Here is a 72,089-nt window from a genome sequence, read left to right on the forward strand (position 1 = left end):
TCCTTTATTCAAATAAAACATATTCACATGTAATCCATCACAATTTAGTATTCTGACTAAGATTTCATTTAATTGGATAGTATCACATCAGAATCAGAAAGGAAGTTGTCTCCTAAATATTTGAGTTCAATTATACTCTTCCTTTGAATAAGAAGAGAAAAATTCACCCGATTGTTAAATGAGATTTGGTTTACGCAGCTCTAGTTGCTGGCCTCTGTAATAATAGGACATGTTCTGGGATCCTCAAAAGCAATTAATTGTATTCATTAAAACTAACCATGGTTGTTACTGTATAAATTAGAAATCACCAAACATTACACTGTTAAGTAGGAAATATACAGTAAATCTGTGGCATACGAGGGTAGTCTATGGTCCTTTACTGAGGTTTTGTTCCAGGACATACATACACGCACACACATGGATACCAAAATCCATGGATGTTCAATTCCAATTAAATATAATGGAGTAGTAAAATTGTGTCCCTTATATAAATTGGCAAAATCAAGGTTTGCTTTTTGAAATTTATATTTGTTGAATATTTTCCAGTTGTGGATGGCTGAATCCATGGATATGGAGGACCAACTGTATAAGCAGTACAGTGGACCCTTGTTGTATATGGGGTTTGGTTCCAAGATCCCCCGTGGATAACAAAATCCGTGTATGCTCAAGTCCCATTAAATATAATGACACAGCAAAATGGTGTCCCTTATAAAAATGAAAAATCAAGGTTTCATACTTTAAATTTATACTTTTCCAAAAAAAATTCAAACCGTGGATGCTTGAATCCATGTATAAAAAATCTGTGTATAAGAAGGGCCAACTGTAATTCTCAAAGTGGGCCCCAGAGTGGTGGAAAGATCCAGGGGGCAGTGAGGTGGAAAGGGGGCAGTAGAGGAGCGGTGAGGGGAAAAGGAGGTGGCAGGGGGCCTTCAGTCAAAGTATTGGTGTGCAGGAAAGACAAGGGGAACCAATGGACATTAGGATCATGGTGGGGATGAGGATTACATGAAACTTCTTTTCAGGGTCCCCAGAAAACCATCACAGTGCCTCACTGATCATTTTGTGTGGTGCTATCTCCCACCCTGCCTGCCCATGTGAATTCGCTCTTTTACTGGCATCTTTCGCTAGTACTGTAGTGGCAATTGGGAAACTCTCGTGAGGCCTGGGCACAGGGCATCGCTTCTGTGGCTCAGGGCCACATCATTTTGGGACAGGCTGGAGCAAAGAGTTACAGCACATGATGGCAGGGAGAAGTGGCGGCAAAAAGGAGCTTTCAAATTTGGGACCCTGCTTAAACTTTGTGAGCTTTGCTGGGACTTGGCTAGCATGTTGGAGTTGCATTGCTGCTGCTTCTTTCTTTCATCAGACAGGCTGAGAGAAGAGGTAGCAGAAGAAACAAATTTTGTGGGAGAGTGGACACTTGAAGCTGTGTGGGGAAGACATGTCTCTGGGGAAGGAGTATCTGTTCTTGATACTTGGAAGGAGTCCTTTGTCTTGGAGTGGCTCCTGTAGTTAAAATCCCTCCCTTTCCAGCCCACACCAGTCCAGTACAGAGTATGTGGACTCTGTAAACCCCCTACACACACACTGGCTGCATGTTTTTCTGCCCCAATGAAGGATTGAGAGTCCCTGCTCTCTAGGGAGAAGCTTCTCCCTTGCACCTGGTCACCCTGGGAGCAGCAACTGAGCAGCAACCAAGAGGTCTCTTGTTTGTACTGGCCTTTGCTGCAAGGTTAACATGGGTGAGAAGCTACTCAGCAAGCTGCTCAGTTGCTGCTCTAAGGATAACAGGGTGCAAAGGGAGCAGTGACTGAGCAGCCAGTCAAACAGAAATCAAGAAGCTTCTTGCCAGTGCTGGCCTTAGCTGCAAAGGTGGCACAAGCAAGAAGCTTCTTGGTCAGCTGCTTGGTTGCTGCTCCCAAAGTAACTGGGTGCAAAGGGAGCAGTAACCAAGATTTGTTGTTTTGACTCTGCAGTAGAAAAGGTAACAGTAAAGTTTTTCCTTTGACAAGATTGTCTAGTTGTGTCCAGCTGTAAGGGGTGGTGCTCATCTCTGTTACTAAGTCGAAGGAGCAAGTATAGTCAGAGGGAACAAGTATGATCAGAGATAGACCTGATATCAAAAAATATTTGCCCGGTGGGGTCACTAGGGTTGCTGTGCAAAAGGAAAGAGGGTGCAAGTCCAGAAAAGTTTGGGGATCACAGGTATAAGGCATTCCAACAGCTTTTTAGAATGTCTCACTTATAGTCCTGTAAACATTTACCAAAGAGCAAGTCCCAGTCAATTCATAGTGGCTTACTTTTGAGTAGATATGTGTATTGGCTTGTCTACACTGACCCCAAAATACAGGCCTTACATCATAATTTCCTGGTCCACAACAACCCTACAGTGACCCATTTATTCCACACACAAATTGCAAGGTGACATTAGCTGTTACTGTTTGCCTATCAATCTAGACCACCTTGCACTCTGATGGGAGGCTTCCCCATGCAATTCCCTTTCTCCCTTTGCCACCCCAATGAGTGAGTGAGTGAATTTTAAATGTACACACACATACACAATGAAGAAAGAAGAAAATAAAACCGTATTTTATTTATCTTTTATTTATGGAACTGTCCAGCCATGAGAAAGGCTGTGAGAGGGGGTTAGATTCCCTCCCCCCCACTGATCATTTGCTTGCTCGCTTCTGCATAGTTCCTCCCCATGCATATGTTGCAGTTCTCACAAGTGAGTGAGTGAATGCTCATGAGGGAGTATGGGAGATCTCCACATGAGTGAGTGAATGATCAAGGCAAAGGGAATGTGTGTACTCTATTCACAGAAGTAAAAACAAAGCTAACACAATGCTGATCAGGTGGGGGGAAGATTGACAAGGGGAGAGTAAAAACAGTGCAAAGAAATGTGACAGTCTCACAGGAGGAAGGACTAAGGAGGGGTAGCCTGTTTTAGCTCATCACCACTGATCTCATGGCTCAGCATACACTGAAGCAGAAAAACACTGTGGCAGACATCAAGCTTGCCAGACCCAACTTTTGTAAACAAGCCCCATGATATGTATCTGAAAGGATGTCAAACAGAAGATGGAACAAGTTTGTGTTCTGCCATTCCAGAGACTAGAACAGGAACCGATGGATTCTGATTAAAAGAAAAGAGAGTCATCCTGAGCATTAGAAGTTTTTTTACTGTAAAAGATGATTGACAGTGGAATAGACTGCCTTAGAGGGTGTTGGACTCTCTATCTTATTAAGTCTTTAAACAGAGACTGCGTATCTTTTGGGGTACTTCAGCTGTGTATTTCTGCATGACAGGGGCTTGAACTAGCTGACCTTCCAGCTCGTAAGATTCTATTATTTCATTGCTAATATAAATGGAAAATATTGCTCTACAGAAGACTCTCAAAGTAAATAGCTACTAAATCTCTCCCAAAGCTGAACCTTTACAAAGTAGAAAGATGTGCACAAACATAAACACAGAGAGAGAGAGAGAGATTGAGAAATGAACAGGAAGAGATTGGAGAAAAGAAAACCTGTAAAATTAAAAGCTAAAATATTTTTTAATTTAAATCCCAAAAATAAATCAGAAATGAAGTGAGGAAAATATTTTAAAATCAGGAAGGCTTCTCTGCAATACTGATTCTATTTTGGGGAAATCAGAGATAGCAATAGAATCTAGACTCCTGTCATTGTTTCTGTGTGTGAGATTAAGAAAAAGCCTGGGACACTCCAAGTCAGCACTCTCCATTTCCTCTGTGGGATTTGTGTTTAATTCTTTTTCCTTACCTAAAGAAGCTACTGGTGTCTCAGTCTACTGAAGCAGCAGAGTTCATCTTTCTTTGCCCTTACCCTGTCTCAACTAGGTAAGGCAAACCTCTCCTCTGTCCTTTCTCCTAGGGGAGCTTAGGCTCTACCCTGCTATGCTAATTGAGTGCAAAGTACAGTACTCTGAAGTCAGATTGGAGAGTGTTGCAAGTGAGAGGCTGGAAGAAATAAGATACGTAAGTGCCAGCCAATCTGTGGCTGCTGGAAGCTATACTGAATAGTGACAAGGGGCCCATATTGAAACCATGATCTGTTTGTGATGATGGCATGAAATTTTATTTGATAAGCAAATAAAAATGTACAGTGCGTCTGAGGAAGATGGCTACACTTAAGAGCCGTGAATGATACAACTGAATTTTGGCTCTCACAGTCAGTGAAACCCAGTATGGGGGTTGTCTGAATGTGAAACTTTGGTTCAGACTGTAGCTCACTGGGTGTCTCACTGTTAGCTCAGCCTTGTACAAATCTAAGAAGAATCCTATTGATCTACATTATGTGATAGTAGTTAAAATTTCAGCAAATTTACACAACATGCCTCAAACCCTCTAAAATGATATATACATGCTACATACTGTGATGCATATAATCTTGCTCTGTTCCGTTTTACATTACTTGACCTAATGTCTTACTTCACACATCTTCAAAAGCCTTCTGGTTGACTCCTTTGGAGCATCCTACATGCTACATGCTTCTTAGAGCAGCTCCGTTTTCTAAGTAACTGAACACTCTTTATTTGAGTTGTAGATCTGCAGTTTCTAATCCACACATGCAGAAGGATAGAAAGGCAAAGGAAATCCAAGAGATAAATTACAGAAAACCTACAGATGGGGGTAGGGTTGGGGATTCAAAGCTGTCAGTCCCTCAGCAGTAATTTCCCTTGTTTGTTTCTCTGCAGACATTTCTATCCTGGCAGCAGCCTCACAGGATCCATCATCATCATCATCATCATCATCATCATCAGTTCATTCACTTGCTTGTCCTCCATGGTACATTTTTACCTGTCAACAATGCCCATCAACACTCTACATTGGACAAACTGGACACAAACACAGCTTTAGAAACGACAATGCCCCCAAACCAGTTGCAAAGCATTTCAACCTTCCTGCACATACAATCTCTGACTTACAAACAGCATTTGCAAACAAAAACAAAACAAAATCAAAGCGAAACAGCGGAACCAGAATATATTTATAAATTCCCATCCATTAGCAAAGGTATGAACAGAGATAATGTTTTTTTTTTTGGCTCACTGCATATGTTAATACTGTATACAGGGCCTTTGCTGTTATGTGCCTTTAAGTTGTTTCTGACTTATGGCTACCCTAGCATGGATTTTTCTTGGCAAAATTTGTTCAGAGGGGATTTGCTTTTTCCTTCCTCTGAGTGTGATTTTCCCAAGGTCACCCAATGGGTTTCCATGGCTGAGCAGTGATTTGAACTCTGATCTCCAGAATCGTAGTCCAGCCCTCAAGCCACTACACCACTCTGGCTCTATACAGTTCCTTACAAATCCACATTCAACATAGGAAATAATCGAGAAGGTGCTGACTTTAAGGAAACTGTCTTTTTTTTTGTAAGCAAATTTATTGCTTTCACACCTCAGTACTAATAAACCAGCTACAGTACTTGAAATATCTGTGTCATCTTAACACTTTGAAGATAAAGAGACAGGGTCATAATTCACATCTCCCTGTATTACATTCCTGTCTCACTCCCAGAATTGCACAACTGTTTAAATATCTGTGGCTTTCATATTGGGGTCCATCAGTGCATTTGGAAAAGTGGATAGTCACAAAAGCTCATACTGAAATAAATTGGACTTCAAGGTGCTATCCAAACCCCCCCCCACCTTTCCTGTCTTATTATCTCCTGAAAGGGACAAGACAACAGCTCCCAAGATTAAGGTGAGTTTTTTTGCTCCCAAAATAAAGCATGGGAAAGATTGGGATTTTTAAAAATAATTATTTATATTTTGTTTTTATTTATTTTATTGGCTTCCTGCTCAAAGGGACAGATTTCAGCAATGGATCAGCCCTGGAACAAAACTGAAGCTTTCAGATAGATGGAGAAGGAGGTCTCTAGTCTTAGTTCAATGCTTAAACCACTATACCATGCTGTCTTTCGTGGGTGCATCTGCACTGTACAAATAATAGAGTTTGACACAGCTTTAACTGTCATGCTCCATCCTACAGAATCCTGAGATTTGTAATCTTGTGATGCACCAGCATTCTTTGGCAGGAAAGGTTGAAGACCTTGTAAAATGACAAATCCCAGGATGCCAGAGGCTGTACTTACAGCACTTAAAGTGGTGTCAGACAGCATTAGTTCTAGTGTTGATGCACCCTAAGGCAGTAAGGCAACGTCTTCCTGCAGGGGATAAAATGCAGAGGTGCATAGAATTCTGGGATCTATAGTTTTACAGGATCCTCATTCTCTCCCAAAGAGGGACAGTGCCTCACAAAAAACTACAACTCCCAAGATTCTGTAGGTGGTGTCAAACTGCATTACTTCTGCAGTGCAGAGGCACTCTAGAGCAATAAAACAGTTTTCCTACAGGGAAGAAGAAAAAACAAAGGCACATCTACACTACATCTATATGCAGTTTGACTTCACACTATGGAATCCTGAGATCTGTAGTTTTACAGGCTCCTCATTCTCCTCCTCCTCCCCTAAGGAGGGCTGGTGCCTCACAAAACACTACAAATCCCAGGATTATGTAGGCAGTCAAAGTGGTGTCAAACTGTATTATTTCCAGAGGCACCCTGGTGCTGTAAGAAAATGTCTTCCTGCAGGGCAGAAAAAACAAAGGTGTATAAATAACGCAGCCTGACACTGCTTTTAAGTGATGCACCTCCGTTGTATGGACTTATGGGATCTGTAGCTTTACAAGGTCTTTAGCCTTCTCTGCCAAAAAGTGCTGATGCTTCACCAAACTGCAAACGCCAGCTGCGTCTACACTGTAGAAATAACAGTATTTCACACCGCTTTTAAACGCTGCTCCTCCATTTTATGGTATAATGGGATCTGTAGTTTTACAAGGTCTTTAGCCAACTCCGCCTCACCGAAGCTGGTGCCTCAGCAAACTGCAAACCCCGGCTGCGTCTACACTGCAGAAATAACGCAGTTTGACACCGCTAATAATAATGGGATGTATAGTTTTGCAAGGTCTTTAGCCTCCTCCTAAGCCCAGAATTCCACAGCCTTGAGCCAGGATGCTTAAAAGCGGTGCCAAAACGGGTTAACATTGGTCATTTCTCCAGTGTGGATGCAGGCAGCAACATTGCAGCCTCACTGAAGGAAGGAGGGGGGGGGGCGTCGTAATGGCGTCGCCATGATTATTATCCTCCTCGTCCTCCCTCCCGCCTCTCGACTTCCGGAGCAGCAGCAGAAGCAGCGGCGCTTAGCCCGGCCCTCCTCCTCCTGCTGCTGCTGCTGCTGCTGGAGACTGGGGCGGAGGACCAGGCAGGCCAGGCCGAAGGTGGCGGCGGCGAAGGGCTGGCCTCCCTTCCTCTCTCCCTGCCCAGGCTCCTTCCTCGGACTCAGGGCCCAAGGAGAAGGCCTCCTCCTCCTCGTCGTCGTCGCTGCTGTCTCCCTCGGGCCTTTCAGGAGTGCAGGCCTTGGAGGGAGAGGAGGAGGAGGAGGAGGAGGAGGGCCAGGTAGGCTCCAGGGGAAGAAGGAAGGAAGAGGCCAGGGGGCTCCTCATTCAGGGGACCAGGCGTTCTCCTCTCCCCAAAAGAGGACCTCCCAGGGAAAGCTAAAAAGAAAGCCCCCCACGCCCCCATTCATATCATTGGCCTAAATGGAGGACGTTCAAGGGGGGATGGAGGACAAGACCCAGGGAAAGCTCAAACCCCCCACCGCCCCACTCCAGTCTAAATTCATGCTTCTTAGGGATGCTCAAAATGGAGGGCCTTCCAGGGAAAGAATGGAGGACAAGACTCCCACTCCTAGGAATGCTGCTTAGGACTGCTCAAAATGGAGGGTGTTCTGGGAGGACATGGCCCAGTAAAAACCCCACTCCATCAATGCATGGTTCTTAGAGTTGTTCAAAATGGAGGGCCTCCAAGGGGAAAAAGTGGAGGACATTCCTAAATACAAGCTGCAGACATTCCCAGAAATGTGAATCCATGCTCCAAATGGAGGACCTTTGGGGAATTTGGGCTGAAATGGAGGGTGGAAAAGGAGGACCTTGGTCGCCCTGACTCAGCTTGACCTGACCAAATAAAAACTACAGACCTTCTTAGAAATGTGAATCCATGCTGCTTAGTCATGCTCAAAATGGAGGACCTTTTGGGATTCCACCAGGACAGACTGTTGAAATAGAGGACAGGGCCTGGAAAAGGAGGACTTCTGCTCACCCTGACTTGGGGTGACCAGAGGAGGATAAGGCACCATACAATGTAGGACACTCAAGCAAAAGTTGTAAGGCAAAACAACACAATTCAGGAGAAAGTGTGGTGGGGTGGGATTGCCTTCTGGGTGGATCCTTCTCCCTCATAGCTATTTTGCTTTATGCTTACCTGAAGAAAGGTACCTGAATGGTTTTGGTAGCCTAGAATAGGCCCTCCCCCCAAAAATGTTGCTCTTCTTCCCAGCAAATAAGAACCCATTTGAACCCAGCCATCTTGATTTTTCACCTGAGGCACAAAAGCTCCTTCTCTGCTGCTAATAGTAGTAATAACAAATATATATGAAATAACAGATTAACTAATAATTTGCTGTCCTTTATTTTAACAACCAGATTTTGCTGCCTCATTCTGTAATGTTAAAGTCAGACCTTAAATTGTATAGTGGTTTGGAGGAAGGTGTGAACTGGGAAAGTCACTTAGGTGCCCAAATTAGGGGAATAGTTAAAGTGTTCCAAAATGCAATTAAAGCGATATTTATCAAATTAATCCCACAGGAATTACTGAATAAATATTGCCCCCCCCCATTGCATCAAATTAATATTCACAAGAATCCTTATTTTGAATGTAATATAAAGATGGTTGCTCTTTATCCTGGTTTTGAGCGTTAAAGAGGGGTTTAAATCTGCTACAGTAAGTGCTCTAAAATCACAGCTGATCACAATGTTTTCTTAAAAATTCATCCTAGCAACTTGGAAATATGAACCATTTCCATATCTGGGTAAGAAATAAGTAATTTTATTCAGTGTTCTGGAATGTCCAGGGAAGTGGAAATTGGTGTCCGCCTGCTTTTTAGCACCGTTGACTGCAGACTTTCAAGCCTGTGCACCTGCTCCTCATAACATTGTATCAGTTTGAATGTGAAGCCCAGTGGTTTTTCCCTGGGATAGCAGACCCCTGTGAACATGGCACCGGAAGGCTAAAGCAGCAAACTAAGAATGGTGGCTAACCAAATTCCTCTGGGAAGCTTGCAAGCAACCATAAAAGTAACAGCCATTTCCATTGTGGCTCCTTAGCAACTGGTACTCATAGGGTTGCTTTTACTTCTTCTGAGTACCAGTTGCTAGGAGGCAACAATGAGATTGGGTTATTGCCTGATTTGAGGGCTACCTAGAAGTATCTGGATGACTAATGTGGCAGAATACTAAAGTAGATGAACGTTTGGTTTTATGCTTGAACTGCCTTGAAAGTTTTAAAATACCCTACTCTAGGTGCCTGTAGACCTGTTAAAGATACTTATTTTGATGGGGTGCTTTTCCAGTTATACAGAGACATCATAAATCTAAATTTATGTATCATTTGGGGGAAAGTGCAAAAGGCCTTGGGGCTCAGCATTTCGTACAGGTGGGCTGTACATAAACAAACAAACACAGACTAAAACATAGGGAAGAATTGGGGTCTTTTTTGAATGGCTGTACCCAAAATCCAACTGCCAGTTCTACAGAACAAAAACCCACTGAATCAGTTGGTGAATAGTAAATCAAAATATGTGAAAATCCAATTGATTCAGTGGAACTAAGTAGGGCCAGGCTTGGTTAGTACTTGAATGGGAAACCACCAAGGAATACCAAATGATGTAGGCTATAGAGGAATACAATAACAAACCACCTCTTGAGTGTTTCTTGCATATGAAATTAATGTGGTTGTCATAAATTGATATATAACATGAAGACATGTGTACTTGCCAGATCAGTCCTTCAAATGGGGAAAGATGTAATTCAACCATATGGATTCAGAACTAATCCAGTTTGAGATCACTTTAACTGTCCTGGTTCAGTGCTGGTGAATCCTGGGAATTGTAGTTTATTGTGGCACCGGAACGCTCTGATAGAGAAGGCTAAATGTCTCACAACACTACAGTTCCCAGAATCCCATAGCATTGAGCCAGGGCAGTTAAAGTGTTCTCAAACTGGATTATTTCTGCAGTGTGTTCTGGACCTTAGTTGGTCATTTTTGCAACCCCTAAAATAGTGTCAGTAGTTGATTGGACAAATGTATAGTAAACATACAGTTCGCTGTGTGCTTTTATCAATATTTTTTCTCTTTCTGAGAAGTTAAATTTAGGCATATAGGGCCTGAACAAACAGGCCAAAATAAAGCAGCTTCGGGTCACTTTGGATGTATGCTGTTTAAATGACACACACATCTTAAGAGGCCAGAAGCTGCTCCAAACCTGCGCTCTAATCCTTAGGATTGGAGCATGGCTTTGGTGCAGCTTCCAGCATCTTACGACTCGTGCATCATTTAAACAGCATACCTCCAAAGTGACTCGAAGCAGCTTTATTTTGGGCTGTCTGTTCAGGACCATAATTGCCAAATAAAACTTAAATATGTTCCCCAGATGTAGTAGTCTGTTTAGACTGACATCCTCATTTCCATTGCCTTAGGGCAGGGCTGTGGAAAAAAAAATAATTTAAAACCATCTAATGCAGATTTTAGTAATCTTGTGGTAAAATTGTACACTGCTTGTTTTTAGGGCAGGTTTCGTAAGGAGCAGCTTAAGCTGACTAAATAAATTATTAGACAAATAATTTGTTTCAGGAAGTCACTGATCTTGTTGTAAAACTAGAAAGGGAAAATAAGCAAAGTTAGCATTTCTTAAGGATCTGGACAAATTTGTTTTGAATATGTAATGTTTTGCCTGAATGTTAATAGCAAGACTCATCATTTGGCGCTAACCAGTGAGGTTTCCGAAAGTGGAGGAGTTGATTCCCTCGCCCTTTTCATTCTTTAAAGTCATAATGTGCTTCAAGGAACTAATGTAAAAAATTTTGTTGATAGGAGGGCTAGTAAATTTTTGGAATTGTGCAGGGCTGATACGTGAACAGAGAAGTATAACACAACACAGTGAAGCTGTACAGCACCTTGAAGAGCGCTGTTTTTTTCACTCATTGCAATAAATTGGCTTTACATTCTACTTATTAATATTTTAGTCATCTCAGTGCAAAATCATTGTGAAACAGGTGTCAGTATTTTTGCACGTGTCAGTAAAGATTAGAAAAGAAATGAGCTCAGTGTAACAGAAGAAAATGCAGAATGTACAGAATGATTTCAGATGTTTCATGTACTGTGTGTAACTGCAGATCCCATTTTGTAATAGCCAGATGAGAACAGCAATAACAATAGCAAGTACATTTCTATACCGCTTATCAGTGCACTTAAGCACTCCCTAAGCGGTTTACAAATTGTAAGCTAACTTATGGCACTAACTTCCACACCAACTTCCACACTAACTCAGGGATCACTTAGAAGTACAGTTGTCCCTCCACATTTGCGGCTTTAACTTTTGCGGATTTGATTATTTGTGGTTTTTATTAATATGTTCTTTGTAGGAATCGCTAAGTCCTCCAGTGTAATTCTTCTGGAAGTATAGTAGTGCTGAATAAACTAGAAGTTCTTAGAGAAAAAACTTGCCCAGGCATTTGTAGGTCCTCCAGCATGATTCTGTGATCAGCTGTAGATTCCTAGAGAGCTGCTCTCTTAAGGTAAAATAATAGTTTTTTTTTAAATTGGTGGTTTTTCCACATTCACAGAGGCCCTTCACCCTAACCCCAGCAAATGTACAGGGACCACTGTAGTTGATACCCTCCTGAGCTGTAGTTGTGTGTTGGTTGCCCTGGCAACTTTTGTGAGATAGTGTTCTGATTATTCTGGCATTGCGGGAAGACACTAATTAACTTGGGCAGAGTATCCATGCTATTAAGAAATCTTGGTACTACTCACCAGTAAATTCTGTCAAATCTGCTAGTATGAGACATCATGCTAGCCAGCGTGGTGTAGTGGTTAGAGTGTTGTATTATCACTCTGGAGATTAGGGTTCCTCACTTGAGCATAAAAACCCACTGGGTGACCTTGGTCAAGTCACACACTCTCGGCCTCAGAGGAAGGCAGTGGCAAACCCCCTCTGAAGAAAGTTGCTAAGAAAACCTGTGATAGGTTCACCTTAGGATCGCCATAAGTCAAACATGACTTGGGGGTACACAACATCAACATGGTAGCTACCTTTGCAGCATTCAGATTTTGCTTTGCTTTTCCACGTCTTTCTACTGAGTGCATACCACTTAGCCAGTCCACTCTGCGTTCCATTCACCAGCTCATAAATGGCTATCATAATGCCAAAAGTACTAGGTGTCTTGCAGCTTGAACATGTATCTCTAGGGCTTTTCTTTGATTGAAACTTTTATTATGGAAGCTTTAATTCTATCTAAATGCTTAAAGAAAATTGCAACTGCTAGGTTTTCTGATTATACCATGCCTTGTGTAGCAGGAAGTTAAATCCATTGTTGGGGGGGGGGAATTACCATTCCTAGATTTATATACAGGAGAGGGGTGTGCTGTGCTGGTTTATTCAGTGTGACTTATGTATTATGATAATTATGAAATTCATGAGGTTGCCATAAGTCGTCAGACGACTTGAAGGCACATACACACACAATTATGTAGTTAGATGCAGTTAGGACATGCAGAGAGGCATGAGAATACCTGTCGCTGCCAGCATCATAACCTCATTCAAAAAATCTCTGAGAGAATCTTAGGTGTTGGTGATTTGTTTGCGGGTGGTTTTTTTGTAGAACATGTCAACATGACTCTTTGCTGCTTCTTAGGAACTGCAGTATAAGGAAGAATTCATGCAACTCTAACTGATCCCTTAAAACAACAGTAGGCAACTAATAGGGCAGATGCAGACCCTTAACCACTGCTCAGACCCCTGTTTCCACTGATTTTTTAAATTTAATTTTATTTATTTATTGCAGTAGTAGTCATGGCAGTACCAAAAGAAAGAGGCTGATTCTTTCAAATAGACTGTGTGCTTCCTGTGCCTTTTGTTTGCAGGTAGAATCACACTTATTGAAATATCCCAGAAGCACAATTCTATTTGTTAACAAAATATTGGTAGTGGGGTGGGTGGGTTGTTTTCTTTGTTTCAAAGGAAAGCACACATTTTGTTACCAGTGTAGCGTCAAATTTAGCAGTGTTAGGGAATTACTCCAGATTGCCCATCGCAGTGATGAATCTTTCTAAAGCTAGGCATAGGAGCTCTGTTTTTATTTTTACTTTATTTTTTTATTTTTTTGCTAAGTTGACCTTTAAGTGCTAACACAAGATGATGTAACTACTTATGTGTAGACAAAGTCCATTCCTATAGCCTTCCTTACTTTGGAGAGCAGCTATTTGTACAGAGGATTTCTACATATTTTATTTTTTCTAGCATTCAGGCTTTTAGTTACATAAGATGTTCCAGAGACACATAATACAGGAAAGTGATTGTACTTCAGAATGTATTCTTCGCTGAAAATGGACCAAAGCTAGTGACCTTGAAGGCAAAGCAAAAAGGTAGCATTGTTTATCTGAAGAGGCATTTTTTCAAAAGAAAAATACACGACTAATGTACAACAATGTTCATGTAGTAACACATGATTGACTTGAGGTTTAGCTGTACTAAGTGTGATCTTATTGTAATGGTAGGTGAACAAATTGTTGAATTATGGCTCTAGGCCTGATAAATGTTCTTGGCTTCATGATATTTTCTCATTCTGTTTCTTCATTAAGTCTTACAGTGTAGGCTTATTTTTATTTGCTTGGTATTAAATCCTTGATGTTTCCAGTGAAGATTACTTCCATGCACATATCCATAGGGTTGCAGCTCTGTGTGTTTATTCCAGTTCTTCTATACAAGGGCTACTGAAAAGTTCTTGGTCCAACCAACTTCTCAAAATCTGAGCATACTTCTGTCACTGTAGCTTAAAATAAAGTTCCTTTGTATTGTAAATTGCCAATTTGCAGGATTGTACTTCTAATTTCCGAATTTTTTCAGATAATTGATAGAACCATATCAATGAAAAGTGTGGAATTTTCAAATGCTGAGCTCCAGGCTATCATGAAATTCCTGTTCTTGCAGAAGAAAACTCGAAAAGAAATACATGAGTGTATGATGCAAACATTGAGTGACAAGTGCCCGTCATACTCTACTGTGAAGAAGTTCTGTGCCAACTTTCAGTATGGAGATTTTGAGAGGCAAGATGCAGCAGGGTCCGGGGGAAGCTTCAACACTGTCAACTCTGATTTTAGCAGGTCGGTGAATCTCAGCTAAATCGATTGCTGAGATGCTAGAGATGTCCCAGGAGCACATTGGATTTATAATTTGTGAGCAGTTGGCTGTGCAGAAGCTGTCGACCAAGTGGGTACCAAAATGTTTGAATGCAGACAAGAAATGATATTGAGTGGATCCCTCCAAGTTGATTTTGAATCATTTTGAGCAATCTAGTGATAATTTTTTTTTTGGAACAACTTGTCACTCTTGATAAAACATGGTTATATCATTATGATCTGGAGACCAAACCGCAGTCCTTGCAGTAGCGGCACTTGGGTTCTCCATGACTGAAGAAATTCAAGATTTAGCAGTTAGCAGGAAATGTCATGGCTACAGTTTTGTGGGATAAGAAAGTTATTTTGATGACTATCTTCAGAAGGACCAGTTAATGTAGAATACGACTGTAACTTGTTCTGCCAATTAAAGGAGGTATTGAAGGAAACATGGTGAACTGTGGAAAAGTGCTCTCTTTTTGCTCTTGCTCACACAGCTGGCAAGATGATGGATGTTTTGAAAAATTTGGGGCAGAAGCACATAGATCATCCACGTTCCTCACCACATCTTGCTCCATCTGATTGTTTCTTGTTTCCAAATCAAGAGTTTAAAAGGAAGGACGTTTTAGAATGATGCAGAGGCGATAGCAGCAGAGCAGTAGTTCAGTGACAAGACAACAGAGAATTCCTTTGGAAAGGTTAAAAGAGTTTAAGTGATATACCAAGTGTGTCCAAAATTGGGATGTCTACGTATGTGGAACAGTGGCATCATGGGGTATGTGGACTGCACCAGATGACACCCTAAGTGGGGGTGACACCACTGCTCCCCAAAAGTGCTGAGCAGAGGGACAATAGCTTTCTCTGTTGCTGCTAGTTATTGCTAGCAAGGAAAGCCTCTCTGCTTGCTGAATCTGGGTGAATGGCATGGGGTGTGTGTGCATGGAATGTGGCTCAGGGGGTGGAGAAATCCTCCTCCCTCTCATCCACCAGCAGCAAGCTGTCCCCTGAGCCTGGCTGGAAGGTAGATGCGCGTGTGTGTGGATGCAGTTCTGAAGGTGGAGAAACACCCCCCCCCCCCAGGGCAGGGCGGAGTGCAAGGAAGGCTCTCTCCAACCCCTGAGCTTAGTTAGGGATGTGTTTGAATATGTATGTGTATGTGTGCATGGCAGAGGAGGATGGAGAGAGACCCTTCTCCCTCCCAGTCAGGGCCGGGAGTAAGGAGGTCTCCTCCCCCCCCCCCCCAGCCTGTTTAGAAGGCTGGGCAGTGTGTGTGTGTGCACGCGCACGCGCATATGAGGCTGAGGGAAGTGGAAGGACACCCTCCTGCCTCCCTGACAGAGTAGAGAGGTCTCATCACCCTCAGCCTGGCTGGAAGTTAGGGGTGTATTCTGCAGTCCAGGGTTCAGATTGTGGCATGGGCATGTAAACCCACTGGATCAGGTTGGGCAAGTCACACTTTCTCAGTCTCAGAGGATGATAATGGTAAAACTTATTTGAAGGAACTTGCCAGGAAAACCCCATGATAGGTTCGCCTTAGGGTTCACATAGGTTGCAAACGACTTGAGGGCACACAACAGCAACACATGGTGTGGTATTGGTCAGTGGGGTGGTGGTGGTGACACCAAGCCTAGTAACACCACTGATGTGGAATAGCATGTAAGTTTCATGGCTCTAGGTCATTCCCTCCTTGGTCAGGCCTAGAACTTTTCAGCACCCATTCGTAGCTGCTTTTCAGAAACTAACTAACAAAATAAAAGAAGTGGAACTTTAGGCAGACTTTGAAAATAAAAATAAAAATGCCTGCTATAGATATAAAAACCCCTGATTCAAACTACATACTTCACAGAAGGGAATGCAGCAATAAAAATACAAATTGTTAAATGGTTTCTTGAAGACCAGTATTTAAGTGCGCCAACAAATATACCTGGAAGAAGATTCCACAGCTGTGAAGCCACCATCAAAAAGGCCTTGTTTTTAGTTTTACAGATGGTCATTAGCAGGCCCACAAGCAGGACTTGGGATTTATATCTTAGTTTATGGGCAAAATTCTGTGGATACAGGTGACCCTTAATGCAACTCAGTCTCAACCATGTAGAGCCGTAAAGTTTTGTGCCAGCATTTTGTATTTATCATATAAGCAATAGTACAAGCGTATTTGGAGTATATGTGGTGTTCCGTGTATATATTTTTTGGCCTCCCTCAGCCTAAGGGTGAACATAATATGAAGCAACATTTGTATTCAGAGGCATCTCCATGTATTACGCAGAGCAGCAATATTAATCCCTGAAAGGAACCACATCTTGCTCCTAATCCAAATGGCGTTACTGATCTGTATCCCACCTGAGTTACCAACAATGGGTTTTATTCACTTGCATCAACTTTACAGAACATCTTTAAAAATGGAAGGCATGCCACATTTTCCACCCACTTGCCTAAAGCAGTCATATCCTAGACTTGGCAGTCAGCTTCCACCCACAAATGTTGAAATCACAGTGAATGAGAGTAATCCTTTGGAATAACTTTTAATTATCTGTCTTCGTTTAAAGAAGCATAAATTGTAGAGCAATGTCCTTGCTTCCTGAACTGTAATTTTATTAGTAGAAACAAGAATAAGACTACCTAGATTGTCTTTAATAAAATATATATAGGGATTTGTGGCAGATGTTTCAACTGTTGTTTGTATGTTTTTAGAGTTGCAAATAAATTGAGCAATTCCCTTAGTGAGGTCTCTTCTCCCCTGCCCCCCCCCTCCTAAACATCCTTGTCAAGATGTTAAATGATTTGACTTTGGGATGAAGGTTAAAGACCCTGTGTTTAAACTTAGGCCTGTTACAGACTGCCAAAATAAAGCTGCTTCGGGGCTCTTTGGAGGTATGCTATTTAAATGATGCACGGGTCCTAAGAGTCCGGAGGTCACACCAAAGCCACACTCCATTCCTAAGCACTGTAGTGAAGCTTTGGTGCAGCTTCCGGATTCTTAGGATGCATGCATCATTTAAATAGCATACCTCCAAAGAGACCCGAAGCAGATTTATTTTAGCAGTCTGTAACAGGCCTTAGTTTCTTTCCATCAAGTGAAAGGAGTGTCTACACTGGGTATTATTCTAGTTCTATTTATCCCAAAGCAAGATCATGTGCATGATGTCAGTCTTTCCCACGCTACCAGTGTGACTGTGTTGCATTTGGATGAAAAGGATTTTTTCTTGGCTGCAACTTCAGCTACACATAACCAGCTTTTAGTTTGGTAGAGCTGTGATTTTTATGATGATTTTCTTGGCTCATTCTAGTCATTTGGGACACAGATAGGACTGTTAAGACACTTCTCCAGTATTAGAAAATATTTGCATCATTTGCTGTTGCTTTTTTAAGGAAAAAACTGAAATCTACAATGTGTAAAACGTTAGGTGAATATGCTGCTATGTGTCTTCAAGTTAACTGTGACTTATGGTGACCCTATCATATGTTTTTCTTGGCAAGATTTATTCAGAGGAGGTTTGCTACTGTCTTTCTCTAAGGCTGAGAGAGCATGAATTGTCTAAGGTCACCCAGTGGGATTCCATGGTTGACGGAGATTTGAACTCGGGTTTCCCAGAGTCATAGGGTCCATTCACACTCCCAACTGTGATTCCACTTTAATTGCCATGATTGCATCCTGTGGAATAGTGGGACATGTAGTTTGTTGAGGCAGTAGAGTTCTCTGAGAAATCTAAGGGCTGTTCCTTAAACTGAAAATCAAAGATTCCAGAGGATGTTACAATGACTATTAAAGTAGAAACCTAGCACTATAATACAGTGGTACCTCGGGATACGAAATACCCAGGTTACGAAATTTCCGGGATATGAAAAAATCCCATAGGAAATAATTGTTCCGGGTTACGAATGTTTTTTCGGGTTACGAAAATTTTTTTGGTGCTTTTCGGCGCTATTTCACACGGAATCGCGGCTTTTCCCCATTAGCGCCTATGGCATTTCGGCTTACGAAGGCTTTTCGGGTTACGAAAGCGGCCGCGGAACGAATTAATTTCGTAACCCGAGGAAGCACTGTATTGTAATGTGAATGGGTCCTCAAACCACTACAGCAGATTGGTTCTTACATAAGGTGGATACTGCTTTGAAAAAATAATGGATGATAAAAGAAGATAATACATTTTATTAGTGCTTAGAGAGCAGAGTAAACAAGGATATATATTTTAGCTGTGGTGCCAATGAAAGGAACCATGTGCAAGGTGTACCCTCACAATGTATAAATGATTTACAGAGGATGGTTATTCAGGTGTTACAATTTCATAGTATGCAATCATAATATATAGAGTACGAATGTCAGAGGTCTTTCTTCACTCCATCAGCCATAGGGACTTGAATGGAAATCCAACAATATCTCTCCCCAACCCATATAGTCAATAAAAAGGTTCTAAATAATTACAAAATGTGCATTTTTCTTTCTTCCTTTTAGTCATATGGAATTCATTTAATTTTTCAGTAAAAGCTAATTCCCATATCTTTTTATAACAGGCTACCAAGATATCCTTTTTAAATCCTTCCAAAAGTGATCAGTGTCCAACCTTTAAACCAGTTAAAGGTTTATAAGACATCATTGTATTATTTTCCTGAAAGAAAGCAAAGAGAGCTGGTTCTGGAGTTTTTGTGTGGTGTTAGGCAGTGATATTATTTATTTCAGAAAATACTGTATCCCAGAATTTAGATATCTTACTACAGAATCAATAATCGGGACTCTACTGTAGATGTTGGGGGAAAAACCTTTAACTTTGCAACCTTGCCAACAGAGAGGGAAAATAGCAAAGTCTTTGTATGATAATTGTACCAGTCAAGTGCCATTCATGTAGAATTAACACACCACCACCACTACTACTACTAATTCTTTTTTTGAAGCAGAGGAACTTTTAAAGGGGACGTTATCAAACATAGCACCCAATTTTTGCTCATGTAAGCAAATATCCCAGTCATTTGCACATATACTTTTAAGACCATCAGAAGAATTCATGTTAAAAAGAAGCATACTAATGTATATACTGGCAACAAACCCCTAAACATAGCTATCCATTATATTTAACAACATTTCACATGGGGTACACTCTCATGAAGACTGACTTACAATATGCAATTGCCTGATGAAATTGCACACCTGATACCATATCATTGTCAGGGATGATGGGAGTTGTAGCTCTTCACCTCTGGCTCAACTCACCACCTTGTTATGCACCGGCGCTGACCAGTTTTGGCCAGTGGTTAAAGCTTTGCTCTAAAGCAGCAGAGTTTCAGAGAATAGGCTGAAGACCCTGACAAACTCTCCAAGCCTTCTCACTCTTGCTCCACAGAAGTCTTCACACTTCTTCAGGATCCAGCTGGCTCTTGTATCTTCACCCAAGACACCAGACAACTCAGTAGTCTTATATAAAAGATCTACTTTATTCTACTATATACAAATACTAATGCCCTCACAAATCACAATCTCTACAATCTCCAAACTACTCACAAAACTCCACAACTACCCACAAAATACATTGGGATTCATAACAATTGTTATAGCCATTGGAAAACACCACCCACTCTTGTCAGTTTCCACCCAGTGGGCGTGTACATCCATTTTCATTGGTTCTCATATTTCAACCCATAATTAAATGATTTCATCATTTCACCTTGTCCACTTAACGATTCTCAGGTGTTTTCAATTATCCACTCTACATTTCTGTCCTTGGCATTTAGGACTTGCTAAATTACATTACCTTTTACACCTGTGTGGCTTCTTAATTGCTTTTGCTGAGTCATAGTGACTCTCACATACATGTTTTATTTCTATCACTGTATATCCCATGTTGCATTTTCCTTAACAATCATAGCAAGCAAACAAGTACATTTCTATAGTGCTTATCAGTGCACTTAAGCACTCCCTAAGCTGTTTACAATGTGTAAACTAATTGCCCCCCAACAAGCTGGGCACTCATTTTAGCAACCTCAGAAGGTTGCTAGGCTAAGTTGACCCTGAGCCCCTGGCTAGTATTGTGGTTTATGAGTGAGTGACTGCACCATTAGGGCTTGTTGGCATGTTATATTCAACACTCTTGGAAGCAGTGGGGCATTATTAGATAAATCATGCAGTTTACCTCATCCTGCTTTATGAAAATATTTTTTATTAAATGGTTTTTCTTCTAAATGAAACTCTAGATGATGGTATAATGGAATTAATGGGTCCGTGAATATGTTTAGAACATATTGGATATTCAAATATCTCAATTCTGTTTTTAACAAAAATACATTTATTAAGAAAATATGCCATGCATCAAAGTATACAGGCAAAGAAGTATAAAATCCAGAGCATGCTAACTTAATGTCTGCTTGAATTTTAATGTATTAGTTTTGTCTGTACAGTGGGCTGTTGAAATCCCTGGAGTTTGGTTCAAGAACACCCCACCCCATTCCATGGATACTAAACTCCATGGATGCTCAAGTCCTATTACATAAAATGGTGTTATTAAATTGTGTCCCTTGTATAAAAAAGGCAAACTCAGTGTTTGCTTTTTGGATTTAAAATATAGTATATTGTCATGGTGTGGATGATTGCAACTGTGGATGTAGAATCCATGAGTACAGAGGGCTGACTGTGTTTTCATGAGATTCATTTTTGCATTGAGGATTTAGGACCAGCACAAGGAACTCCCAACAGTTGGTTCCTTCTAGTTATGAGCTCAAACTAAACCAGCCTATTAGCAATGCATTTCTTGTAGATATGCAATAGGTAAAGTTTGGTTCAGTTTAGGTGGAACCATTCTAAATATTCAAAAATATGAAAAGTTAGAATAGTTATTTTGGCTAATGATGGTGAGGCTTGTAGTCCATTACGTGTGAGTGGTGCCACTTTACATAATACCAACTAAAAACAATAGCAGTCCTTATTTTTTTATTATCCTTTAAGATAATTTAAGCAGCCATCAGAGACCATCAGGTGCAAGGTGATTTACCTGCTATTGCCTAGGAAGGTACATTTATGTATTGCAACATTTCTTCTGTCTACCCCTGTCCTATATCAGCTGGAGCCAGTTTTCCCAACTAGACGTATGTTTACCTTCCCATTGTTGTGTGTGTTTGACTGTTTAGCAAATAATCTATGAACTAAAATGTTAGCCTTGCCTTGTTGAATCAGCAAATGGCCAATATTTCATTTTTAGGTAAAGTTATATATTTTAGACATGTTCCATTAACAATAATATAAATAAATAATAAAATAAATCTAAAGACTGATTAATCATTTAAACTCCAAAGAGGTTTATCTGAAAATAAAACTTCGGCCAAAAGGGCGGCCTGCCAGTGGCCTATTTTCTTCTGGAGGATCACCGCAGCATCCCTCCGGAATAAAAAGAACCCGGGAAAAACGGGTACTTTTTGCACCGCTGGGCAAACGTCACGAGTGCACCAATGGCACACTCATGATGTAAGCGACATGCAGCTATGTGTATATGCTGCGCGTCGCTTACATAAAAATGGTGGTGCTCATGTACACGGGACACCACCATTAGTCTGCCGCTGCTCCATGCTAGGATTATGGACAGTGCGGTTGGTGCATGGTCCCTAACTCTAGAATCGGCGGTGGCATGGCGCTTTGGGACTGTCTGTTTTGAGCCATACTTTGATTGTTTGAACATTAAACAGCTATTTTGAAAATATTCCATCAGTTTGCAGTTGCTATTAGATCCAGTTTAGTACTGTACTAAATACCCACTTTTGTGTTTCATTTACAGCTTGAAGAAGTTAGTTTATAACTATATGAGAAGATGGTTAGGTCACGATCAAGATCTCCAAGATGGAAGCAAAGGTAATCGCCCACATTTTTCTGTTGATCTTATAGGTTACCCTTAACTTGCTAAAAGGAAACATTAAATAATGCTGTGAGAGGAGATTTTTAAAAGTTTTTGAGTGAGTCCTACAATCTTAATCACAATTGGATGTAAATATGAAATATCCATTGAACCACAGTGAGATTAGTGTAGAGTTGTTGCATTTCTCCACTGAGAAGGTATTAACTTAAATGGTGATAATGATCTGCTGGGATGGAATTGAGAGCACTGAATGTTAGGAAAGGGAGGGTGAGTGTAGTACTCACAATGCAATGCTTACTACATTTGTGATGTGATGGATTGGAATGAGTTTTGTGTGAACTATCTATAGCAGTGATGGTGAACCTTTTACAGACCGAGTGCCCAAACTGCAACCCAGACACCACTTATTTATTGCAAAGTGCCATGTCCCTCTGGCTTTCTACTAAGAAACTCTGGCAAACTCTGTGCTAGGGCGACAGCATGTGTGCCCACAGAGAGGGCTCTGAGTGCCACCTCTGGCACACGTGCCATAGGTTCGCCATCACTGATCTATAGAATGGGGAAGATTTATGTATAGGAATTCTTTCTAGATGTGACATCCTCATGCTGTAGCAGAGCATGTCTTCTAAGTAACCCAACTTCATGTTGCATCTGAAAGATCTTTAAAACATAATTTCAAAAGACTATTTTGTCACATTTTGTTACGTTGGCTCAGACTTCTCAACAGAAATTGTTCTGTACTAGTTAGAATTCAATGTATGTGTGTTTATATGCAGATCTTCATCGCCTGCCTTCAGGAATTTGGATCACAGCAGACAGAGGCACAATCATATTAATTATAACTCTGAATACAAGATTTCCTGGAAAGACCCAAAAAAGTCTATGTCTTGGAGAACAGAAGATGGAAGACATGGACAAGCTAATTCTAGATACGTACCATATGAAACTAACCACCACCGACTTTATGAACGTAGGTCATATTCACCATCACTGAAGAGAATTCCTAAACAAGATGTATATAGTCATAAACCTTGTAGAACACATTCACCTGAAAGAGATGAAATTAGCAGAAGATGCCAGCTTCCTTCCAGATACTCAGAAATGTCCCACAAAGAATATGATCATTCTTTTAATCCATCCAAAATTCGTGTTAGAGAGATGCATGAAAACACCAGAGCTACTGGAAACACAAAAGGAATGAAAACTTTTCATAGGCCATTGGAGACTTCATGTAAATTTGAGAGGAAGAGGAATGACAATGACTTGAGGCACCACCAATCACCAGAAGACAAGTACACTCAGTCACCTCGAAGAGTGAATGAATTTATGCCAAGGAGCTCTTTCCAGAAGAGGTAGAGAAATTGCCAAATTCTAATGATTTTTTTAATGATATAAAGCCTCAAGTGGAAGGTGAATGCCCTTATGGTTGGAAGATTTCTACCTTGAAAAGCATTTTTTTTTCTTAACAGAATAAAAGATAGTTTAATTATGGGCTGCTGGTGGTAGAGGAATATTGTATCTGTTATATTAAACCTGTTGGTGGCTAGCATATACAAGAGTCATAATTTCCCTCTCCCTTTTGTGGCTTGAGGGATCGTAGGGTGACACATTCTACCTAAAGCCTGTGTTTACCTGCATTCTGCATACGTAAGTTCCCATTTTCTTCCTTACTGCAAGTATAAACTACTTTATATCAACACAGGTATCCTGAAGATCGTGAGTACAGAGAATATTGGCATACATATAAAAGAGCTGAAGAAATGGAGAGGTATGATGATAGAGAAATGCCAAGATATTCCAAGTGGACACAAGATCATGCTTCGACATCTAGCCATGAAAAGGGAGAACAAAGAAATCTTGGTCTACAAGCCCATCGCCCTGTTGAAAAGGAATACAGTGGCAATTTTCAAACCAAGATAGCCTATGACTATAATCATAAACGTCACAGAAATCCAGATGGAGGAAAGTACATTTCTGATGAAAGAGCAGAGAAGTATATGAAGTTGGAAGACAAGAAACATAATCATCCCAAAGAAGCTTGGAATAGGAGATATTCAGATCGCTATATCATTGAGAAAGCAGGCCAGCCAGAAGAACCTCATACTGAAGTGTCATTGAAATATACTTCTGGGAAAGGCTGCAGTTCATATACTAAATCTTACAAAAATGATGCTGATCTATTGCCCTTTGAGCAAAAAGAGAAGGAAAAAGTAAAGAAAGATGTGGATTTTAGGGAACAAGTAAATTTTTTCAATAGTCACCAGCATGATACCCATCATCAAAGTACAGATGTGAAAGTTTCAGATGTCCATACTAGGAAAGAAAAACTTACAGTCAAAGTGGATACAAAGAAAATAATGAATAAATACAGGTATTTTCTCTTTAGCTTTAACTATCTTCATTTATGAATTTATTGAAGGTGTCGCTATCACTTTGATGATTACAGAATAGTGGTATGGAGTTGACTGACCAGGATTGTATACAGTGGCCCACCTACACTTAGGGCTTTTCATTTTCCTCTTCACCCCTTTGATTGTCATAAGAATCTTTTAGAACAGCTGCAGTGCAAGGAGGACCAACTTGGGCATGTTAATTTGCATGTTGCCTGATGGTGAAAAGTCACTTGAAAGCAATACATCATAATTATCTCCCAGGAAATGGCAGAAGTAATATGTATAGATGTAGTTTATTTGAGTTTGCTTTGCCTTTTATTGGGTTCAATTTAATTACTTATTGTGTATGTATGTCAATTCAATGTGAAAATAGTAAGGAATATGGTCTAAGTGAAGGAATTGACATTGTTAATTAAGATTTAAACATTTAAAATTATAAAATTACTTTCATAATTAATGAATTGCTTAGTTTCACTTTTCTTTGACTTAATCTTTTTAAGATATTATAATACTGTTTCCATAAGATGGATTTTATTTTTTTGATGTAAAAGGGGCATATTTTCTAAACTTGTCCAAATTTATTCCAGGGGTTCTTCTAGCCATGTCGTGGAAAGGCAAACATCACGTGACCTAGTAGCTGTGGGTAGAAAAACTGGAAATTTCCATCCAGTATTTGAACATTTAAAATCTGTGACACAGAAGGTAGAACAAAACCCATCAAAAGAATTTGCTCAGGAAATCATCACAATTATTCACCAAGTTAAAGGTGGCTACAGTGTGTTGGACATATAGATAATATGTGGTGTAGTCTCTGTCTTTGTCTCTGAATGTTATTACTCCAGGTAGTCCAGCAAGTGTGAATCATTAGGTAGACTGAAGAATTGTTTGAGAATAATTTGGGTTACTTTGCAGATACCAGAGAGGGAAGTCTTGTATTTTGCAACCAGGAATCCAGGAAGGGTAGTAAATTGGATATCTGAACTCTGGCAGTCTTTTTGAGGTGGAAGCAGGGCATGATATTTCAGAATGTGAAGTTAGAAGGCAAAACAGTGATGGAGACAATCTCTTTGCTGAGTCATGTCTCATCTCTAAGATCAGTTTATGACTAAAAGAAGACTGAACACAAGTGAAGTTATATTTAATTAGCTACTCTTCATAGACTTGAGGCTGCATGATATTTCCTTCAGAAAAAGCTTAGTTATACACATCTGTTTTACACATTCAACCTCATTGCCCACTTTGAACTTCAAACGCCTTTTTAAAAAGTAGCTTTTAAAAAATCTTTTTGGACTGTGATGCCTAAATAAGATAGCCTATATTGTTAGAGAGGTGTCTTCTTCACCACAGGAAGTCGCCAGAGAGTAGAGAAAGCTGACTCTTTAGCCTTAGAAAAGACAGTAGTACAGTAGTATACTCTTATCCACCTCTTCATTTTCTGTAACTTTAGTTACCTGAAGTCACGTATGGTCAAAAAATATTACGTGGTCTCCCCATAGCCATGGTTTCACTCTCCATGGTTTCAGTTACCCTGGCCAATCGTGGTCCAAAAACATTATGTGTATTGAATTCAGTACTATCCATGATTTCAGGAATCCACTGGTGGTTTTGGAATGTATATCCTGTGGACAAGTGGAGACTACTATATGTGTTGTTAATCGAGTTTTAGTGAGAATATTGACTGTGCAGATTAAGAAGCCAAACATAAATAACTTCAAAAATATTCTTCACTGTTTTTTCTCAGACTTCTAACTGAAATTACAGTAAGAAGGATTAGCTAATTTTTCCCATTTATCATCTTTACAGCAAATTATTTCAAATCTTCTGATGTAACTTTACATGAACGCTTTTCAAAAATACAAGATAAGCCTATGGAAAATGAAGTTAAAAGACATTCAGATCCAGAAATTCACAGGTAAAATAAATATACAGTATATAACACCCATGACAATATTTTGAAGTTGATTAAAGATCTAATGAGTAAGCAATCATGATACATTTTTCATTTTTAGTAATTTTAGTTTTAATGCCCACCTTATTTCATTGGCACATGGGTACAGAAAGGTTATCTAAATGTTAAATATACACCATTGTTGAATAATTACTTACTCAGAATTAAGTCCCACTGTGTTCAATGGAACATATTCTGAAGTTAAACCTACAGTGCTACAGCCTAAATGAGAATGTACAGAACCAGCCTTGAGAGAAAGAATGGGAACTCTTTTCTTATGCCTTTCTCACTGGGAAGTATTTATATTTACTGTTTTGTCCCACTTACACATGTTGCCTGGCTAATCTTTTTGAATTTCCTAGAAAATTTTAACCTAACCACATTGAGGTTTATTCAACTAAATGGAAATGAAAGGGGACAAACCAAGATGAGGCTTCCATGCATGGTGGAGGAACATGATTTGCCTGCCTGCCTGGCATGGCTTCCTTCTCTCTCCATAGTCCATTGGTTGGACATAACATTTACATTCAGTTTTCTAGTACTAACACGTATCTGGTTCTGGATTGTTTTGTTGATTAACAGCTGCTCAATTTGGGCCACTGGTACTGGACCCCGAAAGACATAGTTGGAGTTAACAGGAGTATAATGAAAGAGTTAAACTTTATAAGTATGACCAAGGCGCGTTACAGACGGGCCCAAGAGGCGTCGTCGCCGCGCCGTGATTACGCGTGAGGGGCGGCGTTTCCTGACGCTCCTTGCCCCTCGCGTGTAATGAGTGCGTCAAAATGGCGGCGCCCTATACAGATGGGCACCGCCATTTTGACGTCGCGGACGCACAGCGTCCTGACGTCGCACCCCGGAAGAGACGCCGCGACTGCGCACATTGGCACTTGCGACGTCTCTTCCGGGATTTTCGTGCTCCTTTTTTGCAGCGGCCCACAACCGCCCCTCTTGGGCAGTCTGTAACAGGCCTAAGAATATCTATCTATACCACCAACATTCGCAACTTTTATTTTAATACTCTCTAATTTCTCTTTAAATCTATGTTGTTTTTTTATTTGTATTTGAAATTATCTGGGTGTATTCTTAGACAACAAGTAAAAGGATATGGAATTTTAAAGAACAAGCCCAAAAACTCCTAAGAAGTGTCTATGACTTTAAAGATATAATATGCAAATATCTTTTGTATAATTTAGTGTCTATTCAAGTTGATTCTTATTTCCATTTGGCCTTTATTGATGCTGCATCACATACTCGTTATGTCAGGAGGATCGATATGTCTTTGGCAGAACTTCAGAATAAACGAGCTATTTCATGTGAGTCTGGACAGGTATGTGTGTGTATTTCTTAATGGATTTTTTTTAGTAACGTAATGAAGTGTCTTATTTATGCTTTCATTTGCTTACCCTACTCCGTAGAAACCATTTGATTTATTTTAAGGTATCATTTTTTTATATTTACACCGGGACATTTATATTCTTCCAAAGAGCTCAAAGCAACGTACATTTCACATATATGCCTTTATCCTCACAACAACCCTGTAATGTAGGTGAGATTGAGAGTGACAGGCCCAAGGTCACCAAGTGAACTTAATGAATGTGTGGGGATTTGGACCTGGGTCTCTTCTGTCCAAAATCCAGCATTTAACCAATACATGGTACTTACTTTCATGTTATAACTCATGATATTACCTGATTTCTCTAAAATTTAAAGCTCTTTGGCTTGTTTGATTATTCTCATATTGCTCCTACTAATAAAGTAAATATATGAAGAAAAAAGAGGTGGAAACTACTATTCAATAATCCTGTTGTTATTATTTGTTAACTTTTAGAGTGTTGTGAGAGTTCTAGAAGATCCAAATGACTTAAGACATGACATAGAGAGAAGAAGAAAAGAAAGGTTGAAGAACACAGATGAGAATTCCTTTTATGCTGATGGTGTGTCACTACAGTAGGTGTCAACAGGAGTTGATTTCAAAGTTGATGACAATATTTTTAAACTTGTAGTCCTTATCTTTCTTTTACAATATATACACCTTCAAAATGGATTTCATTTTAAAGTAACATGTCTTGCTATCTTCATAGTTTTTATAGAAGTGCCTCCAAAATGCTTCAATATGTCTTTGTTTTCTCTGATGTGTCACAGTATTTTTTTTCTTTTCTAGGATGTTTCTAAAATATACTTTTTTGTTTTTGTTTTTGCAATCATCTCCATTCATTGCCTCAATGGACTATATTCATTACCCTTCCCCCTTCTCAGTTATTAGTAGCAGCAAATGCTAAATTAAACTAGTCTGGATCCTGAACACCCAGCTGTGCTATGGTGTGGCGTGTGAGTAATGACCCACCCAGACTAATGGGTCAGGAAAATGTGTGTTGGCTCATTCCATTCTTTCAGCTGTAGTCGTAGGAGTAGGAGTATACAACTGACTTGCTTTCCAGATGTATAGCTCATTAGAAATGTCTTTTGCCTTCTGTTGGTATGGTAAAGCTAGAGCCAGAGGGTGTAGTTCCCACCATGTTTGCTAAGACTTGGCTATCTGTCAAAGCTACAAAACTGCCTTCTCCATCTCTAATTCCATATTCACTTTGCCAAGAAGTGTTTTCTGGACCCCTTCTGTTCAGAACTAGTAACCTTTCCATTTACCCATGTTTTCCCACCCACCCCTCTTCTAGAGAGCATCTGGATTTTTTTTTGTAATTATTATTGGTCATCTCTACCATATGAAAGTTTGAAGAAGAAGGATGATTTGCATGTTATGTTGTAACAGGACTGTGAGACTTGCTCTCATTGTCTGCCTCAATACCTTCTTCATTATTTTCCCACAACAGTGACTCTACCAAAGAGAGAAATCAGCTGATTGATTCTGCAAAATGATCTTCTAATTTCTGACAGTATCTGGGTCTGTTTAACTATGGGCCCATACAGACAGGCCAAAATAAAGCTGCTTCGGGTCACTTTGGAAGTATGCTGTTTAAATGATGCATGCATCCTAAGAGGCCAGAAGCTGTGTCAAAGCTGCACTCCAGTCCTTAAGACTGGAGTGTGGCTTTGGCACAGCTTTCAGCCTCTTAGGATGCTTGCATAATTTAAAAAGCACACCTCCAAAGTGACCCGAAGCAGCTTTATTTTGGCCTGTCTGTATGGAGCCTATAATTGATCTGTTGCTATTTCCTTGAATATAGTAATTTCAAAAAACAAAAAAAAACAGTCCTTAGCTTTTGACTTTCACTATGGCGCTTTACATACCGCCCAAAAGGGTGGTCTGCCGGCGCCCATGTTTGCTGCGCAAGGGAACCGCAGTGGACAAACTGCATGGTTCCCCAGCACAGCAAGAAGAACCCGCAAAAAGCGGGTTCTTGCGTCGCCAAGGGCACTAAGACATGCAGACGCAAGGCATCCATCATGTCAAAATGGCGGCATCCATCTGTATAGGGCACCGCCATTTTGACACCCTCGTTACGTGCGAGGGGCAAGGCGTGTCAGGAAGCACCTCCCCTCGCGTGTAACGACGGCGCCCAATAGGACCCATCCGGAACATGCCAAAGAAAGGTCGGTTTGTTCTGGCACTAGAGCTGTCTGACAGAGAAGGCTAAATGTCTCCAAAACTACTGTATAAGTTCCAGAATTCCATAGCAGTGAGCCTTGGCAGTTAAAGTGATGTCAAACTGGATTATTTCTGAAGTGTGAATGTACCCTTGGATAAATTTCATTTGACTATAGTCTTCTAGCTAATGGGAACCTTAAATTCTCTGGGTGTTATGTCAGTTAAGTATATTATTTATTAAATCTTGTCATATGATACTCATTTATTTTTTACAAAAAGCACTCAACTTCAAGGTGATGTATAAAATAAATACAATAAAAGAAGGATGCAAATAAAACCCAACACCAGTTTAAAACATAACCCAAAACAAGGTTGCAACAAATCCTGATTAAACAAAACTATTGTCAATACCCTCCTAAAAGCAGAATAAGGGGCATCTTATTCAGTCTGCTCTCTCTGAGAACGTGTGGGAATCAAAGAAGAATCTCTGAAGTGGGATAAAGGTAGAGGGAGATAAAGTTTTTCAGAAATGCCAACTCAAACCATACAGAAATGTTGAAGCCAATATCTGGAATTGAGTTGAGAAACAAACTGGTAACCAGTGACAGTAGTTCTCGGTTGATTGCCTAATAGAACTGTGACATGACATATGCGTCTTAGATGTTGTTTTACCCTGTGAAATTCACTCTTTGTGTGCAGTGATGGACCATCAGGTATTGAAAATAGTAACAGATTTTATTAGGGTTTAAAGAAAACATATCTACAACATGAAGCATAGTGGAGGCTACAGCATATTCCCAAGAGGCCTCTGCCATCCTAACAATGTACAAACCCTTTAGATTCAGGTTTCAGAGACTCACTGCCTGAGTCTTCCCGCAGTTTCTAAGGGTTTTTCTCCTTCTTTGGCTTTGATTCCAATGTATTATTGAAAATTCAAGTGAGAGAAAAACCAAAGAGCATGGCTACTGGATCATAGCTTAACTTGAAAATGACTTGCTGAATGTAGCTTAGATTGAATCTCACAGATACAAATGATACAGTGGACCCTCCACATTCGCTGGGGTTAAGGGCACAGAACCCCCATGAAAGTGGAAAAACTGCAAATAATAAAACCATTTTTTTACCTGAGAGAACACCTTTCTAGGACTCTCTAGGTCCTCCAGGGCAGTTCTATGGTCAAGATCTGCCAGAAGTTGACCATGAAATTGTGCTGGAGGACCTACAAATGCCTAGAGAAGTGTTCTCTCTAAGAATCTCTAGGTCATCCAGTGTGACTTCCGGTGTACACTGACAATAGTCGTGGTGGAGGACCTAGAGATTCCCAGAGAGAACATATTAAATCCCTTATTAATCCACAAAAGTCAAATGTGGAGGGTCAACTGCAGTTCATATGTGTTCAGTATTTTAAGAAGCTTTAATTTTTATATTACATTTTAATTCTTAAAATATTTCCAGCTCTACGTATTTTAGGAAAAGCTTGAGAATGTGTAATTGATGCTTTGGACAGTGTAGGGATAGTAATAAATGTAAGCTAAACAGTTGTTCAGATCAGCCTTGTGAATATGATGTCTTTAGTTTCTCTGAATAACTCTTTATCTCATGGTATTGTTACTATGTCCTAGACCTTCTCGTGGAGCCTTTCTGCATATGCTCTTCACTTCCAACTTCTCTAGTTGGTTAATAACCATGATTTTAGAATCTTACTTAAATAACTAATTTAGTTTGTATTTTTGATCAGTGAAATTGGGTTTATTGCATCTAGGCTATAAAAATCCCACAGTAGAAATAGTTTTAGCAGCAACAGCAGCAAAGCAATATATCTTGTCTTCAACCATAGTGTTTGCAAAGTGCTGTCTGGCAAAGCTTTTCTGGGTGATGAATGGCCTGGTGAACTTGGACGGGCTGCTAGAGGATGAGTCATCTTCAGCTCCCTATAATGAATTTGTCACCAAATTTGCAGGCCAGATAACACCATATTCCAATAAAGTTTAATTTACTAATTGACTAGAGAGTTTGAGTTCAAAGTGTCAGGACAGTCTAGTTGTATTTACTGGAATCAGTTTCAGACATTTTTACTGTCCTGTGTGGAATTGGTACTTAGACTTATGTGGCTAGCCTATTTCTTTTATGCCGGGCAAAAGCCATTTGAAATACTGTACAATGATTTCATCACTTGGAGGTGGAGGCACCTCTTCGTTAGAGTTAACATGGTACAGTGCGCCCGCGCCATATGCGGCTTGAGCATACGTGCTCAAGCCGCGCGGGGTGGAAGGGGCGGCACGTCCCATTCATTTGAATGGGCACGCGTGCCCGTTGCGCCCTGTGCACCGCCGTGCCGCCGTGCACGAGCCCCATTGTTTCCAATGGGGCTCGAGCATAGGCGGAATTCGCCTTACGCGGCGGGATCCGGAACGGATCCCCTGCGTAAGGCGAGGACCGACTGTATAAACAGATGCTGTATATTGCTTCTGAAGTTTAATATGGACTCTTCACCCATTCATTTGTTTTCAAGGCTGTGGAATGCTTAACCTCTTTAGGATTTTGTCTGGATGACATTTACGTTTTGAGCCACTGGCTTTTCCCTTTCAGTTTACTAAGAATCTAACTTGATTTGTTTCATGATTTCTGCCTAATAAAATTAAGGTCATTGAACTCTGTTAATTTTGTTGCCTCTGTTCACAACAGCTGAACAAAATTACTTGTTTATTTGAATGCTTCAGTTAATGTCAGAAAACAGAGGGCTCTTTTTGCAAGGTCTAGGGCCTAAATATCTTAAGGGCACTAGATCCAGTCTGATCTTGGAAGCTAAGCAATGTTGTAAGCCCTGGTTAATACTTGGATGGGGGACTGCCCATGAATACCAGGTGCTATGGGCTGCATTTCTAAGGATGTAACTGGCAAAATCACCTCTTGACTCTTCCTTCCCTAGGAAACCACTGTGAAATTAATAGAGTTCAACAGGTGATTTGAAGGCACGTATATGTGTACACATAGACACACAGAACCAACATGTAGTGCTTGTGCTTATAGTCTTCCAGGGATATCTTGCTGGAAATTGTTGCCTGTATGAAGGTCCAGGTCCACATTATGAGACCAAAGGGGAGGAAGGATTCTTAGTGGCCACCTTCTTATTTGTTGAACTTGCTTTCACTGATCGTCATTATTTTCATGGATATTCTGCAGTTTACATATGACTGTTCTATAGTTACATTACAGAGTCACTACATTTGTGAAAGTTAAACTTGGCACCTGTGTGAATCTCTGACCTGTCAAATTGTATTTACAGTGTTAAATCCAGAACAACTTAAATCCCATTAATTTCATTAAATCTTCTTTAAGTCTGGATCTAGCCTTAATGTGTAATTAGGTATCATTCATACAACAGAGGGCGATTTCCAAAAACTTACCTCACTGAGCTATGTTAGCTAGCTATGTTGGCTTTCTTTCCAGTAAAATTATGAGAGTGGTGGAAACATTACTAAAATAATATCTTGGTTTCATTTTCACAGTCTTCATATTCAATTTTTTATTTGCATATGTTTAGCTTTGGTATTGAATAGGCTATCTGGTTAGTGAGTTACTAATATTTAAATTGCTCTAAAATAATTTCTTAATTACAGTTTTTACACTGAATTCATTTTAGATTTCACAGCTTTAAATATTTTGTCTACTTAGGAATGAACAGAGAGGCAATTTTCCAAAGATACGAACCTCTCAAACACATGGATTCCAGAAATCTTCAAGATTCCTAAGTGTACCTTTCAGGAAGTTTATTAAGAAAACTCACATAGTAAGTTAAAATGAAATTCCTTGGTTCTCACATCCTGTATTTAACACTGAATGAACTGCATTGGGATTCTTCTGTTTTATCTCCAAATTATAGGTGCCCTTGTAACACTTCTGGCCCCTGTCAGCAGTAGAAATTTGGAGGACCCCCCCCCCCCCCGGTATTATTTCCAGGCATATACAGTAATTTGAGAGAGACAAAAATCTAATCATGGTTTCCTTCTTTCTACAGCTGTGTCTGTCAGTGTATTTCTGATCTTTGTAGCTCCCTATAATTTCTATTAGTCAGGGTTGTACAAGCAGTCCTAACACAGACAGCATGCCCTTCTTTTTAAACTGAGCAAGTGCAGCCTTATCCACCATCCCAACATCAAAGAGAAGGGCTTCCAGCACAAGATGACAATTCTTCTTACTACTCCTTTCAGTAATTGAATAGTGCCCGTAACTTCCCTGCTAACATATTGTACATAATTAAGAACACAGTCTCGCTCAACAAAGAACCACACACCGCAGCCCTGATCTAGCATTTTTCAAACCCAAAAAGGAGCGGCAAAATGTTGCTCATTTTTGAGGCAGAAAGAAAGTCACACTTTCTGCCACGGTGAGCCTTTTCGGTGCTCCTGTGGTGTGCTGTATATAAACACTAGAGCTCCGCAACACTGCCCCCTGTCTGGTTGGGCAGGCAGCGTGACACTGGCGTGGGAGTGGCATTGCAGCGTGTGTATTATGCTGGTCTGTTTTGCCCCTAATACAATTAGTCCAGCAACCAGAGCCTTTTGTCAAGTCTATCAAGCTGAATAGGCCTGACCTATGAAAAACTTGTATACCAGATTTATCCCTCCATTGTTTAGAGTTGGTAGACTTGCCTACTAGAGTTGGTAGACTTAGTTTATGTCAACATGCAAATCTAGTGTCCAGGCAATATCTTCACTTGTGCTTGAAACTCTCATTTCTCTTCCTCTCAACTTTCATCCCTTCTAGGCAGGTTTTCATTCAAGAGCAAAATACTACAGATGCGAATTTATAGCCATAATGAAACTCAGAGTCACTATGATGGTAGTCATTCTTGTTGACTCTGGATCCTCCCCTTTTCTAGTACCTAAATTATCATGAGTTGATTGACTGGATAAGCCTGAAAAAAATGACTGAACCAAAAACCAGGAAATATTTATAAACATATTCTCAGTAGACACCTAATGATAGACACTGCCCATTAGTCTGTGTTCTTCTATGTTTCTGAAAAAGTTGATCAAAATGTTTTAAGTTTCCCAGAACACATTACCTGAAACTGAACAGTGAAAATCACACTGGCAGATAAAATTGAGAAATAGAAAAGGAGTGCCCTACATATGTTGCACAATTACACCTACACACAGCTGTTTAAGATCATAAGAAACATTGGCATTAAATAACGTGTCTCCTCTGTGTCACAGAATATTAATGCCACTAGTAGCATGTTATTGCAAACCATGGATATTGGATTGTTTCTAGTACCAGATACAACAATGAAGGGGGAGAACAGACCAAAATTGTTTTGGCTATTCATGCTGTATATTAATCCAAATGATATACAGAGGTACCCCGGGTTACGAAATTAATTTGTTCCGCCGCCGCTTTCGTAACCCGGAATACTTCGCAAGCCGAAAAACCCATAGGCGCTAATGGGGAAAAGCCGCGATTTCGTGTGAAATAGCACCGAAAAGCACCAAAAAATTTTTCGTAACCCGAAATAACCTTCGTAACCCGGAACAATTATTTTCAATTGATTTTTTTCGTAACCCGGAAATTTCGTAAGGCGGCGCATTCGTATCCCGGGGTACCACTGTACTAGTAATCAGAGAATGGAATGATATGCAAAGCTCATTCCTTCAAGCATAGACTGCCCTTTAAGATGACATAATATATTTAATATCCTGGAACAAACTGATCAGCAGTAAGTTAGTAATGCCATTTATGGTGGGACCTTAGAGGCAGGTTTTTCTACAGCACCAGATGAGCAATTTACTGAAGTACTTGAGGACTGCATGTCTTTAATATTAAAAATAAAAATAACTGTTTTAATAAGTAGTGAAAATTAACTACTCTGACTACAGATTTGGGGCAGATTGGTGGATCAATATGAATAATAAATACTGCAATAAAATTATCTAGCCCCAGAGTGCTGTTTCTGCAACCGATGTACTGCAACATCCAGCAGCCCTAACATAGCCAATGGTGATGAATTCAGGGAATTACAGTCCAACAACATCGTTGCCACAAGATTCTCTTTTCTGTGCTGGATATTATCAATGTAATGTACCTGTACCAGTTAAAAGAGTACAGTCATAACTTTAGTCCATAAGCACTTGCTTCTTTTACAAATGCTACAGTGACTACGTGTCATCTACGATAGCCATGAATGAAAAGTTGTCTGCTGCATTAGCAAGCTACTCTAAAACAACTGCTTTTTGAGTGTTTAAGGGGTCATTTAGGCTTTTGCAGGTACTGAGGTTGGCATCTATTTGTTATAATACTGTAATTTTCAAAGTTGTAAGCATTTAGATGTGTAACTGGTAATAAGAGAGCACAATTTTCTTTTAATCCAGAATCATTATTACACTGCAAAATCACACAATGACATTGCACATAATCAGTTTGAAGGCAATACTGAAAATCCTGAAAGATTTCGAAGACCATTCAAGGTATGACTTCAATTTTGCTCAATCATAATCACTCTTTTTCTTCTGTCTCTCCATCTGTCTTTTTCCAGTTTTGCAGTACTTGTTCTTGAACAAAATTCAGCATTTGAGAACTGAAGTAAAAAAAAAAAAAAGAATGTATACTGTCTAAGACAAGTGCAGGCATCTTGTGGTCCTCTACATGTTTTTGGATTGCAGCTGACATCAGGCATTACCATTGGCTATGCTTACCATAGCTCACAATTGGCAATGCAGTTCAACAATATCTGGAGGGCTGTGTACTCCCTCCCCATCTAAGATTATGCATAGTGAGCTGACTGTACTGGAAGCATTATTTTTCCAGAAGTGAAGAAGCAAGTTCTGGTCTGAACAACTAGTTCCAAAAACATTTGCAATATAGGCAGATTATTTGCATCTTTTACTCTCTTTTTTGTTCTTGGGACTCTCAGACTGCATGTGATTCCCATTCAAAATAGGAAAGAAAGAAGTGTATTGAATCTGGGGCAGAAATAGTCTGATTAGCAGAAATAGTCTGACCAATTGGGTAGAAATAGTCTGATTGAAGTTAACACTGCATCCCCTGCTACCTTTGATCAGTTTTTTTCTGAATCTATATATAAATTCACTAAAAAAATTTAATAACTATTTTGCTCACTGCCTTGGTTTTGTGGAAGAAATGGAGGCATCTCTTGGCTCCCTACTCTTCCCCTTTATGAGCTTTTCTTATTCACCCTCTTTTCCAGAGCCCAGAAAAATAGCAGTTTTGAGTCTGGGAGGTTTGTGGCCTGTATACAGTTAGGGATCTGTTCCACAATGGGACGACTATCACAACAGAGCAACTGATCTGTGCTCTGGGCTCTGGTCATCAAGACTGGTATCAAATAATACAGATATAATTATTCTTAAAGAAACTGCTTCAGATACAGGAATATCCTCACCCACCTACTTTTTTTTTTGAAAACATGTATGTCTCTCCGGCTAAATATTCTAAAGGCCAAATAGCATGCATATATAATTGTCTGCTAGAAGAAACATTTCGGAACTCAGCGCTTCATAAGGCAGGATGGGAAGCAGAACTTTCCCTTTCAATTGATAGTAAGACCTGGAAAAATATTTGGACTCATTTACCATTTAAAAATAGGTCCACTGTCATTAAAGAGAATACTATCAAGTTGGTTCATCAATGGTACTTCACCCCAGTCAAATTGGCTCGTTTGTCTACCAATGCTAATCCAAAATGCTGGAGGGGTTGTGAGGAACCTTTGTGCGTATGTGGCTGGATTGTCCCTTAGTGCATGAGTATTTTACAGAAATTTTACAACTGATCTCCAAGATATACAGTTATCACCACTCCTGCTCCTGTTCTCCATTTGAATGAAAATAAAGCCCTGCAGCATAAAGAACTTATTAGTTTGCCTCTGGCTGTTGCCAGGCTTGAGATAGCCAAGAACTGATATTGCAGGATGGTGGACTAGACTCTGGGACTTGTGGTTAATGGAGAAAATGGCAGATAACAACAGAGCGAGAGGCTTACACTCTGGATTGGCCTTTCATATGATTTGGCACCCATTTATTGAATACATCCAGCAAGATTTAGTCTCTAGACATCCCCCAATTTTAGCTAAATTTTTATGGAAAGATGTCTTTCAGGATCCCTAAATACACCTTTTATCTATAATTTTCAGGGCCTTATCTGGGTTATTGCCTGTATTTATTGTTGTTTTGGTGTACTGTTTGTTGTCATGTTTTGTTTTAGAATGTATTAATAAATTTTAATTAAAAAAAAGAATCTGGGGCAGCATGTTCATCTTTTTTTAAAAAACAAAACAAACCCCTACTTTTAATAATTAAAATATTGTCTCACTTGCAAATTATTACTTTTACTGTCTTTAATATTCTGTTAATTTGTTTTATGAGACACAGGAAATTGTTCATTAGTACTTATTTACCAACTGCCAGTACAGGCATAGTTCGTATCATAGTTGTCCCACATATCCTATAGAATATATCTATAATGCCTGCTTGGGGGACTTAATCTAAAAGTATACAGGTTTTTTGTTTTTGTTTTTTGGAAACCACATTATTCCTCACAAACTTTCTATGAGAGAGAGAGGAAAGTATTTATTTTTATTTTCCTATCTTGTGATAAATGAGGGGGAAAGCCTGTTCCTCTTTCCATCTACTCATGCTTCCTTTAATCAGAGGCCAGTTTGGAAGCAAACTGATATAATGTCGGGTTACAGACGGGCAAAAAGGGATGTACTCATGACGTCATGAAGGTAGAGCCTTCAGACGGGCTTTACCTGAATGCCGTCATGAACACGCCCCCCGCACGTCCCAAGCGGGAAGAAGCGGCATTAAAAAGGTGCTGCTTTTTTCCGCTTCTTTTCTGTTTGATGCGTACCTGCGCAGCTCCGTCTGTAAGCTCCTGCACCGATACGTCAGAATTGCTACGCCGCAAATATAAGTTGCCGGTTTAAAAGCTCCGTGTCAGCTGCGTCGCATAATGGGTCGGGGTCCCGGGACATGCGTGGTTTGCAGCCAAGCTTTAATTGCAATGTCCGCTGCCATGCAGCTGTGGAAGCTGAGGCACAGCTGCGGCGCATTTTAAGCCTCGTAACCCTAACCCTAGAGCCACTTGTGCGCATGCGTTGCTAGAATCGCGGGAAGTTGTAACTTTTGCCGGTGGATGTTTTGGTTGTAGAAAGTGAAAAGGGAAAGTTTGGGATTTAAAGTGACCCCCTACACACATTCCTGCGCCATTTTCACCTGGGAACGGGCACAGTTTGGCTGCTCCTGGCACAGCTGTGTGGCGGCTCCCCTTTGCCACCAGGCAGGATGGCTCAGCCATCCACCAGCACCCCGAAAAAAGGCAGGGGGACGTCTTGGTCTCATACTGAGACGGCTGACATTATAGCTATATGGTCCCAGAAACTGGAGTAACTGCAGAAACTGGAGCAGTCCTACCTGAATGCTGACACATATCGAGAAGTGGAAGAAGCCATGAGAGCTGCTGCACCGGTACACCAGAATTGCTACGCCGCTACTTTAAGTTGCCCATTTAAAAGCTCCGTCGCATAGTGAGTTGGGGTCTTGGAACATGCGCAGTTTGCAGTCAGGCTTTAATTGCAATGTCCGCTGCCATGCAGCTGTGGAAGCTGAGGCACAGCTGCGGCGCATTTTAAGCCTCGTAACCCTAACCCTAACCCTAGAGCAACATGTACGCATGCGCTGCTTGGAAAGTTTCGACTTTAAAGTGCACCCCTACACACATTCCTCTGCCATTTTCACCTAACAATAAAAAACGCTAAAACTGTAAATATTGACATATGTACAAAGGAGGTGAGGGGAGATGGCAGCAGAGACAGCTGTGGCTGCGCATTGCAGATTCAGCAGGAGCGCGGGGACCAAAGGAGAGGAGGCATCTATGATGCTGCTGACACTGGCAAAGTGCAAGCGGACAAGGATGCCAACACCAGCTGATCACCAGCTGGCAGGAGACCACCATTGTTTTAAAGGGGCTTGGGCACTTTAAATGTGCCCATAGGCTTTCTGCCGCCACTGCTTAGCCCTGCGCAGCTGCGCATTCGCCAGCCGGCAAAGGAAAAAAAAAAAAAGAGACCCCGGAGCTTGAATGTGCCCAAGACCTTTTGATGCCCTCTAAACTTGCCCCCAAAGGCAAAGGGCAACTAGAGAGGGCCTGGGATCAAGGGGCAGGGAGCACTGAGAAGGCACTAGGTCCCATGATGTCCCATAAAGACATCATTTCGCCTCCCAGGGCATGTCTTCCCTCCCAGCCCTATCTACTCTATTCTACCCTTCCTGTTCTCTCCTCCCACCATGCCTGGCTCACTGGTCCCCAAACCAGCAATCTCCAAACTCTGTCCTCCCAGGTGTTTGGACTTCATCTCCCAGAATCCCCAGCCACCTTGCCCTGTGGTCTGGGATTCTGGGACATGAAGTCCAAACGCCTGGAAGGACAGAGTTTGGACATTGCTACCTCACACCACTCCTGTCTAGCTTTAAAGTCACAGGGAAAAAGTTTAAAGGGGCTTGGGCGCTTTAAATGCGCAGACAGGCTTTCTGCTGCCGCTGCTTAGCGCTGCAGCTGCGAAGCTGCGCACTTCTCATGCGGCAAAAGAAAAAAAAGCCGCGGTTTGGGCCGCCCGTGCGGAAGCTGCCTCTCTTTTTGCAGCGTCCTCCGAGGCGGCGGTATGGAAGCTCCGGGTCCGAAACGGACCCAGGTGAGGCGTCTTCACTGCCCCCCGTGTGGAAGCTCCAACATCTGAAGCACGCCCCCGGGGCGGGCCGTCTGGAGGCTCCGCATTCAGCTAAATACACCTCCAAGACGTCCTCCCCTGCCCGTCTGTATCCCGCCAATGTCACTTTGAGTCTGTATGGAAAGGAAAATGTACAATATTATTTATAATTTGAATAATGGCAGTTCACTTGAAAAAAATAATTAAAGGCTATTTCCAGTCACTGAATGCAGTTTGTAAATAAAGACCCTGTTGAATCTATTTGATTGCAAGTTATGCAGTGAGGTCGAACAATATTTGATGTGTTCAGCCACATAAGCTTCTTAACTCCTAGTAGAATGTGCTGGGCCACAGAAACAAAAATGCTGGGTAAATTTTCGGAATTAGGGCATATTATGTTATCTTTGACAGTGGTGCCTAGAGGAATAATAATGTTAGAGACATCTTTTTAGCCCATTTGTAAGTACTACAGAATTTCTAAGGTAATCATTTGGCCCAGTAAATAATCTGATATATCTTTTTTTAAATATTGATAACCCCTTTGCAACTATGCTCTTTATTTTTGTATTTTATGATTAGTATACAAAAGGAGGGAACGATTTACAGTATTTGTTTTTTGTAAATTTTGGATAATTTCGGTAAATATGTCTTTTTCCTTGTGATCACGTGTTCCTTCATACATTTGCTGACGTTGTTTTGACATTCGTATGTTGTGTTGTACCTGAATAATACATTGTTTTTTATTGCTTTGCACGTATTTCTCACAGCTGTATTCAGCTGTGGCAGAAATGCTGGTGGTATTAGAGTGCTAGTAGCTTTTTTTTCTGAAAACATGCTGTGGATTAAGGAATTCCCACTTGATTTTCCTAATATCCCTGTAGCATTATTTCTACAGGCTTTAAAATATAATCGTAGTATTAGGATTGTAAGAGGAAGAAGCAGAAACAAATTGCAACTTTTAAAAATCCTGTGTACTGTTTTTTTTCCGCTCTGATAGAATGTCTGTGTTTGGTATTTCCTTTATGTATGCTGTAGAAATTTTTATTGGGTAGTCAGTTCCCATTATTTTTACTTAGAGGAAAAAAACTGTGGTATTCTCATTGAATTTAGAGATGGGGCAAAATTTTTGAATAGGTATCTGCTTTTGTCAAAAGCTGCAAGAAAATCTAAGGTGGCGATATATTAAGACAATACAGGAAAAGAAACTATATTGAAACCTTGTGTGTAGGATAATGTCCTCAACTGACACTTTTTTACTGTATCATATTAAAGTAAGTACTTTGGGCCAGAATTCTGAAAACTGTTCCTTTGACCATTTTCTCCCCTCAACAGCCCAACTTCAATGATGGTCGGTCCCACTTCAAATCAAACTTGGTACAGAAGGGTTTGTATATACAGGCTAAATATCAGAGGTTACGTTACGCTGGAGCAAGGGGATTTACCACTAATAGAATGAGAGGAAGATTTTTGCGGAAACATCAGGTAAACTTTAAATATAATTAATAGAATTTGAAGAGTCATTACAGTCCTGCTGAATGTTCAAGACAGAATTCAAGATGGTTTCCCCCCCCCCCCCTTATAGCAGCAATTACAGGATTTTGGACTGTATTTTTTCCTTCTATAATTTGTGTTCACCTGTTACAATTGTATTGGAACCCTGGTGGCATAGTGTTAAATGCCTGTACTGCAGCCACTCACTCAAAACCATAAGGTTGCAAGTTCAATACCAGGGAAAGGGCTCAAGCTCGACTCAGGTTTGCATCCTTCCGAGGTTGCTAAAATGAGTACCCAGATTGTTGGGGGCAATTAGCTTACAGTTGTAAACCACTTAGACACTGTTAGTTCAGTATGAAGCGGTATATAAATGTAGCTGTTTGTTTGTATCTCTAAGTCATGGGTGGGGGATGTTTGGCTATTTATATATTTTGGGCTTTAGCTTGCAAGAGGCCTAACCAGCATAACCAGTGCTGTGATGTTCTGTGATTTGCAGTCAAAAAAATATTGGGGGTGTGGGGAATATTTCATCACTGTACTGAAAAAGCTCAGAGTAGCTTTTCAGTTTCACAGGAACACTGCAAGGCATGTTTTATCTGAGATTATAAGTCCAAAACACATTGCAGAAATAATCCAGTTTGAGGCCACTTTAACTGCCCTGACGTAATGCTAGGGAATTCTGGGAACTGTAGTTTTGTGCGGCATTTAGCCTTCTCTGTCAGAGTGCTCTGGTGCTACAATAAACTACAATTTCCAGGATTCCCTAGCACTGAGCCAGGGCAGTTCAAAGTGGCCTCAAACTGGATTATTTCTCCAAACTGGACCTAGTGATCTTAAATCAGTTTGCTTAACAATATTTTGGGAATATGCTGCTGGACTAGTATGGCCTTGCCCTGATGCAGCAAGGCAATCCTCATTTTTGTTACAACATAAGTGTTTGAATTGGAGTGTCTCATTTTCAAGGCTTTACTTGATCCAGTCTAAAACATCCTGTAGGCTTCTTATGCATATTCGTGCTGATTACATATGAAACTTCTTTATTTGATAACTGCTCACTGTTAAATAGTACTCAAAACTTGGGATTGTCTGCAAGGGTTACCCATGGCCTCACATCCTCTAATTCAGACAACGCAGGCCAAAAACCCTGGGGATAGGATCCTGCCTGATCCTGCCAGTTTAACTGAGGATCTGGCCTGCTCCTGGGGTAAACAGCTGATACCAGAGTAATCTGAGCCTGGGTTTGCCATGGAGTGTCCTGGAAATGCAGCAAATCTTGGCTTTTTACATGGCCCCCTGCATTCCTTACCTTGTATATTGTTTAATCGTGCTGTTACCTGCCTCGATCCTCAAAACAGAAGAGGCGGGATATAAATAAATTTTCATTTCATTGACGTACTGTCATTCATACTCAGAAGCCCCCTGTCACCAGGTTTGATGCAGGAATGGGTGCAGCCAAGCACCCCCTTTCCACATCAGATGTGGTGATGGGGGCAAGGTTTCTGAATAGAATAGGGCCTTGTTATCTGCTGGAGTTTGGTTCCAGAACTCCCCGTAGATAACAAAATCTGTGGATGCTCAAGTCCCATTAAATACAGTGGCACAGCAAATGGCAAAATCAAGGTGTGCTATTTGGAATGTATACTTTTTTGAATGTTTTCAAACCATGGATACTTGAATCCATGGATAAAAAATCATGGATAAGGAGAGCCAACTGTACGAGCAACAGTGCAGCAAGGTAAGGAGTGTGTGCTGGTAGCAGATCCTGGATTAACTCAGGTGTGTAAACACCCACCCATCCTCACGCTTACTTGGGGACTGATCTAAGGAGTGCCAGGGCCAGGACAGCATGGGCTATCTTGTGCTATCCTAGCTCTGCTCTGCCCCAGGTGTTCCTATTGCCTGACCTTCAGCTAGCCTGCAGACAACCAGAAGCATTGCATTTGTAGAGTTCTGGTTCTGATTGTAGATTATGGCAAGTGTTATTTTCTGCAGAATGTTTAAATTAGTTACAATAGTTCATTTAGACAAGTACGTAGGGTATGAAGTCTCAGAGTTCTTTCAGTTCCAAAGCAGCCAGATGACAAGGCTCCCTATAGCCCTGTGAAACTTGGTGCTTTAAAAAGTAGCTTTCCAGTGAATAAAATTTATAAATGAATAAAAATAAAATACAAAATAATATATTGTAATGAAAACCAAATTGTAATAAAAACTAAATTAAGAAAAATATAGATTGGTTTGTTGGTAACTCTTGGGAATCTTGTTTTAAAGAAATAATGTCTGCTTTCTTTTTTTAATAGGGCCTGGAAATTTGAGTTGGAATGTTGAAATTTGATGATGACTGAAGGGGAGCATCTCTGTGCATTGACTGTTCTGACAACAATTGAAATAGACAAAGCAGAACTAATACTTTAACTTTTTCTTGATAAAGATAATTTTATTTTTCAGTAGTATAATGTTGCAGAACTTTTTTACAGTTTTAATAATGGCTTTTCAGATATAGCATCCAACTGAACATCATAGGATTGTTCCTTTTAGTTCCTCTTGCAGGCAAGTCCAGAATAAAACAACTGAAGGGAATCTTTATTTATTGAAAACCATTTTTCCTCTAAGCATGGTTTTGTTACTAGAACTTGAGTTGTTATACATGGAAATTTATATGTTTAAAGTTTATTGCTTATATAATAAAAAGCCAAAAAGTGCCTGTGTTCTGTGATTACAGGATGTTGTTTCCCCAAGAAAATATTCTCCAATTTAGTTTGGTTTACCAAGAGATTTTCTTCTGTTCAGGGTTTGCTTATATTTTGGTATCCAAGTATGGAGCAATGTAAATATGCTAAAAAAAAAACCCTTTGGATCTTTCAAAGTCATTCAGAAATAAGGTTTTAAGATGAATTAACAAACTGCATTGCATAGGAATAACTTTGCAACTGCACTTTAAACAACCAACTGGCTGGTTTGATTTTTTTTTTTAATCCTGGTACTTATTTTTACTCTATCCAATTCCAATTATATTAATAGGGCTTTGGTGTAAAAGGTTGTGTGGCATTACAGATCTCTCAAACAAAGACATTTTTAGGGTGATAACATCCAGGTAAGTCAGTGCATAAGCCAAAGGTTTTTGATGCCTCACAAAGGTCTACTTTTACATGAATGGCACTCCTTTTTTCTAAAGACATTTGGAATATCCTGGTTAGTTTATCACACTTATTATTAGTGTAGACATAAAGGTCAAGATATAGTGTGTGGCTTATGTCAAGTCTGTCATCACCATGCCTGATCCATTTTAATGTAAATCAGGTATTTTTATTCCGATTTAGCTGAGATTACATACTGCTGCTATTTTCAATTGGAAATGTTTTTAAAGTTTGTGTCCTGTTATAATTATATCTGCTTGCCTTTAGGAAAGTGTACAGTTGTCCCTCCAGAATCGTGGATTCATGAGTCCCTAGTTGTGTGCGTGACATGTGCTCTCTTCCCTCTCCGTCCCTCCCAGGCTTTTCCTCTGTGAGTGAGGGAAAAGCCAAGGATGAAGGGAACAGCCCTAGCACACAGCTAGGGACTCGGGGTTAATTGAGCTCCCTCAAGCCTTGGGACTGAAGGAGGAAGCGACCAGCGCGCCCGCCTTCCTTTGCTCCCAAGGTATGAGAGAAGTCTAGGGACTTCTCATAAACCTTGGGACAGAAGGATGAAGTGGCCAGCATGCACTCCTTCCTTCATTCCCAGGATTTGAGAGAGGTCACTGGATCTCTCTCAGACTTTGGTATTGAAGGAGGAAGCAGCCAGCATGTACTCCCCTGCCCTTCCAGTACCTTAAACAGCTTGCTAGAGCTGTTTGAGGCATAGGAAGGGAAACACAGGTGCACTAGTCCCCCCCCCCATTATTCACAGTTTTTTTTGGATTTGTGGGGGTCTTCCGCCCCTAACCCCTGCGAATCTGGAGGGACAAGTGTAGTTTTGATTATCGAAGCACATTACATGTGTCCCAGAACCATGTGTATTTTCTTTAATCTCTTGAGTAAGTATAAAACATGGTTTTAACCATATTTTGTTTTAATCTTTTACTATATACCACATTGGGTCTCATTATAGAGAAAGACAGAACATTAATTACATAAATAGATAATTAATGATGTTGTACAGAATCATTCTCTGTTGTACAGCTTACATATGGCTCTGCTTCTGCATGGAGCTTGACCTTCTGGATCAAGAGATTTTGGTGGTGGATGTACTACATTTTATGTATGTGTTTCAGCAGCCTATTTTTAGTTCTGTATCATCAGCCACAATGGTAGCACCCATGTTCAAGATATTCTGATGATACTGTGATGATACTGGATACTGTGAAGAATTATAATCCCTTCCCTTATAACATGAAGAATGCTGGTTGAAGTATAAAGATTATTAATATTAAAGTGATTTTCCTCTTTTCACTTGAAGGGGACAAGGAACACCCTCTTGGTTGTTCTGGATAACTAGTTCATGGTTTCAGTGTTAGCATTCTACTTGACCTTGCAATGATGCCATTGACCCACATTTTTGTCCAAAACTAAGCAAGTACCAGGATTATTCTTCATGCTCCCAAGTACTACAACTCCTTAAAAAGTTCTTCATGTATAGATACTCATCTCATTGCCATATTTACCTGCTTATTTTAGACTATTATTCCACTGTTACACCATTGTATCTACATTAAAAAGTAAGTTAGGCTAAGGAAATAATAATTTGTTGAAGGTCAGTGATTAAGCTTTGTGGCTAATTGGAGATTTAAGTCAAATTTCCTCAGTGCTAGTTTGATACTATCCATTACATCAGCTCAGCATACTTGCTCCTTACAGAGTTGATTGTTTAGAATTTAGGCCTGAGTAAACAAACCACCATGGATGTTTTACTCTTGTTTGCTGTGCAAAGTCATGTGTATTTCACAGCAAATAAACATGTTTGAAGAGCCAATAAGGCTTCAGTTCCCCATCTAAGTATGAAAAATGTAAAAGCCAATGAGATTCTTTATATAGACAAGGAGAGTATGATGCAGTATTATTTAAATACACTCGTATTACATTTGTATTCTGCCTTCTTCCAAGGAGCTCAAATTAATGGTTTCATTTGCCACAGTGGACTAAAAGACTGTATCTTTCCTAAAACTATGTAATGAGTTTCCTTGTTGCTAGAAAGACAGGTGAGCTCTGGCCAGATGATTTTGGGAAAGACTTGGATGTGATATGGCAAACAGTTAGTAAGCCACTAAGTAAGTTCCATAGTTCACTAGTCACTAATTGGTAATCTTGTATTACAACATCTGTAAAACAATAGCTTGTGGCTTTTGTAGAAAAGAGAATTATGAATTCCAGGGTAGATCATTCCATGCAAAGGCAAGTATGAAGAAAGGGTGGAGAAAGGCTCCCAACTAGAGCCTTCTTACACAGCACAGATACATTGATGTTGAAGCTTGTGTTTCTACTAGTCTCATTTTCAGCTTTTTTTTTTAAAGTCAGATTTATGATTCCAATCTAATACCATGTTTTGAAAAACTGGAAAACAATATTCCTGATATGTACTAATATGGTATTTTGCCACTAGTAATAAATGTTATAAATATTTAATACTTCAAAACTGTTTTTAAAAAGAAAGAAGAAATCCTTGCAAAAATAAGTTTATTAACTAAGGACTTTGAACTCTTTCTTGCAAGAGAACAGTATTAAGACAGACTGAAGAGTGGATCACTGCTTGGTGCTTTAGGCTACATTCCTGTCTATACTTACTTAGGCATAATGTACGTACTTTGAACATGGTGGGACATATTTCTGAGTAAAAGTGCATAGACTAGAGTATTCTGCTAGTTATCATGTGAAGATTTGTCAGAAAGTGCAACACACTTTCAAATCAGAGAGAATGGTATCTCAGAATAGCAAAGCTAACAGTATTTTCAGAGAAAAAAATACATTTCATTTTATTTTTCATAATGCTTAAAATTAATTCTTTATAGAGTATTAAAATTCATGCTTGATAGCACACACCCAAGAGAGAGAAGGGAAGGACAGAAAGGTATTGAGAATTAATAATGTAAAATTTAGAGAAAAAATAACTTTAAAAACTGCACACTCTTTAAGGATTGGTGTAAGTGTCCCTTTTTTCTATTTCAACAAGGGGTGGGAATCATGTGGACCTTCAGATGTTGCATTGTAACTCCCTGTGTTCCTCACTACTGGCTATCGAAGTTAGGGATGCTGGAACTTAGTCAAGCAACATTTGGAGTGTCATAAAACTACAGTTTTCTCTTTATATTTCTGTGGGAAAAGTACAGTATTTTTTGATTCACAAAATGCTATATTGAGCGCTTGCAGAAAGCAAGTATTAATGCTCATTAATGTTTTCTTTACACTATACATTGTACTTCAACAGCTTTGTACGTGGCAGGTATAATTTTATGTTCCTTATATCCACTTAAATAAATCCAAATGAGCTCATTTATATAAAAATGAGGTGAGGAATTCAAGACTGCCCCTCCCATTTGGGAGAGCAAGGCAGCAGCCTCAGGCAGCAAAGAATTACAATGCTATGTGCTTTGTTCTTATTGTATTTTTTAAAAAACAAACAAACCCTAAAACACAGAGAGATTTAGTACAGGAATTTCTGCATTTTGTGCCAGAACTACTTGCCTGGCTTTGGATAATGGCTCTGGGGATTAGAGAAATGCATTGCAAATGCATAGTTCACTATTGTGGGGCAATAGTATGAGGGAAAAATTGAGACTTGTTGCAGTTGAAAATTTTTTTTAAGTAGTGAGAAGAAATCACAGTGAGAACTTAATGAAATAGTGGTAGTAAGTAATGAGATTTTACAATTACTGAGTAATGAGATCTTAATTCGTAGTTGTGAGAAGGGGAGGTACAAAACACTGCAGAAGTAATCCCGTTTGAGACCGCTTTAACTGCCCTGGCTCAGTGCTAGGGATTCTGGGAACTGTAGTTTTGTGAGAAATTTGCCTTTTCTGTCAGAGAGCTCTGATGCCACAATAAACTATAATTCCCAGGATTCCCTAGCACTGAGCCAGGGCAGTTAAAGCAGTCACAAACTGGATTATTTATACTGTTGTGTTTTGGGCCGACCCCCAATCATTCCTGTTTCCTTTTTTATTGCGAGAGTTCAGATGGCAATACAAGCTGCTGTGTTACTGCAATTGGAATTAGTGAGCATATATCAAAGAAATGCTAGTTCATTAGTTCATAGACTATGATATTAATCTTCTCAGGAATACTTACTGTATATACTCATGTATAAGTCTAGAAATTTTAGTCAAAATATTGACCCAAAAACCTGGGTTGACTTATCCATGGGTAAGTACTGGACTTTAAATCTTATTTTTTTAAAAAAAGAACTATCCCCTGGATAAAGGTGAAAGCATAATCTATTCTGGAAGCACTGACACCCCCCTCTATTCTCTCATTCATCCTGCTTTTAGTATAAGCACAAATGGTTATACTTGTTGGAATTTTTAAAAGTTCTTTGGCATTGTTTTCCTTTGCTTCATCCATCAGATCAGTTGCTATATGCCCCTAGGTTGACTACTCCCCAGGTCATACCAAAATCCATAATTTTGACTTCCAAACTTGCCCTTGACATGTAGTCAAGTATATATGGTACATCCCATCTGCTGTAGTCTTCTCTAGGAAAAAAAATACTTTGTTTCAGCTGATTTATCGGATGACTTTTGCTAATTGACCTCTGAGTGATCAAAACATATTCAGAAATAATATTGAAGTTCACTGCCCATCGCCTAATTCTAGTTCTAATATATGTCAACAAATATGGAAAACAAAATGGTGGCAAACAGACTGTAAACCATCAATATACATCCTAATCCACAAAAAAGGAGACACAAAAGACTGCAGCAACTATAGGACAATAGCGTTAATGTCCCAAACAAGTAAAATTATGCACATGCTGATTTTTTTTCTTTCTGGAATTCCTTTGTATGCCCCATTTGCATACATAATACAGATTCCAACCATACACGGAAAGGTAAGTGGGGCTCAAGAAAGGAAAATGCACTAGAGATCATATGAAGCATACAAAAGAATTCCAGAAAGAAAAAAATCACCATGTGCTTTATTGACTCTATTTGATTGTATAGATCATGAAAGTGTTGAGTTATACAGATCACAAAAAGCAATGGATGACTCTCCCACTACGTCTAATAATCCTGATTAGAAATGTGTACTTGGGGGGGAAAAGCAATTGTTAGAACAGAATATGGAGAAATAAAATTGTTCACAACTGGAAAAGGGATCAGTCAAGGCTGCATTCTGTCACCCTATTTCAGTGATGGTGAATCTTTTAGGGACCGAGTGCCCAACTCATAAGTGTTCAGCTACCAGGTGTTACCCGGTGCTGGAGGCAGAACCCCTGAAGGGGGCAGGGGGAACGGCACTTCTGGAGGGGTGGACTTCTGTGCTCTGGGGTGGGATTTCCACTTTCTGGAGGCAGGACTTGCTCAGAGACAGCTGAAGACCCGAGAAGGGGGGGGGGAGAGAGAAGAGGAAGAGGCCTGTGCCTGTTCCTCCTCTTCCCCAAGCTCTCCTGGGCCTTCAGCTGTCTCCGCAGCTAAAGGCCTGGGAGGGCAGGGGAAGAGGAGGAAAAGGCACACACCTTTTCCTCCCCAGGCCTTTAGCTGTCTCCAGAGAGGCAGCTAAAGGCATGGGAGGGCTCGGGGAGAGGAGGAAGAAGCACACACCTGTTCCTCCTCTTCCCCCACCCTCTTGTCTCTCCACGTGCCCTCTAAAATTGCTTCACATGCCAGAGAGGGCACATGTGCCATAGGTTCACCATCACAATCCCATTTGCTCAACTTGTATGCAGAAAATATAAGACTAGCAGGTTCAGACTCAGAAGATGGAGAATGTAGACAGGAGGAAGCAGCATCAATGATCTAGATATGTGGATGACACCACAATACTGATGGAAGACATCACAGACTTGGAACATTTACTAAGGAAGGTCAAAGGTGAAAGTGAAAAGGCAGGCTTAATACTGAAGATAAATAAAACTGAAATAATGACCACAGACAAAGTACCATAAATTCAACCTAGACAATGAAAAAATCAAAATAAAGAGTTCCCATATATAAGTTCAAACACTGATTGGAATGGTGACTGCAGCCAAGAAATAAAACTAGGAATCAGAAGGGCAGCCTTGAAAGAAGTAGAAAAGACCTAAAAAGTAAAGCCATACAAATAACATATTTTTCTGTACTGGTAAACAAAGCTGCATCTACCAAAATTACTTCTTCCATACAACTGTTAATTATGCAACCCTGTATTTACTTGCAGAGTTCTACTGCTTTTATTCTGTCAGCTTCCTACAGTAAAAAATTAGGAAATAATAACTGTGTTAGCCATAAATCTTTTAAAGTTTCTTCTCCACTCTGTAAAAAGCCTTTGATGGTTCTTTGGATCATGCAGCTTCATAAAAATGCACCCATGTTGCATCCTGTCATATACAGTTTGCTATTTTTCTGTAATGCAATTCTACTTTAGGGGTGGGAATCATATGTCCCTCCAGATGTTTGCTGGCTAGGGCAACTAGGACTTATAGTCCATCTGGAGGACTGTGTGATTCTCACCTCTGATTTGGATTGATGCATACCATGAAATCTAACACTATTTTTCAACACTCTTAATCATTTACTTAAAGCTGATATTTCATGGACAGATGGAGAAAATAATACATTTGATATTGAATTAGAATTAATAAAATGTTCTGTGTGGATTAATCCCTAACTCCATCATGTTCACAGACACATGTTCAACACGATAAGTGGAGTTTTGAAGATAGGATTGTTGCCTTAATATGATTTGCCCATAGTGAATATGGCATGTTGGATTGCATGGATTCACTAATCTGAATCAATTGGGCTTCTTATGTTGGACTCTAGTTCAGCCCCACCAGCTTTTCTGCAGTACCATTCTGTTGTCACAGATAACAGTTGGATCTCTTTTGCTGTGTACCACATTACAGTTAGGTCCAAAACACATTACAGAAATAATCCAGTTTGAGGCCACTTTAACTGCCCTGGCTCAATGCTAGGGAACTCTGTGAACGATAGTTTTGTGAGACATTTAGCTTTCTCTGTCAGAGATCTGTCTGTCAGAGATCTCTGGTGCCACAGCAAACTACAGTTCCCAGGATTCCATAGCACTGAGTCAGGGCAGTTAAAGCAGTCTTGAACTGGATTATTTCTGCATTGCGTTTTGGACCATAGACATCCTCATGGCATTTTGTACACTCCGCTTGGCTCCTGCTGTAGTGTATGTTTCTATCCTCTAGAGGGCATTCCCACATTAAAAACATACATTTACTCATTTCTTCTGGGCTCCTGCAATTCATGCATCCTATTCCCTATCAGAACAGGCTCATCAGTAATAGCAGGAGTAATAGGCTGTCAGCCTTTAGCTGTGAAAGGAGGCCCTCAACTGCCAGCACACTTAATCTCAGCAGCAACTGATCTGAGAAAAAAAAGTGCCTGCACCTTCTATATCCAACCTTTCTACCCTGCCATTTCAGTTATTTTATAAATGATAGCATAGCCAAAATTAAAATAAGTTAAACTTATTTGGGCCGCAGATAGGTTTTAATTAAATATTAATTCATGAATAATATTCATTAATAATATTGATTAGAATTAATTAATATTAATTCCGTCCTCATCCTCCTCTGCTCAGCCATCTCCTCAGGACAAAGCTAAGTGCCTGTCCTTCCCCTGCACCCTGAGGTCTCCTTGGGAGAAGGCCAAGTGACCAAGAGCCAGGAGGGGAGAGAGTTTGCCCCTCTTCCTCCTCTGCCCTTCTCAAGAGAAAGCTGAGCAAAGGAGGAGCCTTTGAGGGTGAACTTTTGCCTGTCCTTCTCATCCACCAGTCCTCCTCCTCAGGAGAAAGCCAGCCAGTGGAGGAACCTTGGGGCAAGCATTTTTCCTCCTCCTCCACCTGTCCTTTTCCTTAGAAGACAGCTGAACAGTGGAGGAGCCTTGCAGGGTGAGTTTGTCTGTCCTCCTCCTCCTCCTCTGCTTGGCCTTCTCTTCAGGAGAAAGCTAGCTGGTAGAGGAGCTTGGTAGGATGAGCATTTCCCCTTCCTCCTCTTCCTCTGCTCAGGAGGCTAGGTAGTGGAGAAACCTTGAAGTCATTCCACATCCTCATGAGCCACCTCAAATCCTTTGGTGGGCCACATGCGGCCCCCAGCCTATATGTTTTGGAGGCCTGGCCTAGCGAAATGGTATCAACTTAGAATTTATATTTTTTAAAAAATATTTTCATGCTGTGGAGGGTGGAATCCACGGATATGGAGGGCAAACTGTATGGTACATTCATTGGGCTGGGTATCTGCAGAAGTAGACCAAAGCTTATGCTACAACTACTTTAGCAGTTAGTCCCAAACATGCTGTAAGAAGGACCTTTTCCTGTCACTTGAATATATTCATTTCTTCTTCGTGGTCTCTGCGAATCATACAAATGGGTTTCATTTATCCCCCACCCCTGGTTCCAATGGTGCCCTTGAGAACAGGATGTAGCGCTTTTGCTTTTGCTGCACATGGCTTCCTTCTACCCCAGTACTATACATTTTACTTCTTCCAGGCATCCCTAATAGAAGGCCAGCCCAGTTACATTTCACCTGTCTCATGGGATAGATTTGGTCATCTGGCCCATAAATGGTGGTTCCAAATCATGTGTAACTCATTTTTGAAGTGTGCAAAGGGATGGCCACATCCACACTGGAGAAATAATACTGGATTATTTCTCCAGTGTGGATGCAGCGGAAGTTGTAGCATGAGCCTTCATAGGCTTGATCTACTTCAGACGAAATTTTATTGTTTCCTGCTTATATAGGCATTTTGGTTCTGAAGAAAGAAAGCCCCAGGGCTATCTTGCCTCTTGCCTCTGCATGTGAGGCCAGAGTGCAGTGTGGGCTATGAGGGGCTGCTGTGGGGAGGCCCTGTGGTTTGGAGGCTGGGGCAAGAGAAGCGTGGTCAGGGTTGTGGGAAAGGAGTCAGCCACACCAACAACCATTTGGCAGCTGTGTGACTCAGCCAGGCCGAGTAGACAATGGCTTTTTAGATTGGTCTCGGTTTTGCTTTGAGGTGTCCAAAACAGTAGTTTATTCCCATCCAGTGCAGTATTCAATTCCAATCTTGGGAATCTGTTGAGCAAAATTATTGTTGTTGTGTGCCATCATGTCATTTCTAGGGTCACCAGACATCCTCCTATTCCAGGACACGGTCCTATACATTGTGGTTTGTGAAAATGCAGGGCACACAGCATGCAAGCTTTCCAGGCTCCACTGGCTTCCTCATCAATGCTTTATGATTTTTTAAAAATCATCTTTTGCCTGATGAAGAAGCCAGTGGGGCTTGGAAGGCCTGCATGCTGCATGTTCCGCATTTCAGTTGTTCAACAAAGGTGTGGCCCTTTTGTGGCTACTGTTGCATTTTGCTGTCCTCGATTGTAACACCAATTCCGCCCCAGGCGAGGCTTGCCAGGCGTTGCAGAGAGTTACAAGAAGGCCCTTCATCTTAGTACTGTTGCTACTAGTGTTACAATACCGTGGCTGTGTGTCTTCAAGTCGTTTCTGACATATGGCAACCCTATCACAGGGTTTTCTTGGCAAGTGTCTTCAAAGCAGGTTTCCTTTTGTCTGAGGAGGAGATGGTGTGACTTGCCCAAGGTCACACAGTGTGGTTTCCATGACCCAGCCAGGATTCGAACCCTGGCCTCCAGAGGCCCATTCCTACACGCAAACCACCACGCCATGCTGGCACCTATTGTAACACTACACACAGGGTGCCTGGATATCTTCACCACCAAGGAAGATGAGGCACCGCAAAATGTAGGACATTCGAGGCAAATGGAGGACCTGACTAATTCAAAGCTGAAGAAACACTCATCAAAATCAAAACCCATGTTTCTTTGACATGTTCCCAAAGAGGAGGACATGGTGGGTTTCCTCCAGGTCAGAAGGCTGATATGCAGGACGTGTCCTGGAAATGGAGGGCGCCTGGCCCCATACACACACACACACACACACGGAGCTACGCCTGAGTTCCTCCAGGTCCGGGTGACCAGGCATCCTCCTTTTCCAGGACATGTCCTCCATTCCACCCTTCTGCCCAGGAGGGATAAAATGCTTCTAATGGAACAATCTTGTTAGGAGCCAACAAGGCTTTGGACTAGCCATTTCTAGAGCAGAACTAAACGCTCTAATTCCAGGGTGAGCAGGCGTCCTCCTTTTCCAGGACACGTCCTCCTTTTCGCCCTTCCCCCCAGGAAGCCTTTCAAAACACCGTCCTCCATTTTGAGCAGGGACTCACACTGCTTTTCTTTGGCCAAGCCCCCCCTAATCCCCCCCCAGAAGGTCCTCCTTTTGGCGGTGCCTGGTCCTCCTTGGGGCCCAAAGAGGCTGCCATGGGTCACCCTTTTCCCTCTCTTTCAAAGGGGGGGGGGCTTTAGGGTTTGCAAAAAGCCAAGGCAAGGCCAGCGCGGCGCCTTCTTGCGACATTCCCCCTCCAAAACACAGCCAAGCCAGGCAGCAGCATCCTTGGAGCCCCCCAAAGCCAGCCAAGGAGGGGGCCAGCAAGCCAAGTGGGTGCAGCACCAGGGCCCCGAAAAGGAGGAGCCCCCCCCTCAGCCCCACAAGCCCAGCCCCACCAGCCAGCCCCCTCCCTCCCTCCGGCCGCCCCCTTCCCTTCCCTTCCCTTTCCCCTCTGACTGCAACAAGCCTTGCCTCAGCCACACAAGAAGCCTTGCTCCAGGTGGAAGCCCCCTGGCCTCCCCTCCAGGTGGCTCTACAGGGTTGCCTCCCCCCCCTTCAATCCCCTTTTAGGCGAAGAAAAGCCTGCGTTTTCCCCTCCTCCTCCTTTTGGTTAAAAAAGGGAGGGCTTCACAGCAGGAAATAAGAAATCTGCCTTCTTGCCATGGGCGCTGACTAAAGCAGGGAGGAAGAGGCAGAAGGAGAAGCAGCAGCAACCAGGAAAAAAGGAGGAGGAGGAGAAGAGGCTGCCTCCCTCCCTTCCTTCCCAGCTCCTCCATCGCCGCCTCTGCTTTCCAAACCTGCAGCCCCCCTCAAACTTTGAGCCTCTCTGGCGGGGCCCCGGAGGAGTCTCGACTCGACATAAATGGGTGAGTGTGGACCACCCCAAGGCTGCTGGGCTTCTCAGAAGAGTGGGAGCCAGGAGACAAGAGGACCTCGGTCCCTCCTCTCCCTCTCCCTGGCGTTTGCAGCCTGGTTTCCGAAGCCCCTCTCGCCTCTCTCCTTTGGGGAGTTTTGGGGGGGGGCTCCCCATGCCAAATAGCCTGGCCTCCTGGGACACCCAAGGGCCTGCTTGGCGACCCCGAAGGGGGTGGGGGGAAGGGGGTCTTATTTCTTTCAATGGTTTGTACCCCCTTTTCTGCCACAAATAAGGGGGCGCAAGGCGGGGAGTGGCGTGGCGCAAAGGCGCCTCAGGGCCAGCCCTGCCCTGGGCTAAGAGCACTAGTCCCTTCCCTCCCTTGTTTTGAAGCTTGGGGGGGGGGGGTTGCTCTGTTGTGGGTTGGAGGGGAGGCCGAGGAGACAACACACAGACCCACACTTCACACAACAACACAAATAATAAATAAATGACAAAACCAGGCGCCAGAGAGGGGCCTGGGAGGGAAGGAGCCCCTTGCGCTCCCCTCTCTGGCTGCTGTTGCTGCAGTGGATGGGGAAAGGGGGGTACAAAGGGGCAGCAAGGGAGCCTCAAATCCCCCCAAACTCCATCTCCAGCCCCCCACTTCTCCCCCTCCACGCCTTGGTGCGGAAATCATGACAGGAAAACAACAAAAGGGGCTGCCTTTGACACACATATATATACATATATGCCCAGGGAGAAGAGTGTGCCAAGCTCTTCCTCTTCTCCCCACAGCCACCGCCCCCGGTTCTTTCCCCCCTCATCTTTTATCACCTCGAAAGAAATCCCCTCTAAAACACCCCCTTCCACACACACACCCATTTCTTTTGGCAAAGAACCCCTGCTGCTTGGTGGTTTGGGGATGCTATGGGTGGAGGAAGAAGAGGAGTAGTGGCTGGCTTGCTCACCTGTGTAGCTCTCCCTGCCCAGCTCAGACTCGGAGGTGTGGCAGGCTTTTCAGGGTAATACATATTATATTATATTGCACATATATGATATAGTATATATAATATTATATATCACATGAGGAGGGGGGGCTGCTATATATGTGTGTATGCATATGTATAGTGTGTGTGTGTGTGTATATATATATATATATATGTATACACATACATGCTTTGACTGGTGAGCCTCATTGATCCTGCCAGGCATCGATCAGGGAAAGGGCAGTCTAGGGTTACCAGATATTTTGTTTTGTTTTTTTGCAGCAGTGCTGCAGAAGAATTCCTATTTCTTTCAAGTTTATGATGGGGTCCCTGGAGCTGAAGGGCTCTGGAATGCCCTCCTGCCCTTTTCTTTCTCTCCCTTTTTTCCCCTCCAAGATTTCTAGCTGGCACACCTGATGTGAGGTTTGCCTTCCCCAAAGTCAGCATCTAAAAAGAGAATATTGAGCCCAGGAGTGAAGTGGTAAACGCCTTCAGAGGCTGAGAAGCAGAAAGCCTAACAGGTTGGCTAGGGCTCTATTGTGTGGGTATGTCGGCAAGAATTAGGGAATGAATCATCCATTTATATCACATGGGGAGGAGGGGGTGCTGCTGTTGCTGCTGTGGCCAGGCAGAAGAGGCAGTGGTACCAGGCACTAGCAATCTCAAAGGCAAGCACCCTGTTCCTGCGTAAAGAAGGGATTATAGTCGCTCTTTCACCATGTGTTTCTCATAAATACAATGTGCTCTCTGTGTTAAAAACATCCATGCTTTGGGAAGTGGGGGGAGTTCAGTTCTTTTGACACAGCCATCCTACAGTGCAGGCCACGTAGTCACACTATATTCTCTTAAAAACATGCATCATGTAGAATACATTTTAAAAATAGCAGCAGGAAGAGAGGTATAAAGTCAGCCTTGTTTGTTTTTGCATGTTACTGAATCCTCTTTTCCCCCAACAGATGCATTGCGGTTGTTGTTGTAGTTGTTGTGTACTTTCAAGTTATTTCTGACTTATGGTGACCCTAAGGCAAACCTAACATGGGTTTGTCTTGGCAATGTTTGTTCGGAGGCGGTTTTGCCATTGCCTTCCTCTGAGGCCAAGAGGGTGTGACTTGCCCGAGGACACCCAGTTGGTTTTCATGGCAGAGATGGGGCTTGAGTCCTGGTCTCCAGAGTCCTAGTTCAGTGCTCAAACCACTATGCCACACTGACTTAGAAAATGTATTGTGGATGTGTGTAATGATTCTTTGTTAATGGACAAAACAGCTTTCTTGCTGACCAAATACTTAACAAGAGTTGTGCAGCTGTAGTCCCTGATGTTTCATGTGATTTACATCAGTTTTTCAGTGTTGAGTTTAATTTATTGTTATAATGTTGTTCATTCTGCATGTTGATATTGCATTCAGGATTAAGATGTATACACTGTATAATTATATTTACCCGTATTTTCCGGCGTATAAGACGACTGGGCATATAAGGCGACCCCCAACTTTTCCAGTTAAAATACAGAGTTTGGGATATAATCATCATATAAGACTACCCCTCTTCCAATCCACACCAAATAATTTTTTTTTAAAAAAAACCCATCAGATTTGATTTCAATATGGTAATTTTAATTCAAATGCTTATGACATGCAGGTCCTTAGCAGGAAACCTTGTTGTATACAAATCCTGCTTGGATTGGTCAGCTCTCCCTACCTGCCCAGCCCTCCCTGTCTCCAAGACTATCAGAGCAGTAGATACTCTCAGACGATCGTTGCATATGGTGGGGATGTGGTCATGGTCATTTTTTAGCTCCCCCCACCATATGCGGCAGCTTGGAAGTTTCAGCACCTGCCCTATAAGACAACACCTGGCGTATAAGACGACCCCCGACTTTTGAGAAGATTTTCCTGGGTTAAAAAGTAGTCTTATACGCCAGAAAATACAGTAATTCTCATTCCACCATTCAGTATTTCTGATGTTCTAGTGCTGGAATGGCTTTGTTGGTTTCCATACAACATGACTGTAATTTTTGCATAACATAGTAATTTGCCTCTTTACTTGCACTAAGATTAAACTGAGATAAAGGGATCCATGCTATGCTTAAATACTCTGAAAATTTAGGAAAACTTTACTTCTCAGTCTGCTTTTTGGTGCATAAATTTCTGTGTGCAGAGTTTGATATACGTAAATGTGCAGTTTGGCTTTTTGTAAATGGCTTTTTGTCAAACATTTGCTACGGAATTTTTATCATAACTGTTCATAAATGAATTTGGCAATGTGGGTGCAGTTGTTTTTATAACATTATAATATAAGCATCAAACCTTGATGCTTAGTCTGCAAGCTTCAAAGGAGGTAGACCTTTGCATCACATGTTGCTTAGTTCTGATTTTTGCTGTAACTGGAAGCGGATATTTATGAATGTGCCCCAGGTCACTCAAATCAATGCAACATATGTATATTATGTACCTGAAAAGTCCAACACGAAACAAAAAAAGTGCACCCACTTGTTAAAATATATAGTGCAAATGAAGACCAATGGTGTCTTCACTAGCTATCTATCCTGGCAGTTGGGCCTGAGATGTTCAGATTACTTATGCAGTTTGGTTGTCCCCTATCTAAACTATTACCCCATAGCTCCCCATCTGCTATCATTGAGAAGTATTCACACAGTTTACAAGGATGCACTTACAGCTAATATCCTAACCACATTATATGACACAATTCTATGTTGATTATAATAAAAAAAAATCCCGTATTTTTCTTTTTCTTTTTGGACTTGCAGCCAAGGAGGGGGTGATTTTAAGTAGAAAACTTTCAATTTGTTTGAAGCATATTCCCGACCAGGGGCCTATATACTTATAAAATTATAGAATCATTGAGTTGGAAGAGACCACAAGGACCATCCAGTCCAACCCCCTGCCATGCAGGAATGCACCATCAAAACACTCCTGACAGATGTCTCTGTTTAAAACCTCTGAAGTTTCTGTTTAAAAATCTCAAAAGAAGGAGATTCCACTACTTGCAAAAGCAGCATGTTCTACTGTCAAAAAGCTCTTCTAGTCAAAAAGTTCTTCCTAATATTTAGGTGGAATTTCTTTCATGTACACTTCCAGGTTTTTTCCCCAGTGAGTTGTATGCTTGGCAGTCTGCACAGCCCTCAAGAGGTTCTAGGAGGTAGAAAAGAGAGGCCTACTGAAGTGCCTCTTACTGCTCTGCAAGATATCACTGTAGTGAACAGAAAACAAACACATACACCTCAATGTGTGATAAATTGTTAAGTGCACACATTTCAACCTGGTTGCATGACTTCCCCATCCCCACATAGAATTGACTGGCTTTATTAATACATTTAAAAATATAAATACTGTAATATAATACATAATTTAGATGTGAGAGTCAACCAGAGGCAAAATGTAGGTGAGCAGGTGGCCTGTCACTGAACTATGGCCTTTTAAATGGATTGATTTTAGCTTGGATGCATGTGCAGCTAATGTCCCAACCACATTGTATGAGGTAGGAAATTTGTGGTGTGTCATATGTTGTTGGATTTCAGCTTTCATCTGCCCTAACCAGTGGTTAGAGTTGATGGGATTTGCAATCCAACATCTACAGTGTCATATATTCCCCATACCAGCACTAAACTGAATGATTGTTAACTGCTATTAAAGAGTAGGTAGCTGTAACTTGAAAACTTATATTTTTCTTAAATAGGTTTCAATATGTTTCTAATATTTGGACTAGCATTCTGTCATGTTCGTTTTTAACAAATTGCAAAATTATTCACTATAGTAGATTGTGTCTAGTGTTGTTGTTTACCTTCAAGTCGTTTCTGACTTAGTCATATAACTAACTAAACAAGGAGAAACACTTGCTTTGTATCTCTACCTCAGTGCTTCAGAAGTTTAAATAACTATTCTGTAAAATATCTGGATCACCACTGACAAATAGCATTTTAAATAATATTTATGGGTACGTATATAGAGAAGAAAAGGGAAGCTGGTAGTTGCTCTTAAGGACTATGTGGGAGGGAAGTACAGTATGAGCATTTACACCAATTTGCTTCATGTTGTTTGACACATAATTGTAATAGAAAATATGATGTTGAAACAGAAACCAGTAAAATACAATTTATTTCAGTGTTTCTATTCTGTCTTGACTAGGTATATTGAGCATTGGACAACATGATCAGTGCTGAGAAAACTCCAACTTATTCCAGTAAATTGTACTTTTTGCACACAACACATCTTGAATATTATGTAACTCTTCCCTTTTAAAAGTAACTTTGCATTATAGAACCAATTTCCTGTGATTGCATAAACCCTCATTTCTGGTTTGTGTCTAGCGTGCAGTCTGGTGTGTTGTTATTCTTTGCTACTGGATAGGAGCATTTAACACTTGGATAACTCGACAATGCTGATTTTTGTCCATTAGGGACTCACTCAGTGGAGAGAATAATTTACCCTCAAGGCTCTGGGACGAATTAAACTACCATCTTGTGGTTACATTTCTGTGTATGTTTTCTTTAATACCTACATGGTTTCCTTGAACTTTTATCGTAGGGAGGAATAAAATGGTGGCCATGTTGCCTTGCAGCAGTTAGTTTAACCCCCCATACATCAAGATGTGTAATCCTGAGCACAGTGGGAGTGTAGGAGGGCTACTGCACAAAATGTCACTGCTCAGCAAATAGATACTTGTGTTGGAACAAATCATATGATCCAGGAATGAACAAAACAGCAGATACAGCAATAGTTTCTAACTGACTTAATATGAGAAGTTCTTGCCTGATCTCACATAGCAATTTGACTGGACTGGGAATCTTAGCAAAACCAAACCATAGATTCTGCCCAACTACATTTTATTGAAAAGAAATCCATGTGTGCAATTCTGTGGCTTGGGTTAAGCCAGTCCAAACTGGAATACCAAACCTATGCTTACAGGCAAAGGCCTGACTATATATACTGTATATGGCATATATCCCTGAGTTCCATGCTGATTTGTGACCATATTAGAATCCGCTTTCATGTTACACATTTCACTGACAGGAATCCTTTAGCAAGACATGTCTCTGTGGTTTGGACATAGCAATTCCAGATATAAGGGAAAGTGCTAAAGATACCTTGCACAACAATGTTATGAAATACCTATGTTAATCCCTGTTTCCTTTTGTGGAGAATATCATAAATTCTTACCTGTGTGACTTTGCAGGCCACCTACGTTAATTTTAATAACACTATTCTATGTGCTCCATAACTAGTAATATAGATTGGAGTGTGAAGAAAGAAATTTTAAAAAGAACACTTTTGATGGCAACCCATGGAAACTTGTGATTTAAAGTTGCTTGAGGTTACTGAGTAAAGTATTCACTTGCATGATTAAGGTAGTTTCTGAACAAATGCCACCTACAGTGACAAAGCCTGTAAGGATAGATTTGTTACTCCAGTTTGGACTTCTCCTTAACCCAAGCCACAGAGTTGCACACATTGATTTCTTTCATGAATTCATACAACTTCATTTGCATGATTTGAAGTGTAGATTAAACTTTTCATTAAATGTTAAATAGAAAACAAACTGGGTGACAGACACACCAAACAATTTATTTTGTTTTATGCATCCAGTTCTGAATGGGTTGACCATGTGGATTAGCCAGATACAGCTTTTGTATCGTCTAGCCATTTGCATTAGGACATTTATCTCCCCATTCTCTGTGATATTCCTACCACTGCATGCCATAAGTAGAAAGTAAGTATAGTGAAGAGCATTGTAAGCATTTCCTCAGGGACAGCTGCTATTACAGCAAAACTGGTTCCTGTTTCAGGTTGGAATTTTAGTTAAGTGCCCAAGTGCTCCAAGTAGAGCCAATTGATCTGTAAGTAGTATTTAGGTTAGAAAAACTCTTATTGAGTGTTCATATCTAGCTAAAACTAAACACAAGATATGTTTATGTTATGTGACACCACCATCATAATGTTTAGTTTTAGCTTCATATATGTAATGTCTCGTACGTTTTCTAACATTTGATCACTTACAGTACTCAGCTATTTTTCCACATATTTACTAACCCAGTTTGCATTGGTAACTGTTTATTAAATGCTTGTTTAATTAAGGAACTTATTGTAGTATAAGTATTACTTTAATGCTTTCTTGTTAATTGGTTTTCCAAGGGTCTGTAAAAACTGTTTTAAAGCATTGTTTAATATTTTTAATGTATTTTTACTTTTAATGTTATATTTCATATATTGTAAAGGCCTTTGGCTATATATACTAATAAAGTTTATGACACTGACACAAATTGCTTATAGGTCATTTGGACACATTGTTTACAGGTCAGTTGGTTTGCTGACATCCATTTAAATGCATTTCAGATAATACAACAAGCTGTTTTCCTCAAATAGTAGCTTGTCTGCATGTTATTGTGGGTCAGTGCTTTAAAAAGTGTAAAATAAATATTTCAAATTGGGCCTTGAGTTTCTGAAATGTTCTTAGCTTCACCTTTCAGCATTTCTTATCAACTCCTCTGGTTTGTTTTACTTTGACCAATTTCTAATATTCACTAGGCGCCATTATGGTGCAGATAGTAGGAACCCCAAACCCAAGATGCTCCAGTGTTCCTGCGCACAGTAGTTGAAATCTTATCCCACTTGCACAGAATTCAAATAATGAAAATGAATGGCAATTGGGCAAGAAGAGCAGTACAACACCTTTGAAACTTAGCTGGGAGTGGATATACATGATAAATATGCAGAGATGCACAAATATACTGGCATCAGAGTTTAAGTCCTTTGGGGGAGGCAATATTCATTTCAGGAGAAGGATCCTTTCTCTGGAGAAGAAATAGGATAATCTGTTACAGAAGCCACAGTTGTGTGTGTATATGTGCCTTCAAGTTGCCTGTCAACATATGGCGAGCCCATGAAGTTAATTAAGTTTTCTTAGGGTGCAATATTAGGCGTGAAACTTGTAGACACTGATCCCTTCTCCTCCTCTTCACAAACCGTTTTATGTGTAAAATGTACACATTGAGTTCATATTGAATTGACTTAAATAAAACTGTTGAACAATGTTTTCCCTTATAAAACACCAAGTGTACACACACACACACACACGGTGTGAATGAAAATATGCACACTAAATAAACAAAATATTTTTATTTAGTACAATGAATGGGGAGTGATGTCTGCGTGTAGATGTAAAGGGGGGGGGGTCCCAAGGATAAAAAGTTTTGAGTATCACTAGTGTAGCTGTTCTTTCTTATACTCCCGCATGTTCAGCAGCCATGCTGGATTGCCTAGCCCGCCTCGTGCCCTTCAGCAGTTCTTTCTATCCATGTCTTCTGCTTTCTGACTGCATGATTAATCACAACAGCAGTAACCTGGGGCTAGACAGTTTTACCTTGCTGGACCTCAAGTAGCCAACTGGTGAAATTGCTGGTCCCCGTAGCAGATAACTCCTCTGGGCCTTCTCCAATTCAGAGTACCATCCTGAAGCAAGGCTGCAAAATAGTATTAAGAAGTAAGAACTGCAACCAAGTGAGCAGTTTACTAAATATAATTGTAGGTTCAATATACTGGAGGAGCAGGACAGATGATAAGGTTGTCAGCTTTCATGTGTACCTTGGAAATCTACACAGCAGATAACCAAGTGTCATTTAACCCATTACTTTGTCCCTATTCTGGTGTGACCTCCTCTGGGATAATCAGTTGTTCTCACCACAAAGGAAGACAAGACACTGCAAAATGCAGGGCATTCAAGGAAAGCGTAGGACATTGCAAAATAAAAACTAAAAGCACTCATAGAAATAGAAATTCATGCTGCTTGGTCATGCTCAAAATGGAGGACATTTTGAAATTCCTCCTGGACAGAAGGTTGACATGTAAGACATGTTCTGAAAAAGGAGGCTGTCTAGTGTCCCTGGCCTCACCTCTTACTTTGGTCAAAAGAGTCTGCAAAGGTGTAGGAGCCTTGCTAGAGCAAAAATTTGGCAACCTTAGGGAAGCAGCAGGGAAAAAGCAGGTGACTGCTACAGGCTACTGGGAAAGTGTATGATCAGGAACTGCACTCTCCAGAACAGCTGTAGATATCTGTTTGAGGCTATTACTGTTGACCCATTTCCTCATTTCTTTCTCTCTTGACCTCTCTCCCCCTCTCTTTTCTCCCTCCCCCACCATTCTCATTCTGCTTTTACCCCTCCCGCCCCTTAATTATAAAGTTAAGATAAGCTGGGTACAGAGAAGCATGGGCTTCTTAAGATACTTATCACTACAACTGAAGATACCACAGATTGAATTTGGGATCCCAGATTCCTGTACATAGGTGCTGTGCTTTACCACTGTTCTTTGTGGACTACTGTTCTTGATTGAGAATGGGGAGGCAGAAAAGGTGCAGTTAGTCAATTGTGCTCCCCTAATGTAGATCCCATGGTCTGACCCAGTGCTAGCGGCTTAAATAACAAGTTATTATTAGTTAACTTGTTGTCTGAGTCATTAGTTCTTAATTAAACAAGTCCAATTGTTGATGTTTATGGCAATGAATTGATTTCCAAATTCACACATGGAGAACAGAATTTATTGCTTTCATGTGCTGCTTTTGGGCTTCCTGTAAGCATCTGCGGTGTCAGCTCTAGCAAAAAAGACACTGGGCTGGACTGTCAGTTAGTTAGATTCAGACTGATGGCTTTTATTTCAAGGAGTATTTAGTTAATACATTGTGGTCACGACCCAGTACCGAAATGGGGTTTTAGCAGTCATACTTGAAATTTATATATCCTTTTCTTTTGCTTAACTTTTTGGCCTGATTCCTTTGGGCATCCACAGTTGGAGCTCAAAATCCTAGTGGGTTTTTTGTTGGTTTGTTTGTTTTGTTTTGTTTTGTTTTTTGGTGTGGAAACATGAGGCAGAGTGCCTGGATTAGCAGTTTCCGCTTCCTGTGTGTTCTGAGTCCCGGTTGTTTCTGAAAATGTCTCCCTTTTTGTCTGAAGTGCCTTTTCATCATAGTTCCCCTTGTATGCACTAAGTGTTCTTGACATGAGGCCAGAAAGACATAAGGAACACAGCATGGGACTGTCATCTGAGCAACTGGATATATATGTGAAGGTATGTTGTGACTGGATGCAGTTGGTCATCGTGATGGTCTTGATAGAATGGAAAGAAGTTCTCCCTCCCTCCCTCCCTCCCTCCGTGTGTGTGTGTGTGTGTGTGTGTGTGTGTAAGAGTGACATTAGCAGACTTTCACTTGTAGTGTTTTGAGGTACACTACATAAAAACAAAGGGAAGCTGCTTCATAAAAAAAAGGAAGCTGCTTCATAACAGATCAGAGTTTCTGGCCAGCTAAGACAGTATTACATACTCTTATTGATAGTGGCCCTCCAGGTTCTTGGACAGAGGTCTTCTGCACATCACAGCTACCTTACTCTTCTAACTAGATGTGTCAAGGATTGAACACGGGGCTTTCTGCATGTAAAACATTAATCCTCTCTTCTGAAAACATTATTTTACCTAGATTCTAGGATAGGTCTGAGATCTATTTCACACTGTACAGTTGCATCATTTTTATCCCACTTTTTTATGTACTTTCAAGTCATTTCTGACACAATGATTCTAAGGTGAACCTATCAAGGGGTTTTCTTGGCAAGATGTAATATTCAGCGGGGATTTCCCTTTGCCTTCCTCTGCCCAGTGCGTTTCCATGGTTGAGTGGGGATTTGAATGATAGTCTCCAGAATCATAGTCTGGTGCTCAAACTATTATACCACGCTGATGTTAGCTGACTTTGACTGTCACAGCTCTGTCATATGGGATCCTGGACTTTGTACCTTTGTGAGATATTTGGAATTCTTTTTTAGAGAGGTCCAGTACAACACTAGAGCTCTTTAGCATAATCCAAACTAGAAATGCTAGAATTCCATAGGATGCTGCTGCAGCAGTTAAAGTGGTGTGAACGTCTGTCTGTAATGCACAGTGAAAAGGGCCTGATTGTTTATCAGTAAGACTAAGCCTCTTTCTCTCACGATAGAGTGATATAGATGTGATAATTGGGGATATGCCACTGTACTGTTATACCAGAATATTGGTAGCACTTTTTTCAGTTTAAATTAATATTTTCCCCTCAAAAAGTCACATCTGAAAAATTAACACAGATGTAAGAACAAAATTGAGGTTGTAAATTAGCTGTTCTTCTTGTCTACTGCATTCTCATTGGTTAAAGTATTATCTCACACTGGTGTGCATAATTGTTTAAAAGCTGAATTGTCATTCTTTGCTCCTGTTTGTTATTTCTTCCCATTTAGTCAAGTTATATTTACTTGGTACTATGACTGTCTTTTCTATCTATTCCTCAGCAGTCAGTGAAAGCAAACAACTGCTGTTTCATAAGACTAGGTATATGCTAAATGATGCACCTCTTCATGCAGGCGACACTGTATATTTAAATTTCATACCATGCCAATCCTAGTTTCCTACCAACTACACATGGAGAATTCTGGAGTATAATACATCAGGGGTTCATGGTGTAGGAAGATATGTTTCATATGTGAAGGAAATGCAGATAATCAGACATTTAGCCCAAGTGTATCTTATTGGTACATTTGTACTGTGCATAAAAATATTTCTGTGCAGCAAGAAGGAAATGGAAAATTTCCCTCTGGAATTAAATCATTGTTTTTTAGCAGAAAAAGCATTATATTTTGATAAATATTCTGTGGTATTTAATACACAGATTTGGAGCTACGTGCAGCCTGAAATGGTTTTGCATGTGATGTTACCCTCCTTTACCTTGCAAGCCTTCATCATATACCATATATCTATTCAGCATCTGTCCCAGTTCTAGTGTAAATGTACACTAAAAGTTGAATATCAATCCAGAAAATTATACTGTTTACATAGAAGTGAGTGTGTGATAGGCTGTTGGTAAAGGGTAATTGACAGGGGGAGAGGGTGGCTGAAGAAATAAATGATGTGTGGTAGAACAGTGGTCATTTGCTGACCTATACTGGTCCATGAGCCATCAGCTGCTAGTCCCAGGTAAAATTCCAGGAAAGAAGGATATCATTTTAGCCAATGGGAACAGATATGGTATTGATCCCTGGCAAACTGGGATGAAAAAAAAAAAGCTAATCGCCCACATTAGATAGGTTGAGCAGCACTGTAGTAGAAAATCTTGTTGACAGGGCCAGTAGGGGTTGTTATGTTTATATGAGCTTTAAAAAGTTGGATTCAAAGAAGACTCATATCATTTAAAGGAAAAGCAGTTCTGGATCCAGTCCATAAAACCCAATGAACTCTTTAAATATGGAAATATATACTATGCAGTTCTTGAGAATTTTGCACAAGGATTTCACTACTCCTCTGCAGGGACATTTCCCAGCCCCTAGTTACCTATGGAGGGATGGCTGGGGGCAGGGAAAGGTCTGGGAGGAAGAGGAACCAATGTGTGCCTATTCCTCCTCCCCCCAGGACATTTCCCAGCTTCCAGCTGCCTCTGGAGGGACAGTTGTGGGTTGGGAAAGGTCCCAGCAGGGAGGAGAACGGGTGCATCCCTATTCCTCCTCCTCTCCAGGGACCTTTCCCGGTCCCCAGCTGCCTCTGGAGGGACAGCTGGGGGCCGAGAAAGCTCAGCGAGTAGTAGTAACATGTGTGTCCCTATTTCTCTTCCTCCACAGGGACCTTTCCTGGTCCCCAGCTACCTCTGAATGGGCAGCTGGGGGTTGGGAAAACTAGTGGAGTAGGAGGAATGGGTGCATGCTTATTCTTCCTCTTCCCCAGGGACCTTTCCCGACTTCCATCTGTTACTCAGAGACAGATGGAGGCTGGGAGAAGGGCAGGGGCAAGAGGAGCAACTGATGTGCACCTGGTGCCCCCCTCCCAGACCTTCCCTAGCTTATCACTGTCTCTCAGAGACAGTGGAGTCTGGGGAAAGGGTGCTGGGGGAGGGAAGCCCCACCCCGGAAATCCTGCCCTTGGCACCAGGTGCTGCCTGGTGCCAGAAAAAATTAATTCAGGCACATGGCCCCAAAAAGGTTTGCCATCACTGCTATATGTGATTCCATGACTAGTTGTTTAGTATCATCTAAGAATTTGCCTAATCTCCTTTCAAAGCAAACTAAGTGGTGGCTTCCACTATAGTTTGTGGCAATTAATGGGTTTGGCAGTGTGTTTTAAAGAAGTTGAAATGGGGGAAGAGAAGAATTTTCCCTACAGATAACCACTCAGTCGTATGCATACATATTCAATATTTTATGTTTCATGTATTTCCTTTGCTCATGCGTACATCTCTTTAGATTGAGATGAAAACTGTTGCTTGTCAGGTGTATATTCCCAGATAGAGCCAAAACAGACTGGCACAAAGCGGCGGTGTGATGCCACGCCTGAAAGAGCCAGGTGGACGCTGTGGCAACCGCATGCAGTGGCCCCACTCTGGCTTTTTTCTGGTGCAAAAAGAGGCAGCAAAATGCCGCTCCTTTTTACACTGGAAAAAGGGTGGCTTTTCTGCTGCGGCAATGCCTTTTTGGTGCTCCTGTAGTGTGCAGCGAATGAATGCCATGCTGCTGGATCACCGCAATTCTGCTCGCTGTCTGGGTGGGTAGGCAGGCAGCTTGATGCTGGTTTCGAGGCATGCGTTGTCCATATGCCATGCTCCCTTGCCGCTGGGAAGCTGGTGTATTGTGCCGGTCTGTACTGGCCCTTAGTTTTGTGCAGGTGACAGTGGAACAGGCCCTAATGCCCTGTGCTTTTAAGAATAACAGTCCCTCTTTGAATCACTGAAAGTTAAGGTTGTTTGAACAATCTTGGTTTCGCTATTCATTTTAGTATGGTTGCCCTGCATATGAAATGAGTATGAAAGACATACTTTGACTTACCCTCATCCTTTCATTTCTGAAGAAGGCTTCTCTGGTCTGTATCTCATTCTCACACCATATCTGGCATTCTCAACCTGAATTTGAAATAGAAATTGGCAACTTCTTATTTCAGGTCTATACTAATGTTGTAATCGAAATACTTTTCTGCTTCTCTTTGGCGGGTTACAGACTGCCGAAAAGCGGCGCTCTGCCACCGCCGCCGGTTGCTGCGTCCGGGAACCACAGCAGCCAAACCGCGCAGTTCCAGGACGCAGCAAAGAAGAAGCTCCAAAATGATGCTTCTTCTTGCACCCCAGATGGGACACCGCGAGGCACTACTCGCGCACTCGCGGCGTCACATCCGGGGCGCAACGTGCAGACACTATGCGTTTCATACGTCAAAATGGCGGCGCCCGTGTGTATAGGGCGCCGCCATTATTACGCCCTCGTCACATGCTAGGGGTGAGGCTGGTATGGATGCTAGGTCCTCGGCCAACCCCTAGCATGTGACGGGGGCGCCACAAAGGCCCGTTTGTAACGGGCCCAAGATTTCTTGTTCTCTTCGCTTACAGCTCTTAATTCCTCCTTATGTAAGCTACAGAGGTGCAGAACCTTCCAGTAAAATATTTTCCCAGTCCTTGGATTGGAATTTTTTGGGAAAATTTGTAAACGGATCCACCCAGATACAGAGCACGATATAGGTGTGTCGGAAAGGGCATTTGGCCAGAGGAAACTCCAGATTGTTCTTGTTAACTGTCAACAAATCAACTTTTACTATGCTCAGGTTTTGCAGACCCTATCCTCAGGTCTTGCAGACTCGGGGCCATGGCTTCCTTGACTGATTCTATCCATCTTGAATGTGGTCTTCTTCTTTCCCTTCTGCCTTCTGTCTTACCAAGCATTGTTGTCTTTCTTAGTGAGTGATGTCTTATCATGATATGGCCAAAGTACAACAGCCTCAGTTTTATCATCATGTCTTCTATGGAGAGTTCAGGTTTGATTTGCTCTATGACCCATTTGTTTGTCTTTTAGCAGTCCATAATATCCACAATAAACTTCTCCAGCACCACATTTCAAATGAGGTTATACTCTTTTTACCAGCTTTCTCCACTATCCAGGTTTCACCACCATACATAGAAATGAGAAATACGATGGCATTGACAACTCTAATTTAATATTGAATGACATACCTTTATATGTCTGGCTCTTGTCTGGTTCCTTCATAGCTACCCTTCAAAGTCCTAGTCGTCTTCTGATTTCTTGACTATGGTCACTGTTCTGATTAATGACTAAGGCAAGGTGTAAAAAAATCCTGAACTTTTTCAATGTCTTCATTGTTTACTTTTATGAAGTCATCTTTGGTCATTCTTTGATAACTCCAAATAGTTCCCAGAAATACATCTAACCTTGCGGGATGTAATTGATATTTACTAGTATTTAATTTTCTCTGTACCCTAATGAAGAAGAAAATATTAAAGATGATCTTTCAATCTAAACACATATGTTATTTGAAACTGTATCTCCTGTTCCTTAGAGAGATTTATATGCAGGGTTTTTGTAATATTGTATTATTGAACCTGTTAATCAGTCAGAAACCAGAAAAATCATGGAGTCTTAGTTGGATGGGGCCATACAGGGTCATCTAGTCCAAACCTCTGCCATGCTAGAATACACAACTGAAGCACTTCTAAAACATGCCCATCCAGCCTCTGTTTAAAGACCATCAAAGATGGAGAGTCCCAACCTCTGAGACAATCTAAATCAATTGAAAAGCTTCATTCACTTGGTAGTCTTAAAGATAATTCTAAGCCTTTTTATTTAGACATTTTCTTTTCTTTTTCATAGGTTCTTTACACTAAAAATAACAACAGTAGAGTCTCAATTATCCAACCTTCGATTATCCAACATTCTG

General features: G+C 41.0%; 2 protein-coding genes across 5 annotated transcripts in view; both read left to right on the forward strand.

Annotated features, from left to right (window-relative positions):
• The first annotated feature begins 7,217 nt into the window (after positions 1-7,217).
• BCLAF3 (BCLAF1 and THRAP3 family member 3) lies at positions 7,218-44,951 on the forward strand. 4 transcript variants are annotated; one of them, XM_042458733.1, is made up of 13 exons: positions 7,221-7,475; positions 22,064-22,137; positions 22,918-23,055; positions 23,110-23,493; positions 23,844-24,512; positions 25,122-25,300; positions 26,338-26,446; positions 27,749-27,812; positions 28,314-28,432; positions 33,705-33,819; positions 36,401-36,496; positions 42,085-42,234; positions 44,544-44,951. In XM_042458733.1, the coding sequence occupies exons 2-13, from the start codon at positions 22,097-22,099 to the stop codon at positions 44,556-44,558; spliced, it is 2,079 nt and encodes a 692-aa protein (XP_042314667.1). In that variant the 5' UTR covers positions 7,221-7,475; positions 22,064-22,096; the 3' UTR covers positions 44,559-44,951. The 4 variants fall into 4 exon arrangements, with proteins under 4 accessions (XP_042314668.1, XP_042314667.1, XP_042314665.1 ...); XM_042458731.1 differs by having other exon boundaries at positions 22,918-23,493; XM_042458732.1 differs by lacking the exon at positions 7,221-7,475 and adding an exon at positions 14,125-14,403 and having other exon boundaries at positions 22,918-23,493.
• An 11,040-nt stretch (positions 44,952-55,991) lies between these two features.
• SH3KBP1 (SH3 domain containing kinase binding protein 1) overlaps positions 55,992-72,089 on the forward strand; it is a 260,100-nt gene continuing 244,002 nt past the window's right edge. The window contains 1 exon segment of the mRNA XM_042458735.1: positions 55,992-56,408. Coding sequence (XP_042314669.1) covers positions 56,405-56,408 — 4 coding nt within the window. The 5' untranslated portion in view covers positions 55,992-56,404.

This window comes from Sceloporus undulatus, chromosome 3, assembly GCF_019175285.1.
Source record: "Sceloporus undulatus isolate JIND9_A2432 ecotype Alabama chromosome 3, SceUnd_v1.1, whole genome shotgun sequence".
In the NCBI taxonomy this organism is placed as follows: Eukaryota; Metazoa; Chordata; class Lepidosauria; order Squamata; family Phrynosomatidae; genus Sceloporus; species Sceloporus undulatus.

Excerpts from the sequence above, each read along its gene's own strand:
- BCLAF3 (XM_042458731.1), top strand. The coding sequence starts at position 22,097 with ATGGTTAGGTCACGATCAAGATCTCCAAGATGGAAGCAAAG. Across the intron at positions 25,301-26,337 it reads AATTATTCACCAAGTTAAAG|CAAATTATTTCAAATCTTCT; the intron begins GTGGCTACAGTG and ends TCATCTTTACAG. Across the intron at positions 27,813-28,313 it reads TTTCATGTGAGTCTGGACAG|AGTGTTGTGAGAGTTCTAGA; the intron begins GTATGTGTGTGT and ends GTTAACTTTTAG.